Genomic DNA, 72,089 nt, shown 5'->3' on the forward strand with positions numbered 1-72,089 from the left:
TCAATATGATTAAGTTTATTTACAAATTTGATTTAAGAAAGAGTTTGAAAATTCATTGGCATAAGGCCAAAGTTTCTAATCATTAAAGTAAAGTGTAAGTTTAAAGTCACAAGCAGAGAAGTTTTTGAAAAGGGGAAGAGATTTTGAAATTTAAGAAGTGGGAAGAGATGAAGAGGTTATCCTAAGCACAAATTTAAAAGTTAAGAGTTGAAAAGATCTGGCCAATGGGATGCAATCCAACAGACAAAAATGTCATATAGAAACCCATTTTCCCTTGGACTTTAATCAAGCAATGAACAATATCCAGACATCATGAAGATCAAGGCATCAAATAAAGATGGTCATATCCAAATAAGCATTCCAATAGCTAGCAATCTTTATTGTCTTCCAATGTACCAGATGAAATATTCCTTTATCAACTTAGAACAAAACATCAAACACAAGATCAAAATAACAATTAAGCACAAAGACAGAGTAACATATGAATCCAAGAAATTCTCAAGTCTTGCATCAGATGAAGGCACAGTTCAAAGATAGCTTAGTCTCAGATGTTGTCATTGGTCAAGTCCTTTTTGCACAGGGAATGTTGCCTAATCCTAAGTCCAAAAGTTCAGATCAAGTTCAACAGTCCACCAAACATTTTTTTAGGGTTTTTGTTATTATTAGGTATTTTAAGGTCCGAAGACCACAAACAAAACCAAAACACACAAACAATATACACAGTCACAAGATATGGCTCAAATGAGCAAAGTAAAAATGACCTAAACATAAACAAGTTATATGAAATGTAAATGGCAATGAATGATAAATTACGTGAAATGTAAATGGTGATTTTTAAATGATTAAGTCATTCTATGGAGAACACTCAACCATTCATTCACAAGTATGAATCCTTAAACCAAGACATCTTCCATGAGAAGGGCTCCAACTTGGATAATTCAACAAGTATGCCACTAGCTCTCATGAAAGGAAAAAATATCAAGTCTTCATACAATGCCATGAAGAATGGGAGACTTACAATCTCACTTACTAGAATTATATGCCTTGAAGGTCAAATTTAGCTCTATGTTAAGCAATCGTAATTGGACTTATATAGAAGTCACAACTATCTGAGGTCGGGCAATAAAAATTGAGGTGTTAATGCATGTTAGAGATTTGGTATGAAGAACCAAACTCCTAAAACATACCACATACTAAAAGAAAAGATCAAGAGGGAGGGACCTATCTCAGTCATACTTGTATTGATTCATCTGACACAATGTCATTGATGAATCAATTAGCCTTTAGACATTAGAGATTTCATTGGTCAAAGGAAGGAAGTAGGAAGAATAATGATGAAGATAAAGAGGGAGGGGAAGATAGAAACACAAATTGGTCATGAGAGGAATTTCATCAAATCAAAACCATCCACTCATTTTGGGAGATGAAATGTACATTTCATCAATCCCCTAAATCTAATGGTTTTGATCCAACAAAAGTCAAATCAACCTTGACCAAGGCCCAAACAGAAAGTCAAACATCACAAGACCATAAAAATGGCTCAACAAGTTTTTAAAACATTTAATCAATTAAAAATCAATTTAAAATGAGTTAAAATACATTTTAATTTGGTCAAAATCTAAAACCCCTTCAAAATACCAAATAAATGGCCAATGGATTTATCCTAGGTCAAACAAGGTCAACGAACCTTGTTTCATGATTTTTAAAAAGTCAGAAGTATTTTTAAATAATTAAAAATATGCACAAAAACATCTAATTCATGAAAAATATCAAAATTAATCCAAGAAATAATTTTAATTCAAAATATGGAAGAGAAAAATATTTAAAGATTTTTGGTGAAAGTCCCATATTTTTTGGAAAAAAATGAAATTTCTATTAATTAAATAAAATAAATGGATTAAATGAAAATCAGAAATAAAAAAGAAAATAGAAAAACACAAGGGCCGTCAAATCTCCCTCATTAATTGAGGTGGCAGATCTGATGGCCAAGCGCGCGCATTCCATAAATACCTCAGTGAACTGCGCCACACACTTGGTAATAAAAAGGAAAGGCTAAGATTAAACCACAAGATGATGATCAAATGGTTCTGGACACGCCAACACACCATCAGAGCTAGGGCTTCGGTCATCTTCTCCAGTGGACCTCACCGGACTGGTCCACCTTTAACTTAATGAAAAATGAAAAACAAGGACATTATTTCAAAGAGAAAATGCCCAGGAGCTCGAATCTAGCCTCAAGTTTCTCCAATTCCAAGTATATTAAAAGATACAGGGATTTGAATTTTGAGGATCATGAATTGAGTTGCTTCGACTTGACCTCAAAGCAACCCAATCTTGTTGCCTACATTGGTAGGACTTCAGCCAACCAAAAATCAAAGAGAATGATCAAGAATTGAGAGAGAATCAAAGAGAGAAAGTTTCTGAAAAATCACCTTCGAGGAGATTGAATCTTGCTTGATCTTGCTTCCAATTGGCCTTGGCTTGACTTCAGAAGCTTGCAGGAAGTGAATTGGATCAAAGAATTACTTGGATTATTGGAGTTTCAACTTCAAAACAAAAGTGAAATTGAAACTCGATTTTCAATTGAAAACCTTCAAGTTTATCCTCTAATGGTGAAGGGTAGGGTTGCAGGATCAAAGCTTTGGCAAGGTGTCCATAATTCTGAGCATGAGGCAATGTATTTATAGGCTAGGCAATTGATTTCCACACACTTCCATCAAAATGCCAAAAATAACAATTCTCCCTTGCATGGATGCATGGGCGTGTGATAGGCCCATGAAGTGATGTCAAAAGGTCTAAAATTGATCATGAGCAATGCTGAAAGTGTGTCATGAAGTTATGCAATTGGAATTGGGAAATGGTAATGAGATTCATCCAAATGGAACCTTGAAGAAAAGCCATGCGCAAGTCATTTGATCTTTGGCTAAATGAAGTGATTTTGGACTTTTTGGAAAGGTGAGATTAAGGGGAATAATTTTTATGTTGAAAAGTTTTCCATTTAAAGCTTGGATCATGATGAATTTTGAGATGTAAGTTTGTAAAAACAAACATATTTGAAATTTTTCTAAATACCAAGTCAAATGTTCACTTCTTCCACCTTGAATAACTTTTGCTATGGGCTTCAAATGGAATGAGTTCCTTCATCAAAGTTGTATCTATTTCAAACATCTTAAATTTGGTCACAAATTTGACCTAATTTGGATTTGGAATGAAGTAATTATGCCTTTTAGAACTTGAGGAAAATTGTTTGTTCAATGGTAATGGCCCAAAATGACCTATAATGTTGCATCTTGGCACATGCCCTTACAAGTAGAATTTGAAGTTTCTCAAAGAAACAAAGTTAGAGAATACATATTTAATTTTATCATGAAACTTGGATGGACTTCATATCATAAAAATTGAGCAAGTTATGGTCCTTGGAAGTTGACCTCCTAACTAGGGTTCAAACAAAATGACCTATAATCTTTCACCATAAAAAATTACTTTCCAAGAAAAACTAGCTCTTGACCTCAACATGAAAGTTGTTTGGAATGTAATAAGGAGGAACATTTATCTTGGAATAATTTTCATATGACAAAATATGTAAGAGATAGGGTCTAGGGAACCCCGATTTTGACCAGTTGACTTTCTCTAGTCAACCATCATGAACCAACTTGCAAACTTGAAGTTCTCTTGATCTCTTGGACTCATGGAGGATCATATATGTATAAGATGATGTATAAATAAGTATACCTTGAAATATTTGATCAAATGTTGAGGAAAATTACTAAGGAAGTCACACAAGATACCTAGATGAATTAGGGCTTCCAAGGCAAACAAGTTTCAAATTCTTGATGAAGTCTTGATCAAAATGATAAGTGAAGAATACGGGGTCCCATATATGATGTATAGAATAAATGTGAACCATATCTTTATTGATATCCTTGCATTGAGGGTATCAAACCCTGGATATGATCCTGATGAGGCATTGGTGGATGGACACACTACCTACAAAAGAAACAAAACTATACATAGACATATTTTGGTATTTTGGTTAGTAAACAAAGAAAAACAAAGTATGATACAATCAAATGTGTTTGGTGATCTATCCCAATGCAAACATAATGAATGAGGGGTGAGGAGGATTCCAAGGTGTGATCCTTAAAGCTAATGCATATGATGAGATAACATGAGGGATCTGAGGGTCAAAATTGGGGTCTTACAGCTCTTTCTTAGCCTCTAACTGTATAACCAAAGAAATCTCCATGGTTAATTGGATGGTATGCAAATTAAAAAAAAAAGTAAAAGAGCTTCATTTAAATAAATAAATGATTATAGAGAGATGTTTATAACATTAATCCTAATCAACCATAGATTTCCAAGCATGGAAAAAGTTTCCCCAATCTAAATCCAATTCTTCTTCTTCATCTGAATCGAAATGAATCATTTCTTTTAATCTTGTTCTTCTCTTGGACTTCTTATTATTCTTCTTACTAAAGTTCTTATGTAGCTTCAGTGCCTAAGGAAGAGAGGTTGGAGGAATTTCTTTAAAGGGTCTGACTTCTGATCAAAAGTTGCCTCAAAGACTATAGGAGCCTCTGAAACAATGGGAGTAGTAGATTGTTCAGAAGTAGTATTCATGTTGAACCAGATGTATGTTGAGTGAATGTGGATTTGTCATCTGGCTTGAATAAATTGTGTGCTTTTATAAGATCAAATACCTTGCATGTTTCAGTTTTTTATCTTTGAAATTCTCAAAGTCAATCACTAATTAAGCAAGCCATGCTGAATCATAATTACTTCTTGGAAACTGAAACAGTGGTGATTCATCATAAGAAGTAAAGAATTTCTTTCAGATTCTTGAAAAAGCTTTAAATTGTCTTTTTCTTTAGAAAAATGTTTTTAATCCTTTAAATTTTTTCAAATATTTCAGTGTTTTAAACTCTTTCAAAATTCTATCCATTTAAACTGTTTTAAATTTCTTTTTATTTTTCTCAGTTTTATTATTTTTCTCTTTCTTTTAAAATCTATTTGATAATAACAAGGGGGGGAAATGCATGGAGTATTTAAGAAGAGATTGAAGCATAAGAACTTAAACAAAATAGTTTTTGCCAAAACAACTTATGAGTTATAAACTTTAAGTTATTTATATTTTTGAATAAGCTTTAAGTTATTTATACTTTTGAGTAATTTATTTTACTGGGCTTAAATGAATAATTTAATTAACAAAGACAAAACTTAAGGAAAGCTTACAAACCTTACTTTAATGAACTATTAGACTAAAGGAAGAGCTTACAAACCTCAACCTAAGGCCTGTCAAGCTCAGTGATAGCTTACAAACCTCAGACTCTAATGTTAGAATTTGTTGATTATAATTACAAGATTAAATTAAAATAAATAAGGAGTTAAAAAAAGCTCACATGCCTCGTCTTAATGAACTATCAGACTTATGGGGAGCTTACAAGCCTCACCTTAATGGACTGTCTAACTTAGGGGGAGCTTACAAACCTCAAACTCTGATGTTAGATTTGTTGAATTGTAATTCCTTATGTGGAACCACCTAGTGTGTTGAGTTGTGTTAGTGTGTCGAAGTGTCGAAGCATGTTGCTTCACACAGAATTTCGACTTAGGCCTATTTTAGTAGTGTTAGCTATTTTGGGCTTTTATAGTTTTGGACTTTGACTTGAGGTCCAAGTTAAACTAAATCTATAAATAGAGGGAGTAACCCTTATTTTTATAATGAAGTGAATAGAATATTCATAATATTGTATTCACAATATTTTGCAGCTGCAAAGTGAATAAGAAGTTTTTCACAGTTTGTGGGCAGAGAGAAACTCTGCAGAATTTTAATTCTTCTTCTCCTTCATCATTCTTTACACTCTTTCTTTCTCCATTGTTATTCTCTTTTCATTGCTATTGCATGGGTAATAACAATATTGTTCATCAAGATTGATTGAAATTCTCCATAGATTGAGGTGGATTTCCAACATTTGGTATCAAGAGCTCAGGTTTAAGCGATTCGTGGGAAGAAAATCACCATGGCAATGAATCATCCAAACAGGCATTTTCCAGCAAATCTTCCGATTCTCAAGAACAACAGTTATGAGAATTGGTGCAAGCAAATAAAGGTTGTGTTCTGTTATCAAGATCTTTGGGATCATGTGAAGGAAGGAGTAACAATGCTTGCAGAAAACGCCACAGATCAAGAAAAGGCTGCACATAAAGAATTGAAGAAGAAAGATTATAAAGCTCTCTTTATAATCCATCAATGTGTTAATACAAATAACTTTGAAAAGGTTAGTGATGCATAGTCAGCGAAAGAAGCATGGGAAATTATGGAGAAATCGTTTGGAGGCACGAAGAAGGTGAAAGAGGTGAAGTTACAAACTCACAAAAGAACGTATGAATTACTTTAGATGGAAGACAATGAAAGTATAACTGATTTCTTCACCAAGGTTACGAAACTGGTGAATCAAATCAAGGTATGTGGAGAAGTGTTGACATCAAGATCTGTTGTTAGAAAGATCTTGAGGTCGTTGGCTCCAAAGTTCGACCACGTGGCAGTGGCCATAGAAGAGTCAAAAGATTTGTCAAAACTGACAAAGGAAGAGCTTTAAGGGACGCTTGGATCTCATGAACAAAGAATGACTGAAAGAGCTGCAGGAAAGTCGAAGAGTGACATGGCTTTGCAGGCTCAATCAACAAAAGAAAGAAAAGGCAACGAAAGTTGGAATGGCAACAAAGGCAGAGGAGGTTACAATAATTCGACTGGTCGAAATCAGCAAGAAGGAAATTGGCCGAATCAGAGAAAACCCCGGAACCAAGGCAACCAAAGAGGTGGTGTTGCAGGTAGAGGAAGAGATAGTGGTCAAAATCTAGACAAGAGTCACATTTAGTGTTACAATTTTCAAAGGTATGGTTATTATTCTAGTGATTGTCTAGAAAAGCAGAAGAATTAAGAAACTTATGCAAAGCTGGCGAAACATGAAGAAGCTGATGGTTACAACAAAAGATGAAGAGAGATTCAAGGACCAATGGTACTTGGACTCAGGATGCTCATCACACATGTCTGGAAGGAAAGATTGGTTTATCAACATAAAGCCCTCAATGAAGAACATGGTGAAATTTGCAAATGACAACACTCTAGCAGCTGAAGGTGTTGGTGATGTTCTAATCATGAGGAAAGATGGCAAGAGGTCGGTAATTTCAAATGTGTTGTACATACTAGGCATGAAGAGCAATTTGCTCATCATAAGGCAGTTAGTCGAAAAGAACTATAAGGTATCGATCGAAGACAAGATGATGAGAGTTCTCGACTCAAATGGAAGATTGATCTTGAAGGCTCCAATGGCTAAGAATAGAACCTTCAAGCTTGAACTAAATGTGATGGAGCATAAGTGCCTTGTAACAACAACTAGCAGAGATGAATGGATATGACATTATAGACTTGGCCATCTCAATTTCAAAGACATCAGAGATTTGAAGAGCAAAAAAATATGGTTTTAGGATTACAAGAAATTGACATTCGAAACGAAGTGTGTGAAGAATGCGTGCAGGCGAAGCAGCATAAGAACAACTTCAGTGAGGATGCAAGAAGCAGATCGAAGGCAATTCTTGAAGTCATATACTCTGATGTATGTGGCCATCTCCAAGTGGATTCTATTGGAGGTAACAAATACTTTGTTACATTCATAGATGATTTTAGTCGAAAACCGTGGTCTTACCTGATCAAGAAGAAAAGTGAAGTGATCGAGGTATTTGCCAAGTTTAAATCTATGGTCGAAAGGCAAAACGGTCGAAAGATCAAGATTTTGAGGACTGATGGTGGTGGAGAATATGTGTCAAAATATTTCGATGCATTATGTGTGAAAGAAGGAATTATGCATAAGGTGGTGTCACTCTACACTCCATAGCAGAAAGGAGTCACAGAAAGGACGAATATAACCATTATGAATATGGTTAGAAGTATGTCAAAAGACAAGCATCTACCCGAATAATTATGGGGAAAAGCTATGTCGACTACGACATATATCCTGAACAGATGTCCAAAGAAGAAGATAGAAGGAATCACGCCAGAAGAATGTTGATCTGGTGTCAAGCCTAGCTTGAGATCATTTGAGGGTGTTTGGATCTATAACACATAGACATATGCCAGATCAGTTGAGAATAAAACTTTATGACAAGTCGAGTCAGATGATCCTGATAGGATATCATTCGACTGGAGGATACAAGTTGTTCGACCCAGTGAATAAGCAAGTGGTGATCAGCAGGGACACGATCATAGATGAGCTTAAGGGGTGGGATTATACTGAAATGTAAAGAAAGATTCAATGATACTCTTTTGTGATGAACTAGCTAGTGAAGTCGAAAGAGAAGTTCGACAGGAAGAAGTTAGAGGTGAATCAGGCCCAAGTAGACCTCAAAGAACAAGACACATGCCTGCAAGGTTGCAAGAATGTGTGATTACATCATATGATGCGGTCAATGAAGAAGGTGAGATAATACATTATGCTTTCTACACAGATGTCAAACCTATTAATGCAACTGAGGCATTGAAAGATTCGAAGTGGATGAAAGCAATGAACGAAGAGCTGAAGCCAGTCGAAGTCAACAACACTTGGTCACTTGTCGAATTACCCAAAAACAAGAAGGCAATCAATGTGAAGTGGGTATACAATGTGAATTTGAATCCAAAAGGAGAAGTGACTCGACACAAGGAGAGACTTGTGGGGAAAGGATTTCTTCAGAAAGAATGAATCGACTTCGATGAAGTTTTTACACCTGTTGCTAGGATCGAAACAATCAAGTTGTTTATTGGTATAGAAAACATGAGCAACTGACAGATGCGTCAGATGGATGTGAAATGTGCATTCTTTTATGGCCCCTTAGAAGAAGTTTATGTTGCACAACCAACTGAATTTGTGAAACATGGCGAAGAAAGAAAGGCGTACAGGCTGCATAAAGCCCTGTACGGACTTAAACAAGCTCCAAGAGCTTGGAACAAGAAGATAGATGTCTTTCAAGGGAGAAGGAATTTGTGAAGTGCACAAGTGAACATGGAGTATATGTAAGAAGTCTTTTATTTGAGGGTTTGAGCAAAATTCTATTTATAGTTTGGTTGAGCAAATTGTAATTTGATTGATTATAATGAAATCTTTTATGTTGCAAGGGGACTAAACTACTCTCAGTTTGAGATGAGCCAAGATATATTGTGTGTCGCTTTATTTACATCTGCATTTATATTCCACCGTGCAACAAAACTCTGAAGTTAGACTCTGATCTGATTCAAACTCTTACTTGGATCAGAATCTGAACTTGACATCTCAAGTTCTGAACAGATTGAAAAAAAAGAAATAAATTTTCTCATACACAATTCAACTACTCTCCTTATGTATATTTTTCTCACCTTCATACATGACTTTAGTCCTTCACTACTGCTTCATCCTTACTCCCTTCCTCGTCAAGATACATAAATTTCTCTAAACACTAAGTAATTTCTTATTTTTTTTCTTGCACACATTGTTTACACTGTCAGCCAATCACCACCATATATTCTGCCAAGTCACCCTGATATTTGTAAGTTAGTTATATGATATGACCGATTGATAAATTCTCATTGGATGACAGTGTAAAACTATTTTACACTGTCAGTGCACTACCTTTAACCTCTTATACTATATACTAGAACATAAATATCTTTATACTAGAACATAAATATATTTTTTTACGAAAATAACCCTATTTTTCAAGAAAATTCCCAAAATAACCCTGGTTTAAAAAAAATCCTAAAGTACCCCACTTTTAGAAGGAGGCGCCAATCCAATTGGCTAATCCTCCTAAAAATTGAACGGAGGCGCCAATTGGATTGGCTAGGGACATGGTGCAGCCAATCCAATTGGCGCCCATGTGTAACACTTGAGAGGAGGCGCCAATTGGATTGACACCTTAGTGTAAAATGCAATTTTTTTTGTTAAATGGTCTACATGATACATAATTTTGAAATAGGACCAATTGATATTAATAAAATTTTCTGTTTACACAAAAAAGCCTAATGGTGATGACCAAGATCACCTAACCGACCTCCGGTACCACATCCCATAGCTACCCTAACCCGTTGCCCTAACCCATGTTGATGATTCACCACTCGTGTTTGAGCATTTGAGGGGCCAGGAGCGTCACTACCAAGTACTGAAGATGGCTTGTTGAGATAGTCAGACAAATCGACATAGTCTTCAGTATGCATCGAGGGTGTACCGCCGTAGCTGAGTTCATGACCCATGCCAGAGTAGTTAGGTTGTGTTTGACTCATTGGTGGGCGACCGGGACGGTTGAAGGGAGACATGAGTGTGAATGATGCGTCGAGGAAAGGTTGGAATGATTGTTAGGGTGTTTGGTAGAGATTGGGTTGTTGGAGGTTTTGGTTTTGTGAGGTTTGGGCTTCTTGGCTATGGTAGGAGGAGGGGCGGTTGGTGTTGAATGATTGTTGGGTGTTTTGGATAAGGCGGCTTTGGGAGGGTGATATGTTGGGTGAGAAGCGATGTTGGGTCTCAAGTTGATGATCAATTTGTTGGTGGTGGTATAGGGTAAGCTCTTGGTATTGGGGTTGGGTGTATGACATGTTTTGGTTGTATGTTTGTGTGCTGGTGGAACGGAAAGTTTGACGGACAGGGGGTTGTGTGTATCCGGTCTGACAATGTTGTTGGGGGTTAGATGTTGAGGTGTCTGGTGTGTAAGTTTGTTGGCTTGGATCGTACAGGTACATATCCTCGGTGATGAAATGAAAACCAACCGATATGTACCAAGCCATATAAGTACGACTTGGTTTTTCTTCATTTGGCATGATTGTGTCAGTTAAGACATGGTTATGGCGGTGCTTCCATTTGTGACACTCCGATCTTGCAAAGCTTTGCCATGGATTGAAGTTCCATTGGTCGTTAACTTTGCGCATATGCCATTCTCCTAGGCTTGCTGGGGGATCTGGGATGTTTTGGGGCATACCGAACTGCAACTTCACGCGATCACTATTGTGCATCTCCACCATTGTGAATCGTATTATCGGTGTGCATGTCGTCCATACGGCCGCGTCTTCAACGTTGACCTCATGGTCATGATCCAAATTTAGGTATGGACGCCAAATGAACTGAAATGTGAAAGTAACTTGAATTATAATCTTGGTAGAAGAAGTTAACAAATTATAACGAAATAATGAGGTTATTATCCTTACGTCTGTCGGTCGAAGGTGATCCAACAGATTGTGATACTGAGTAATACATTGTCTAGGACATCTGTTATAACTTATACCACGTGCACACCATCTGCACCAAAAATGTAAAAATATTAGTTAGAGATAATAATCTTTAAAGAAGTAAGTAAATATATAACAATTTAAACAACTTACTTTTGTGCATACGGGAATGTGAAAGGGTTGTTGTTGATGGGTGCTAGGGACGATAGTCTTGACCAACCCCATGCTTGGAGCAAAACAACACATCCAGAAAAGGTAGATATGTCTTTGTGTGAGTTTTTACATAAAGAGCTATAGAGATAGGCCAGACAAGCAAATCCCAACTGTAACTTCTTATTCTATCTACATGTCTAAGTAAAGGTAAATACATAATATGCATACTAGAACCACTACCTTCGGGAAATAAAAAAGAACCAGTTAAAAGCATAATGTAACACCTAATTTTTATTATTCGAGCATCTTCGATATAATGCTCATCTAAGTATAAATTGTTATAGTATGACTTAAGGCGTGAAAGGAGTATAACTTGACCTCTTGAGTTATCATCTAACAAATCAGTCTCCAAGAGGTCCATGCAAATTGAATTTGCATAGTTGGTTTTACCATTTACATCCTTACCTTCAATGAGCAGTGCCAAAAGCATGTAGATGTCTTCTAACGTCACGGTACATTCACCGGTTGGGAACCAAAATGTCTGTGTCTCGGGACGCCATCTTTCGCATAAAGCAAGAATGAATTTGTTATCTACCGACCAAGACAAAATTTTGCTTATATGTCCAAAATCGGCGAGTTCAAAATAAGGTTGAATCATCGGGTCCATGTGGACATATTCGTGGACCCGAGTCCGGAACCTTGAAACATCCTATAAAAGAAAGAACAAAAAACTTTACTAAGTTGATATGTTATTAAAATGGGCTCTATTAAAACAAATAACAAAATAATAAAACGCTTACATAAGTTGCTATGTTTGCAACCATTCCTCTGTGCGATTCACCCATTGTGAGGATATACATTTTGTCAGGATGAAAGCGGTTGGTGCAGATGAAACTACAAGAAGTTGCTGCAGATGAAATTGTAGAAAAAGTAGTGAGTGATGGTGTGGAAGACGTGATGATGATGTGGATGAATTTATAGGCAAATGAATTGGAGCATGGAAAATTGTGTTTGCATGTGGTAGCCAAATGAATTGGCGCCCATGTGCATTTTGTACATGGTGTCGCCATTCAAATTGACGCCTCCATAGGGACATGCATGACACACCTAGGTCTGATTGCTTGGTTTCGAAGTCTGCATCCATGCAAGACAAGGTGTCGCCAAATGGATTGGTGCCCATGTGCAAGGAATGTAAGAAGGCGCCAATTCATTTGGAGTGTGTGTTTGCATGTGTGACACGTGGTTGTCCTATCTCTTGCATGCTAGACATGTCTGAAGGACAATTGGCAATCCAAAACGCAGCGGAAATTAAAATTTTCTCCTTTAGTGATCCTTACGAATGGGCATGATCAGTGATAGAATATTTACCTCTTGTGACAATTGAAACCTTTGATGCAGATCTACGGAGCGATCACGAACGTTGAACGACGACAACGCCTCTACTCAGTCCACACGAACGGATTCCTTCAATCTCAGTGCTAGCTGCTATGAATGAAGGCTTTGAGTGAGAGAGAGAGAGAGAGAGAGAGAGAGAAAGAGAAAAACGAAAATGCAACCGCTAAAAATGCTTTTGCACAAGGGTTCTATTTATAGAACCACTTGTGTGGGCTTCAAGCTAAAAATCCCACTTAAGTGTATGTGGCCCATATCTTATAATATGCCCAAAATCACTTAAGCGCATGGTACCTTACCATATTTCGTATTCTACTTAAGTACATTGTACCTTACGATGTTCTACAATTCACTTAAGTGCACCGTACCTTACGGTGTTCCTTAGTTACTCTATCTCTCATCAATCCGTCCTTTGTGTGTGACCCTGTAGGTTTTCGCGACATTGACAATTATATTAAATCACACATTTAACATAATAAACAGTGAGCGGTATCTAGCAACACATCACTGCTATCCAAGACACGAAAATGTCATGTGATATGACAAATCCTTCTGTGATAATACTTATGTGTATAATTACTCTTTTGCCCTTATGTCTATATTGAACACAAGGCATAGACCGTGTCATCCTTGTCCAATTCAATATTGGGCACATAGACATTTATCCTGTTGTGCAGGATGGGCAAATTCCATCTAGGTCACTCATGTCCCTTAGCATGCTTCGTGGAGTACCCATCAACTGTCTTTATGGTTATCCAGTTACGGACAACGTTTGATCAGCAATAAAACACTTGACTCTACATCTAGGGTCCATAGTGGTTTTAGGTCGAAGGGTGGTATACATCATTATCACCATGAGAATAACTTATGACACTTTGCATAACTTTCTATATAGTATTCTCATAGCGGGTCAATCCAGTATAAATATTACTCTTAGTATTCATACCTATGTTTAAGACTTGATAACTCCTTATCCATGATCCATGAGATGCGATCATCAATCTATATACATAATAGTCTTTATGCTTTAATGTTATCCCACTTCACAATAAAGCTCGACTACAGATACTTTAAGAATAATGTCCTTATGTTTAATGTGATCTCATGATCAAGTCACACTTGATACATTAAACGGACTAGCTATTCTAGGGACTTTATTAAACAAACATAATAAAGAAAAAACCTTTTTTATTATTAATAAATAATTCGATACAAGTACCAAAAGTATTGGCCTCTAGGGCTTACACCAACAATGTCACTCCTGAGTAGTTTGCATGGTTGACACATCATTTCGAACTAGCTTGCATGTGCGACACATCACTTCGAACTAGCTTGCATGTGAGACAAATCACTCACCTATTTAAGTGTCTTACTATCAACATCCAAGACTCAACCCATATTCATCTGCATCAAGAAAATAGTTTTCATCTGCACAATATCATCTTCACTAAAATATAGTGTCAACGTTCACTACAATGATGAAACATACGAATCTGAGTTATACAATTTTTGTTTCCGAAACACCGATACCATTCGACTTACGATCAAGAGAAATGCAACCTTCTTGCATTTGAAAAAAGAATACAATCCTGTATAGGTCGGGTATTGTGTCAAAGATCACATATCAAAATCCAATATTTTTTTTAGAACAGTCAATGCATGTTTTTTCCGCTTAAGGTACAGGATAATGAAGATGTTGAATACATGTTTGTTAGTCATGAACATTTCAAGCTGCAATTGTGTTGAGTTGTATATTACTCTTCAACCATGTATACCATCTCAACAGTCTCAAATAACCAGTCAGGATGAATCTGGTGAATTTGATCCACAATGGTCAGATGACGTCAACCCAGAAGCAGAAGCAGAAGTGAACGTCGTTGATGAAGAAGAAGAGGAGACTGAGATATAGGTTGATCACATGCTAAATAACGACATTGAAGATAATGATCAACCACCGCCAATACCTCATAGTCATATCTACAATCCGCCTCAACATATGACAAACATGGATCTGCATGACTATGAAACATCCAACAGTGTTTACTATAACACATACCTACGATCAGAAGGCGAATTAAAGGTGGGAGACATGTTTCGTACCAAAGAAGAATGTGTGCGAGCTATCAAAAAATTCCACATGAACAACTCTACTGATTTTATAGTGAAACGCACTGATTCGAGAAGGTATGTCGTCGAATGTCGTAACATCCTTTATAAATTTCGGTTTGCTGCGTCTTACAAAAAGAAAAACGACTCTTGGGAGATAACTTCAATAGACCCACCTCACAGTTGCATTGCAACTAACGTTGAACAAGATCACCGTAAATTAAACGCTGCATTGATATGTTAGGATATTCTGCCGTTGGTTAATAAAGACCCATCCGTGAAGGTGGGTATAATTATATCCCATATCATAACAACATATAATTATACTCCATCTTACAAGAAAGCCTGGATTGCAAGGACAAAGGCTGTTGAACAGGTATTCGGCAATTGGGAGGATTCATACAAAGAATTGCCATGATTTTTATAGGCACTAAAAACATATGTCCCAGGAACTGTGACAATTATGGAGACATTGACAGCAATGATGCCAGACGGAACCTGTGTTACAGGTAATAAAATCTTTCACCGTCTCTTTTAGGCGTTTGACCCATGCATCAAAGGTTTCGCATTCTGCAAACCTATTATTCAAATTGATGGCACTTGGTTATACGGCAAATACAAGGGTACTTTGCTTATGACGGTTGCACAAGACGGCAACAATAATGTATTTCCCATTGCTTTTGCTCTGGTTGAAGGTGAAATGGCTGGTGGATGGGATTTCTTTCTTCGATATCTCAGAACGCATGTGGCTCCACAAGTCAATCTCTGTTTGATTTCTAATAGACATGCTGCCATTGAGAGTTCCTACAACAACCATGACAACGGATGACATGATCCTCCTTCTACCCATGTCTATTGCATTAGACATATTGCATAAAATTTCATGCGTGTAATAAAAGATAAGAATCTTCGCAAGAAGGTGGTGAATGCTGGGTATGCTCTAACTCAGCCGTCATTTCAATATTATCGTGATGAAATTAGACTGTCTAATGAAGACGCAGGAAGATGGCTGAATAACATACCAATAGAGCAGTGGACAAGGGCATTTGATGGAGGTTGTCGATGGGGCCACATGACAACAAACCTTGTGGAATGCATGAACAGGCTATTCAAAGGAATTAGAAATCTGTCAATAACCGCCTTGGTAAGATTGACCTATTATAGGTTAACTTCTATGTTCGCAACCAGAGGTGAAAGATGGAGTGCGGTGTTAATGTCTGGGCAAGTATTTAGTGAGTGTTGCATGAAAGTCATGAAAGAGGAGAGCATCAAATCTAGCACACACGTCGTAACAATCTTTGACCTTCATAGGCAAAATTTCAGCGTCCAGGAAACAATGGACCACAACGAGGGGAAACCAAATTTAGCCTATACTGTTAGACTAAACAGAAGTTGGTGCGACTGTGAAAAATTCCAGGTCTTCCGCATTCCTTGCTCCCATGTCATTGCAGCATGCGCATATACTCGTCAAGACGCTTACAACCATTTATCTGATGTGTACAAGGCCGTCACCGTCATGAATGTATATAATAAAAGCTTCTCGGTACTACCAATGGAGGAATACTGGCCTCCATAAGAAGGTGATATGGTTTGGTACAACGATGAGATGCGTAGAAAGAAAAAAAGGAAGGCCAAACGACATACGTATCAGGACAGAAATGGATTTGACAGATAAAATGATAAGATTATGTAGTATTTATCGTCAACCAGGACACAACAAGAACAACTGTTCCAATCGAGGAGCATCATCTGGGTCATAAGCTTTTTGTAACATTGTATTTATGTAACCTTTAATCATTATATATCATAAAGTTTTTGTTACAACAAGGTTCACAACAAACATTAGTACAAAATAAACTAATTGAAAACATAAATATTTCTAACTGATTACAACAATCAAATTGATGTCATCTCGACCGAACATCATTTCCCTAACATCCTTATCAGTTTTCATTCGCACCCAACCAAAGATACTGTCGAGTCTCTCAATACTTCTAATTTTTTTCCCTTATGGTATTTTCCCATCTAACCAACGAACCAACTCCCTCTTCAGTTGATCGAACGTAGCGATGTTCCAGAATAGCATCAACATCTGAGGTTTGTCTCTCGCATAAATCACCTTTCCGTATCGGCGACGAACACCAAACATGATTGGCAAATGATGAAACGAGATGTGGAACAATGATTCACACAACACATCTATTTATAACAAAAAAAAATACATTTTACACTGAGGTGTCAATCCAATTGGCACCTCCTTTGTAAAAATACACATGGGCGCCACCATGTATCCTAACCAATCCAATCGGCGTCTCCATTCAATTTTTAAGAGGAGTCGCCAATTGAATTGACGCCTCCTCCTAAAAATTGGTTACTTTGAGAATTTTTTTGAAAGCAGAGTTATTTTAAAAAAATTCTTAAAAAATTGGATAAACATAGTTCATTTTTTAGATATTTAATATATAGAAAGACAATTACTGAAAACTTATGCATAGATAAACATCTCTATCATTGAATTTTTTTCCCACTTGTTTTACTTCGAGCATAATCGTTTATATAGTAATCATTTGTTAAAAGATTGTAAATTGCAAACTTGTTACCGGCTAATTTTATCACTAAATAGTTTTCATCCGTGACACATCAACACTCACAAATTTCTATGCATTTGTGGTATAAATATTTAATTAACACCTACGCTGTTCGATTAATCCAACGGCTAGAATGATACATCTGAGAAAGCCTTAGATATGGAGGATCCAAATCCCACGGTGACGAAGTTGTAGCAGCACCACCTTCCACCATCACAAGACCACCGCCACAATTCCGATCAGAGACTTCCTCGGCGCAGACACACACGACAACTCCGACCACCACGCAACATCTGCACAACAAACCGCCGCTCCTTAGGCGAGTGAGTTCTCTTTCAATAAACCCTAAAACTGAAATGTGAAAACTGCAGTTCCCAGTTTCTCATGGCAGTAGCGCGAGAATTTTCCGCAGCGTTGTTCTCTTGCTCAAAGCCTCACGCTTCTCTTTTTCAACGTCTCTTCATTCGTAAAAAGACTTCCAAGATTTTTGTTAAAGGTACAGCTTTTTTTTTCTTTCAGCTGTTTCATGTTCTTCTTTGATTTTGATCTCTGATTAAGCTTTTTTTTTTTATAAATACTAGTTATTCAAGTTTGATTTTTTATTGTCTTCAAATTTAAGTTACCCTTCAATTGCTTCAATTATGAATAGTATAAACTAGATTAGATATTTTTAGCCCCTAGATTGATATTATTGTGTTGCTATTATTTTTAGCAGGTGTAAAAATGAGTATGTGGTTTAATTGAACCTTTAGTTGGCAAAATCTCTAGTATTATATACCTATGACTCTATGAGCAGTGTTTTAACACCTATAGTCTATGTAGCACGGCCATCTCTGAACGGCATGTCCGTGCCATTGTCGGGGTCGGACATCTGCGTGTCAAGGTTATGTTTAATTAATTTGTTTTTTAAATTATTATCGGTGTCGCCGTGTCATTGTCGGGATCGTGTTTGGGGTGTCCGTGCTTCATAGCCTATAGTAGTAGCAAGAGACGAGGATGTTATGTTAGATGTGTGGAAAGACTAAACAAGATAAGATTATGAATGACAATATTAGAGAGTGTCGGGTAGCATATATAGTAGAAAAGATGGTGGAAAATAGATTTAGGTGATTTTGACGTATAGAGAGAAGACCTGTAGGTTTTTTGGTAAGGAGATCAGATCAAATGGACAGAAGTCAAATAGTTAGAGGTAGAGGAAGACCTAAAAAAATTATAAGAAAAGTTAGATCTTGAGATTAACTATTTAAATAGAAGTATGGCTCTAGATAGAACATTATGGCGAAAGTTGATCCACGTTGCCGACTCCACTTAATGGGATAATGATTGGTTCTTATTGTTGTCGAGCAGAGTTTTAATAGAAACATCCCCTCCTATTTGGTTGGGGTCTGACACTAAGGCTTTTGAAATCTCCATGCAGTTGAGCTGCATCAGTTACAAACTTTGCAATTGACTGTGATTCTTGCTAATGTCTAGGATCCTGGTCTAGAATCCTGGTGTGATTGCAATTGTGATTACGGTTGCAATTTAAGACCTTACTTGTCGGTAAACAAACCATATTTGAGCCATAAGAAAACTGTATCCCACAAAGATGAAAGATAATTTTGATTTTGAAAAAGAAAATATGGTATTGTATTGCACTCCATTCATGAACACAACAGTTGAAGAATTTAACTTCCCTCCTTGTTTATCAAATGAAATCCAACACTCTAAAATGATTATTGTGAAGGAAATTACACACAACTGCCTATATAAGACAATGGTTATGATTCTGCGTTAGCTGGTTGATCCTTGTGCTATCATTTACTGTTTTTTATGATGGAGTTTTAGTTTGTAGAATACATTTGAAAATGTACTCAGTGAAACCTTTAGCATGATGTAAGAACAACTAAATCATGCTCACTTTATCTACGCACCATAGAATGCATCAGGCGTTACTTGTGGCCTTGATTCACAAAGCCGCCTAAGTCCTAGTCCTAGATTACTTGAAATTGTGGAAGGGTTAATTTTTAATCATTTTGACTATTTCATTTAAGTAACTTTCTATTCTTGCTCTAAAGGTTTTTTTAATGGGATTCTTGTAATACGATATCATCAATCATTGCCTTTTGATTAGTTGAATATATCAAAATGTTAGTTCAGTTGTATTGTTGTTTTCTTGTAAAAAATGTCCCAAGTTAACACATGTGGGTATCATGACCTATAAATCTTGTTGCAGGTTTAGCATTTTCTACTACAGAAGAGAAATTAGCTGAAGCTTTTTCTCAATACGGAAATGTTCTCAAAGGTATGTGTCTGTGTTGTCGTCACAAACTCCAAACCTCTCAGATTGAAATTCTAATGCATGCTTCATTTCATTTCTTTTCCAGCTGATATAGTGTTGAATAAAGCCAAGAATAGATCCAAAGGTTTTGGATATGTGACTTTTTCAGAGGAGGAAGAAGCCCGCAAAGCACAGATCGACATGAATGGAAAGGTTAGAATCTACTACCTAATATTCTTTTACCTCTGTTAATTATTTAAACATAGCCTCAACGAAAAACAAATTCAGAAAATGACTCAACGCCTTCTGCAGATATTACACGGACGTGTCTTATACGTAGACATGGATCCACCTGACGAGCAAAAGAAAACTTACAAGCACGCAATTAAAAATACACATGCTGATAATGATGATGTGCATATGGATTGAAGTAAACAAACAGACTTGTAAGGTGAGACAGTACCTAACCCAAGGAGAGAAGGAGCCACATCTCTTCCGAGCGCTTTTGGTTGATAATGTTATTGTAAAAGTTACATATTTTGATCCACCAATTATTATATCAACTATACATGATTGGCGAATCAATAACAAATACTTTTGCTCAAAGCCAAGTTATTATCTATGTATCTCATTTATATCTCATTCAAAATTGATTTTAGCTAAGAGGAGTTCTAGTTTCTGCTTGATCTGTTGGATTTCTCTGTTATGCTTAAGTGAGAAACCAGACCTTATAATTCAAGGAAAGATAGCATATCAGTAGTAGGGGTGTTAAGTCTACAGCTATTTATTTTTTTGTTTTTAGGTCTGTAGACGAAGTCGTAATAACCACTACAAACTCACACACAATCGTAAATACCAGGGTTGAACTTTGGTGATGACGTCTAGCCCAACCCCCCTACTCAAAAACTAATGCAATCAATAGACTGAAGTTATTAGATAAAGATCAAACAACTCATATTTTGCCTCTACAAATTAAATTTTGCCTCTACAAATTAAATTTTGCCAAACACGCACTCAAATTGAAATATGAGTTGTTCGATTTCTTATCTGACAATTTTGACTTACTGCCTACTAAATTTTTTTATTCTGACAAATATGGAACATTTCCCCAGCAAGTGGAGTAGTTATGCCACTTTAGATTGGGATAGCAATGTGAAAGTGCTTTAATGATTGATATGATAAGAAAAAGATTAGGAGCTTGTTTGTCTTTTCCTTAAAAGCCTATACTGCCAACCTAGATTGGAGCCAGCCAAGCCTTACACAACAATGAAACACTCACAAACACATTTTTATGGCTGTTTGGATGGAAAATGTCCTATTGGAAGAGGCAAGACTTATTTCAATGATGCCTGAGAATTAGCATTTGTTGGGATTTTCTTTCGGTGAAGCTACAATATGGTTTGATTTATTATTAGAATAGATTGGTTATTTAATAAATCTAAAAAGTAAACTTTCTTTCATAAATAAGACCATAGATAGTAATTTGTTGTGCTCGGCCGCAGGTTACAAGCAATCTGACCGTCATTCCAAACATGCATTTAATGATAAGGCGTTCTTTGATCTTCCTCAACAATGACCAATATCATGGTGAGATCCTATATTTGTTCTTTTACCCTACCTCAAAAACTTTTTGAGGGACGCAATTAACTATAATTTAGTTGAGGAAGTAAGATCTAGGTTTGCTCCATTTTAACTTGATTGTTTGTACCACCAATATTTAACTGTATTTTCCAATCATAGGAGTAAGAATGCAATTTCTTTTCCTATCCTCAAAGTCACGTGATTTCAATCAATAAATTATTACTAAGATAAAAAACACGCTCTGCAAACGTTTGAAAAATGAATATTGCACATGCAACAATAGGTTACCCCAAAATTCTGACTTTGGATTTGCTCAAAACAAAATCCTGAAACCTGATGGTCCAAACTTTCCATAGCCTCTCTGCATCATCCTCAGAAGTTAATCAATTGACAGTACACTGCTTTAAATTCTCATAAATTTACCTGAACAAAAAATAAAGCCAAATCTGATATTTTTTGGATCTGAAAATTATACATCTATAAAATAAAATGATTTTAAAATATCTCATTTATCTTTACTATAAAACTGAATATATTAATTATTTAATAAATTTTAAAAAATTAATAATAAGTTTTTTAAAAAAATAAACAAATGAAATGTGGTAAGTTCAAATTTACACTCTTATATCAATTAATCTGAATGGGACCACAACTACAAATGGTAAATTTTACACACTATCCTGATACATAAAACAAGTCACATCAAAATCTGTAATGACATTCATGAACATAACACTTGTGTTGTGTGTCTTTAAAACAAGGTTTGGTCCCATATACGTTAACACAACATTTAATGCAATCCTTACTTCCTAACAAGTAACGGTCACATACATATTCTGGAAATCTAGCCACATGTCCCACACTTGTAACCAAATCTAAAACCAGAAAAACCCAACCATTCCTCTAGTTTTGGCCCAACCTCTTTATTGCCCCATAGTCGACATCATTAAGATTTATGACAATTAAATCTCCATTTTAAATAAATAAATAAAGAACAACTATTTTAGTCATGTTAAACTGATTTTAAATCTCATCACCAAATTTGATACTCTTAATTAATCATATTATTAGTTCATGACAAAATTTCAAGGACTAGTTGACAAAATTTAACTAAATGACAGCTACTACTATTAAACTATAGTTTAGTTATTTTAATTATATTTATTAGCCTTAGTTTTTCCTAATTAATTCTCTTAGGGGTTGGTTGAAAGTTTGGAGGGGAGGAGAATGAAGGGTTTCCATAAATAATGATGCAACGCTCCAGACTGTTTTTAGGATTATAGACTGGTCCCACAAACCAACACGGATCTTTTCAACATGTTTTGTCCTCACCCACACGTTTTTTGGAAAACTTCCTATAAGGTCATCCATCCAAATACTACCCCTAGTCAAACACACTTAACTATAGAGTTCTTATTTGTTAGGTTATTAGAAAGAAGATGCATCTTGTTGGTATAAATAGTATCAATCAATCCTTATAAGCATTCCTTCTGTGAGTGCACTATCCTCTTAGAAATATTTTGAATGATGTCAAAACTAGGAAACTTAGTATTTGTGTACCTTGGATTTTATTCTCTATGTATAGACGTGCATTTTCATCTTAGGACACTTAAAATCAGGTTAAAAACATTTTTACAAGTCAAAATTATGGTTTTATATGAAAAACAAGGTTATAGGTCGACACATCCATGTTATGGGTCGATACATACTGAAGGCCTTTTAAAATCAAAGTTTCTTCCTTCTATGTTTCGACACATAAGTCCATTAGGTCGACGCATAAGTTGAGGTCGACTCCTGCACTCTTGAGGTCGAAACATACTGAAGGTTTTTTAAATCAAAGTTGTTGCCTTTTATGCGTCGATACACAAGGCTCTTAGGTCGACACATAACATTTGTAGGTAGTCAATGATCTCGTGGGGTCAACACATACTAGTTTAATTTTTAAATTTGTAATTTTGCTAAAAATCTATTTTTTCTGTTATTTCTTTCTTTATTTCACACACACACGCACAACCCACACACGCATGAACACACATACACAAAATCAAGATGATAGTGAAACTAGTGATGATGAGTGTTTTGATGATGAATAAATGAGGTTGTTTATTAAAAGGTACCATAACTACATTAAGAGAAATGAAGTGAAACATTCCGAAAAGAATCTCATCAACTATAGAAGACATTCAAATACCTCAAGGGAAGGTGAGAATAAGAAAGAAAAATCTAAAGATTCATACTATAATTGTGGAAGAGTTGGTCATTACAAGCCGAATTGCCAATTGCTTAGGAAGGATAAAAGAAAGGGTTAACAAAAGAAATCTAACAAGTCTAGAAGAGCATACGTCGCATGGGATAGTGATAGTGAAACTTCCAAGGCGGGTAGCTCAAGTGAAAGTGATGAAATGACAAATATTTGCTTCATGACCAAGCACGAGAAGAAGAATGTAAGTCATTCCAAATCTGAACCTATTGATAAAATATTTTATTCTGATTTACATATTGTTTTTGAAAATCTACATGTTTTAGTTGTAGAAGCTTTTAAAAGGTTGACTTCAAATAAAAAAATATTTTCATACTTAGAAACCAAAGTTTTAAAAACTGAAAATCATGTTGAGGATGAGAAGTCTTTTTGGTTTGGTTGTGAAACTTGTCACATTTGGCAAAAAGAGGTTATTACTCTGAAATTCAAATTGAACAAGGCTTTGGAATCAAAAGTTATCTTCGCTATTGACTCAACAAAATTTAAAAGATCTTTGAACATACCATATAAAAAGTACAAATTTGTTTAAAGGGAATCAAATAGCGAAAGTCACTCTCATCATCACTTGACTTGTCATTGTTGTTGCAAGAAAGGTAATAGCATTTCCAAATGCAAATTTAGGAGATATTTAGTTCCTAAAGATGTATTTCAATGGTTGCCTAAATGCAACAATATTTCCACTCACTCTCAAAAACCCAATGAAAATTGGATACCTAGCACTCTTATTTGATTTTGTAGGTTAAATGTCTTGGCACCATGGAAAGAATATGGTTTCTCAATGGTGGATGCTCAAGGCATATGACGGGTGAAATTTTCCTACTCATTGACATCACACCAAAGATGAAGGGTTATGTGACCTACAAAGACAATAACAAGGGTGTTATACTTGGTAAAGACGGTGTAGAAATTACTTAATGTTGAAGAATTCACGCATGTCACTTTTGATGAATATTATCCGAGAAATATAGGGAAAAATGTTTCTTTTCATGATGTAGGTGTATCTTCAGAAGACATACTCAAAGACACTGATGAAGGAATTGATCATTCAGAGGCGGTGAAACCTGAGGAGGAGGAAGATGACAAACTTGTAAAAGAGAAGGAAGAGAGTCCAAATGAAGTGGATAACCTTCCTTTGCTTGGAAGATTATTAAAGACCATTCATTCAACAACATTCTTTGAGACATCACCAAAGGCGTAAATACACGCTCTAAGGTCAAGCAACTCAAAGAAGGGACGTTTGTGTGTTAATCAAAATACTGCATTCATAGACGTTTGGAATGGCAACTACAACCAAGAATATATGCATTCATAGGAGTTACAAAGATAAATATATATAATATTTATGCATGCACATACACACACATACACGTGCCCACACATGCATACACACACACACACATACATACACACACACACGCACACATACACACACACATACACACACACGCACACACATACACACACACATACACACACACACGCATTGAAACAAAGAATATACAAAGAATTTTCTCATCATCTTCAACCTTTGTCTATGCATACACACAATAATTACACATAATCATTTTTGTTAGGTTCATCTAGAAATAAGATTGATAAGGTCAAATTTAGGATTGGTGTAATCAAATTGGGTTGAGTATTATTTGGGGGTTTCATTAATAAAATCAGTTAGGGTTTTCCCTCAAAGTTTAAGGGTAATTTGTTTTTTTTTTGCACAAGTCTTTACAATTTGGGTTCAGCCGAGTGAAAGCTTTGAAGAATGGAGTTTCTGTCAAAGAAGTAGCGGTAATCGGAGGATCAATTGAAAGGCTTAAACAAGATTTTGCAATTTGAATTCAGCCGAGTGAAAGCTTTGAAGAAAGGAGTTCTTGTCAAAGGAGTAGCGATAACCGGAGGATCAATTGGAAATTTTGGGTCACTTGATCTTGCTTAAGATCAAGGGAAGAGAAGAAGATAAAATCAACATCAAACTTAGGGTTTGAGGATTTAGATTTCTATTTCTCTCTTGTATACAACTTTTCCAAAGGTTAATTCAATATCTCAATTTTATTTGGAATTGGGGGCAGATGTACCCATAGTGAGGATAATTGAGGAACTGCCTAAACAAATCCTTGTGTTCTCTCTCTCTCTCTCTCTCTCTCTCTCTCTCTCTCTCTCACACACACACACACACACACACACACACACACACATACTCTTTACATTTTATGGATTTATTTAGTTGTCAATTTCATATACTGATAATTCTGGTTGTGTTGAAGTATTTCAAACTATTTTATAAGATAATTGCAATCTAAACAATTGCAATTGGTATTTCATATTATCAAAATAAAGGAAAATCAGCTTGGTGTTTATTGCACATCAAGTGTTTGATAAATTGTCTTAGTTAATTTTTTATTTCCTTTTTTATTGGAAATTGATTACAAAGTGTAACATTGTTCAAACATTATTTTGGAAAACATATTGATTTGTTTTCTAATCATTGTTATACATTTTGTTACAGTTTATATGCATATCTGATTTTTTCAATAACAGTTCGAAATATACAAGTGTCGATCTGGAATTGCTTCATCTAGCCATAGTAAATAATTTTTAAAACCGATATTTATATCAAAGAAAATTTATTTGCGATCTATTCACCCCCTTCCCCTCTAGATCGTTGCCATCGTCTAACACCTTCAACCATGCAGACCCATGCTTGCGCGGCCTCAGGATCCCTCTCATTCCAATGTGAATTTGGTTTTGCTTAGAAGTTGCCATAAGTCGCTCATTGTCATTCTTTTTGCACCGGAGACCACTCTTCGCCCTCGTCGTTCTCGGATGTTACATGCTTACCAGTTTCTGCTTAGTTTGTCCACGAACCACGTCGTACTGGTAGAGGTCTGCTCTGATACCATTTGTAATGCCCCATATTGCTTTCAAGATTATCGACTGACCCCACAAACCAACACAAGTTTTTCCAACATGCTTGGTCCTCACTCATATGCTTTTCGAGAAACTTCATAAAAGATCATCCATCGAAATACTACTTCAAGTCAAGCACGCTTAATTATGAATTTCTTATTTATTAGGCTACCGAAAATAAGATGCATCTTATTGGTATATGTAATACCAATCAATCCTTATAAGTCTTCCTTCAACTATGCAGTCACATATATGCACAACTTCAGGATCTCTCTCATTTCGATGTGAATTTGATTTTTCCTAGAAGCTTCTAGAAGTTGTTCATTGTCATGTCTTGTGTACTAGCGACCACTCCCCGTCATAGTCAGCCTCGGGTATTACAAATGACATATTCACTGACTACATAGGAGACCAAAAAATTTCTTCCCCTAACATAAATCTACCCACAACAATTCAAGTCTCAATTGTCTCTTCTCACTCTACACCAACTCGTCTTTCACCCTCACTCATTAACGCATATCCCCACAGCCTCTAATTTCAATAATATACCCTTTTCCCACTACCAGATCAAAGGTACACTCCCTCAGTCATTCTCTACAACAGTAGGTAATACCACTTACCCTATTTCCGACTTTATTTCTTATTCTAATTTGTCTAATAATCGTAGAACCTTTAACCTTAAGTTATCTTCAACAATTAAACCCACTTTACACACCTCTGCCATCCTTGACCCTAATTGCCAGTGAGGTTCAACCCCTAACCACAAACAAAAATCGGGATTTAACTCCCCTCCCTAACAAAAGAGCCATAAGTTGTAAATGGATCTTCTAATTGAAGTTCCTAGCTAATAGCTCCATTAAGATATACAAGGCACACCTTATTGCTAAAGGGTTCGACCAAACTGAAGGTCTTCATTACCATGATACTTTTAGCCATGTTATTAAAATAACTAACATACGAAATTCTTCTCTTTATAACATCTTGTCAAAATTGATTTTTTACAATAACTTTAACACTGCTTTTTTACACGGTGACCTAGAAGACGAAGCTTATATGAAAACCCACTGGACTAAAAATCTCTAACAAAAATATTATTTGCAAGTTAAATAGATTAATGTCTGGTCTCAAGCGAGCTAGTAGACAATGGAATCATAATTTAACTCAGATTCTTATTGAATTAGGCTTTACTCAAATCCAAATCAGATTAATCCTTATTCACTAAGAAAACTGACTTTATATTTACTATAATTTTGCTATATTTTGATGAATTAGTTCTTGCAAGAAATAATCTACCTGAAATCAATCACATAAAGATTATTTTGGATATTGTGTTCAGCATTAAAGATCTAAGTAGTCTTAAATATTTTTTAGGTTTTGAAGTTGCAAGATCAACCCATGGGATTTCACTTTGCCAACGCAAGTATATTATAGACCTTTTATAGGACATAAGACTACTTGCAGCCAAACCTACCTCTGCATCCATGGATCCTATTCACAAGTGACACTGTTATTCCTATCATTAATCCACTTCAATTCAGAATTTTGATTGGTAAGTTCATTTATTTTACGCATTCCCACCAAGATATTAGATTTTCAGTTTGTAGACTCATGCAACATCTTGCCAAGTTACCTTGAGAATCTTAGGCTACATCACAAATGTATCGACTCTTGGATTATACTTCAAGAACAAGATGACCGGGGAGCTTGTCCCATAACCAGGCGTTCAACCATGAGGTTCCGCTTCTTTCTAGGTTCTCACTCATATCCTAGAAAGGAAAGAAACAACACATTGTCTCTCGTTCCTCCTCTAAAAATGGAATATAGAGCATTGACCAACATCACTTATGAGGCACAATGATTGCGATACCTCCTCCAAGATTTTCATATCGGGCTTCAAAAACTAGTTACCATATACTATGATAACATAAGTGCAATACAAATAACCACCAACTACGACTTCCATGAGCACACAAAGCACATTGAAATGAATTGTGGCGAGGTTTGTGATAGGACAACTCATTTGATGTCAAACGACTCTTCCAACTAAGTAGTAGACATATTCATTAAAGCATTAAATCTAGAACCATTAAAGCATTAAATTTAGAACCCTAAGCATTGATTCTGGAACCCTCCTACAATCCAGTCAAAAAATTAGGGTTGATAAATATTAATTCTAATTTGATGGAGGGTATTAAAGTATAAGTTTTATAGTTGTTAATCAATTTCTGTTTATTAGCCTTAGTTTTACTAACTAATTAATCACATAAATAAGTGGAAGTTGTTAAGAGATTTTCTCTCCCCTTGTTAGATGTCATTCAAGATCATGCAGGCTATTATATTAGTTCAGCAATCAGTGATTTATGTTTCAATGTATCAACATTTTAGCTCCCTTTTATTTTTCTTATCCGGTAAAAGTGCCATGTGTTAATAATTACAGTATCAATTCTAAAGGAATCCGATTATAAGGATCCACAAGTTTATAACAAAAATAAACACCAATGTTATTTGAACATCAAATTTATGTTTGCAATAAATATTCAATAGTAACTCATAACACCTCCAATTCCTCCAATAAGAAACTCAGTTCTCAACTTCCTACATATGCAACATAAATTTACTGACAGAATCTTAAACACTGCAGGAAAAGTAACTTATAAACAAATGAAGCTATTGGTTCTGTTCTGTTGCTTAATAAAAACCATTCAGCTTTCTTTGAAAGAGGGTTGAGTAGTAGTAAAATGAGAAAAAAGAATCCTGTTTTGGAAGAATACCTAAACCTCTGCAGGAGTTTCTTTTCTTTTCTACTGGATAATAATAACATTAACAGCCCAGAGAGAAAGAGTTCTTTATCATACTCTCTTAAGCTTTGAGGGAAAATATAAAATAATGAATGACAAAAATTAAAAGGAATAAAAAATACGAATATCCTCCGGGAACTTCACAGCCGCCACCTTTCGATGCTTCAGGGGCTCAAATTCACCAAAAGAATGTGTACCTGAAGAAATTAAATTAAATATCTATCACAGCAAAGATGTAGCAAAAGGGTCAATATGACTAGACTACAAGCTGATCCAGCTGCATTTGCTCGAGCCAAGCTCCTAAAACCGAATGGTCGATGGACTCTACTTGAGGATTGGAATTCAGTTCAGCTGATGGAATAGGGCCAGAAACTGCATGCTTTTCTTTTATCTCGGGTGGAGATTCCTTGACGAGGGATTGGACCCAAGATAGATCAGGCTCTTCTCCATTGTTTCCATGCTCGAAAGGTGTGGATCTTTGAGATCGACCAAAGTCATTTCCATTTACCGACCAATCTGCTTTTCCGGTAGGGGATCCCCACTTAGACCAGGAGTTGACAGGAGACCCAACAGCCGATATGGGATTGTTAGAACCAAGTTCTCTTGAACTGAGGCTCCGCATCTGTTGCTGCTGTTTCTCACGCTGAGCAAATGCTGACAATCGAGAATTCATTGGAGAGAGGGGTTCCATGCTTCTTGGTGACATCCTTCCAGGAGAAGAGACACCATATGAAGCCTGGTGGAATAGAGGATGCTCAACATTCTTGGGTGACATGACATTTGTATTGATGGGTGATAGTGAACTTTGAAGCTGTTGAAACTGGTTGAAGACAGCTGATTTGTGTGTTGGGGAAAATACAGAAGCTGCTGCTGGGTCGGAATACCGAGGAGATGAAGAAACTTCAGCAGAGAATAGATCCTCAAGATTTGATGGAGTTAGTGTTTTGGACCGACCGGATCGACTCACTGATATAGCACCAGGACGGGGCTGTGAGAAACAGCTCATGTCATTTAGTATGTGCTGCTGACCGTCGAAGTCTTGCATCATATTGTTGAAGTCTTCAAGTGGCATATCTCGGGCACAAAGAGAAGATCTCAAACGACTAGTTTGAATATTGCTTCCAGGTAAGTGAAGTGCTGGCACATTTGGCTGTGGCCAAGGATTATTTGAGTGAGAGATGCCATTTGCAGATGGAGATATTGGCTGTGCAAAGGGAGAAGGAGACATAGGAGACATTGATGATGGTGAACCAGGAAAAAGGCTCATAGCAGCAGCCATGTCCATGACATTAGGAGCAGATGCAGCTGACCGGGGTGAAGGAACAGCAGATCCAGTGGACACGTACAATGGACGCAGCTCTTCAGGTAAGTGAGCAAAAAAGCACACCCTTCGGTTACAACTAGTACCATCTTTGCAGAGTCTTGTCCGATACTGAGCTGGGTGTAGCCAGCACTCAAATACTCCGTGGGCATATTCACACATATCACCACGTCTGCAAGCCCCTTTTCTAAAATCAGGGCATGGCACACAGCTGTAATGAAACTTTCTGGGGTCTCTCCTTCTAGCATTCTCTCCAGGATGAACAAAAGGACACTCAGTCCAATCATGAGAGTATGCACGAGAACAAGGGCGAACCTTGAATGAAAACATGCGAAATTCATCTGTGGCATATATGCTGTTTTTTATATCAGGAAGTGACGGATCAATTGGGTATTCTTTCTTTTCAGAGGCTGAGTTAACAGCTGCGTCAGTAAACTTAGGAGCCACAGGAGAGGATGGAGACCCATTTTCAGTTGATGATAAAGGGGCAGCTGAACGAGGACTTGATGAATTAACAGATAGTGGAAGAGAACAATCATCAACAGAGCCATCAGAATCACTATCGGTGAGAAGTTCTTCAAGAATTACTTTCACACCTCCAGGCTTAGGTGGAACAACAATAACATCAACTGGACGGTTCCCATTAGCATCCACACAGTTGATATTCGCACCAGCGGATAAAAGCAGTTTAACAGCATCAACTGCATTAACCGAACCACCTGAAGCAGCACAGTGAAGAGCAGTGCTTTTATCATTACCACAAGAGAAATTTACATCAGCCTCTGGACATGAGAGTACAAGCTTAAGAACATCAACACTTCCATAGGACGCAGCCACCATTAAAGGGGTTCTGTGCTCAAGAACAATTTGTTTAGATCCCTTTTGGCGGACATACCAGAAGCCAACTTCATTTATTAAGGAGACATTGCTAGCTATAGCTACCTTAAATTCTTCAAAATCATTGTTAGAAGCAAGTTCAAGCAAGCTGGAAAAAGAATCATCGGTATGAACTGTTAGGTTTTTCATGTCTTTGATGTTATTTGAACCTTCTTCCGCAGATGAAGATGAACAAGTTGAACGAGATTTTGATTTGTCAGGACCACTGCACATCCTTCAATTAGCTGAACAAAAATGACCATCAAATTAAGTGACCAGAGAAATAAAATTGACAAGCAAAAAGCTAGTTTAATCCGCCAAATTAACAGATATATACTACATGACAAATTTCAAAAAGATTTCTAGAATTTAGAAATTAAAATTAGATCCTTCTAGCTTAAATAAATTAATGGGGTTGCTGAAAATTAAATTAGGGGTCTAAATACAAATTTCAAATACTACAAGTTCCAAAAACAAACCTAACATATAAAACAATTTAACATTCAACAAAATAATAGGGCCAAACAAAATATAAACCAAATACCAATGTCATTGGTCATAAAATCAAAAAGAGAATAATCCATAATAATTGAACAACTTCACACATCAATAACACAATAACAAATTGCATTTGGACCTACAATTAACAACTATGGTAATTATAAAAGGGAAATTATCATATAAAGTCTCACATTTGCACCTTTACATATAAGGTAACATAACAAGACAAGCATATCCTTTAATAGATGAGATGAAAACTTAATAAGAACATTGGAAGATCAAATAACAATATGACACTGAAACAAACTAACTAAATTAAAACAAAAACAATACAAAGACAAACAAACCCACAAGTTAATACACATGTTTTTCAAGTCAAAATAACAATTAACAATATTACTCATACCTCAAGAATATGTAAACTTAACCATCATTTCCCAAACAAAATTTAAAACACAAAAGTAGAACACAGTAACACACAAGTCACAACCAATAGCGTAAATAGAACTTCATTCTTGCATAAAATAGCGTAAATAGAAAAAAGTATAAAGAGTTGGGGGCTAATATTCCAACAAAATCGCATAGACATACAAGACACATGATTCTTTACGCAAGGATATAGATCTGAATAAAATCCGGAATCATATAAAAAAAGAATAATTAAAGGTAAAACATCGTCAACAAAAATATTTAAAAAATTAAAGAAAAAGAAAACAGATATGCATGATTCTTATTCCCATTTTAACCAAGTAAATATCGCATCTCTTATAACATCACGAATCTACAGCATCAGAAAAATCAGTAAATCAAATAAAAAACATTAAAAAACATTATTTAATTAAATAATTAAAAAATAAAACATAATCACAAACTCACTACAAAATCTCCCAAAAAAAAACAATGATCAGTTTTTCAGACATAAAATAGTATCATTTAAAAATAAAATAAAAAGTCCTTCTTTTCTATACCTATCTATTACTATTATTATTACTAAGGTTATTTTTATTATATTACTATTATATTATTATAATTATCATTGAGATGCAAAATAATTTTTTCAACAAATTTCTTTGGAGAAGCCTAAATTTGTATAGAAAAATAATAAACAAGATAAACTAACATTAGAAAATAAAAAATAAAAACCTAAAATTAATAAAATGAACATACATACATATATATATATATATATATATATATATATATATATATATATATATATCGGTGGAAATTTTTTGTAGTAAAAATTTTCAGATCGAGTAAAAGGATCGATCGATTGAATTGCAGAGTGAAGACTTACCGATTAGGAGTGGTTGTGATGAGATCGGCTTCAAAATCCAAATGAAGTTGAACGATGATAAAGATGATCGGAAAAGGAAAAGCTAATCGGAAATCTGATCGGAAAATGGAGAATGCGGAAGAGTGAATCGGAAGATGGAAACTAGATCTGGTAGAGAGAGAATCAGAGGTTTTGCATCTCCATTGATAGAAACGAGAGAGAGAGAGGGAGAGAGGAGTGAAGGAGAGAGAGAAGTAACGTTTTTGAAATTGAAATGAAATTGAAATGAAATGAAGGAGAATTTAGGGTGAATTTAAAAAAGTTTTGGAGGAGAGTGAAATGAGAGTGAAATGATGCTGAAATGCACGCCAAATGAAGTCCAAATGAAGTCGGGGAGTGGGTCGACGGGGAACCGGGAGAGCAGGTGAGAGAGAGAAGTGGGGGTGGATAGCGTTGGAAGAAAGGGAGGGTGGGTTCAACCGGTTGACCGTGGAGGATTTTGTTGAGATGATTAAGTGGAATGAAATGTGGGATTTGGAATCCGCCAATTAGAAAAGAGCATTTGTAAGAAGTATAGGAGGTTTGGGTTAAAAGACAGTGGTCACTTGTGTAGTCAAATCGAGTGTAGGAAAAAAGGAGATGTATCACACCAAAAAAAGCTATTTTTCTCTTTATGACCTTTTTTTTTATATTATTTCTTTTATTATTTAAAATTTTCATGAATTTCATTATTTTATATGATTCGTTTGAATTTTTTTTAGAATTGAAAGGGCTATGGTAAAAAAAATGACAGCAATATTAAATGAAAAAATAAAATATAAAAACTTTAATGTATGTGTACTAGAAACTACTATAAAATGTTGATTTTAAATTTCCATTATATCCAAATTCTCAAAAAAAGTGTTTATGGATACGAGTTTATCCATAAATCCGCGGATTCAAATCTAATTGATTCATAAATTATTCATATTTATTTATTTACGGATATGTTCAACTCAACTCATAATAATTTATATTTTATATGTTCAACTCAACTCATAATAATTTATATTCCAATATAAAAATTACTCCTTATGACATTACAAATAACTTTCATGTTGAGGTCAAGAGCTAGTTTTTCTTGGAAAGTCATTTTTTATGGTGAAAGATTATAGGTCATTTTGTTCGTGCCCTAGTTAGAAGGTCAACTTCCAAGGACCATAACTTGCTAAGTTTTTATGAGATGAAGGTCATCCAAGTTTCATGATCAATTTCAATATGTACTTTCCAACTTTGATTCTTTTAGAAACTTCAAATTCAACCTGCAAGGGCATGTGCCAAGAGGAAAGATTATAGGTCATTTTGGGTCATTACCATTGAACAAACAATTTTCCTCAACTTCTAAAATGCATAACTCCTTCATGCCAAACACAAATAAGGTCAAATTTGTGACCAAATTTAAGAGGATTGAAAGGGATACAACTTTGATGAAGTAACTTTTTTCCATTTGAAACTCATAGCAAACGTTATTCAAGGTGGAAGAAGTGAACATTTAACTTGGTACATAGAAAATTTTCAATTATGTTTGATTTTCCAAAATTCCACCTCAAAATTCATCATGATCCAAGCTTCAAATTTAAAAGTTTTCAACGTGAAAGTTATTCCCCTTGATCCCACCTTTCCAGAAAGACAAAAATCACTTCATTTGGCCAAGGTTTGAATGACTTGCGCATGGTTACTCTTCATGGTTCCATTTGGATGAATCTCATTACCACTTTTCAATTTTAAATGCATGGCTTCATGTTACACTTTTAGCATTGCTCATGATCACTTTTGGACTGAATTACATCATCTCGTGGGCCTATCACATGCCCATGGAAGCATGCATCTCACCTTTCCAATTTTGGCCAATTTTTGAAGTGTGCAAAAAATAATGAGTAAGTCTATAAATTCAAGTGCTTTGAGCTCAGAAATGGACCCCTCTGGCCTAAGCTTTGTTCCCATTCTCTCCCAAACCCCATTGAAAGGATAATCTTGAAGATTTCTTGAGAAATCGAGTTTTAATTCTCATTCTGGTTTTGAATTGAAACTCCAAGAGTCCAAGCTTTTTAACCATCCAAATCATCTTCTACAAGCTTCTAGAGTAAAGCCAAGCCAAATTGGAAGCAAAATCAACCCAATTTGAAGCTCTTCAAAGGTGAAATTTCAGAAACTTTTATTCTTTGATTCTCTCTTATTTCTCATCCATTTTGATTGATGTTGGTTTGCTGAAGTCCTACCAATGTATGCAACAAGATTGAGTTGCTTTGAGGTCAAATCGAAGCAACTCAGATCATGATCCTCAAAATTCAAATCCCTGTATTTTTCAATATACTTGGAATTGAAAAGAATTGAGGCCATATTCGAGTTCCTGAGCATTTTTCCTTCAAAATCATGTCCTTGTTTTTCATTATGGTGATCATTGTTTGTCATCCAGTCCAGTGAGGCTCACCGGAGAAGATGGTCGGAGCCCTAGCTCCAGTGGTGTGGTGGTGTATTCTCAATCATTTAATCCATCCAAAATGTTTTAATCCTGGCTTTTCCTTTTAATTACCAAGCTTGTAGTGCATTGACTAAGGCATATGGTGGAATACGCGCGTGTGGCCATCAGATCTGCCACCTCAATTAATGAGGGAGATCTGGTGGCCCTTGTTTTTTTGAATTTCTTTTTATTTTCTGATTTTTCATTTAATCTCTTTATTTTGTTTAATTCATATTAATTTCATTTTTAACCCAAAAAAATATGATACTTTCACCAAAAGTCTTTAAATATTTTTCTCTTCCATATTCGGAATTAAAATTATTTTTTGGATGAATTTTGATATTTTTCATGAATTAAATGTTTTTGTGCATATTTTTAATTGTTTAAAAATACTTCTGACTTTTCAAAAAAAGTGAAAATTTTTGTCGAAGGTCCTTTGACCTTGTTTGACCCATGATAAATCCCTTGGCCATTTATTTGGTGTTTTGAAGGGATTTTAGGTTTTGACCAAATTAAAATGTATTTTAATTCATTTTTAATGTGATTTTTAATTGATTAAATGCTTGAAAATATTGTTGAGCCATTTCTATGGTCTTGTGATGTCAAAACCATTAGATTAAATGCTTGACTTATGTTGGATCAAAACCATTGGATTTAGGGGATTGATGAAATGTACATTTCATCTCCCAAAAGGAATGGATGGTTTTGATTTGATGAAAGTCCTCCCATGATCAATTTGTGTTTCTATCTCCCCCTCCCTCTTCATCTTCATCTCTATTCTTTCCCATTCCATCATTTAACCAATGAAATCTCTAATGTCTAAAGGCTAATTGATTCATCAATGACCTTGTGTCAGATGAATCAATACAAGTATGACTAAGATATGTCCCTCCCTTTTGACTTTTCTTTTAGTGTGTGGTATGTCCTAAGAGTTTGGTATTCATACCAAATCTCTAACATGCATTAACACCTAGATTTTTTTGCCTGGCCTCAGATAGTTGTGACTTCTACATAAGTTCAATTACGATTGCTAACATTGAGCTAAATTTGACCCTCGAGGCATAACATTCTAGTAAGTGAGATTCTAAGTTTCCCATTCTTCATGGCATTGTGTGGAGACTTGACTTTTTTTCCTTTCATGGGAGCTAGTGGCATACTTGTTGAGTTATCCAAGTTGGAGCCCTTCTCATGGAAGATATCTTGGTTTAAGGATTCATACTTGTGAATGAATGGTTGAGTGTTCTCAAAAGAATGACTTAATCAATTAAATCACCATTAACACTTGACTAACTTTTGACTAACATTTGACTAATTCTTGTTAATATTGCTTCAATTTCAAATCATTTACTATTATGTAATTTAAATTTCAGTCATTTATCATTCATTGCCATTTACATTTCATATAACTTGTTTATGATCATGTCATTTTCACTTTGATCATTTAAGTCATATCTTGTGATTGTGTATATATTGTTTGTGTGTTTTGTTTTTGTTTGTGGTCTTAGGACCTTAAAATACCTAATAACAAGAAAAACCCTAAAAAACATATGGTGGACTGTTGAACTTGATATGAACTTTTGGACTTAGGATTAAGCAACATTCCCTATGCTAAAAGGTGTCAATGCCAACATTTTAAGACTAAGCTATTTTGAACTGTGCATTCATCTGATACAAGCCTTGGGAATTTCTTGGGTTCATTTTCTACTTTGTCTTTGTGCTTAATTGTTATTTTGATCTTGTATCTGATGCTTTATTATAAGTTGATCACGGAATATTTCATCTGATACATTGAAAAACAATGAAGATTGCTAGCTATTGAAGTTGCTTGCTTGGATGTGCCTATCTTTATTTGATGCCTTGATCTTCATGATTTTTGGATATTGCTCATTGCTTGATTAAAGTCCAAAGGAAAATGGATTTCTATATGACATTCTTGTCTGTTGGATTGCATCCCATTGGTCAGATCTTTTCAACTCTTAACTTTTAATTTTGTGCTTAGGATAACCTCTTCATCTCCTTCCATTTCTTAAATTTCAAAATCTCTCCATCTTTTCAAAAACTTTCTTTGCTTGTAATTTCAAATTTAGACATGTTTTAATGATAAGAAACTTTGGATTTATGTCATTGAATTTTTTCAAACTTTTTCTTAAATCAATATTGTAAATAAACTTAACTATATTAACTTAAATTTCAAAAAAGACAAAAAAGAATTAACAACCCTATTCAAATTTTTGGTCTTTTAAGCCTTTTCATCTAAACTTTTGTTAAAATCAATGCACCAACTCATTTGAAATTTTTACCACGAACTATGAGGTTTTGATCCCTCATTTTTATGTTAGTACGTAGGCACAAGTCTGAAGGTCTTGTCAAACACAAAAATATAATCAATGAATTCTTTTCTCACCCCCACACTCTATTTTTCTCAAACATCTTTTATACCAAACACATATGCACGCATAAAAAAGGCTCCCTAAGAGTACCTAGGACACTTTGGGTGCTAACACCTTCTCTCTGTGTAACCAATCCCCTTACCTGTAATCTCTGGCATTTTATTAGTTTTGATTTGAAAACTTCTTATCTTTGGTTTTTGTTTGTACCTTTCCCTTTTCCCTTGGAAACAATAAAAGTGCGGTGGCGACTCTGGTTTTATTTACTTTAAGCTTATCCATAGCTTGATGGTCATGAATTTACCGCTACAAAAATTAAGTGGCGACTCTGTTGGGGAGTAGTCCCCAATGGGTTTAGCCTGCCTTTTTATGTGTATATATATGTATATTTGATGTTTGTACATTTTCTGTGTGATATAATCTGTCTGTTATGCTTGGTGATCTTTGTGTGGTGAGATAAGTTCTAACCCAAACTTGAGTGCAATTAAGATAGGAGGATGGTATAGTCATGTTCAACTTGTGTGGAGTAGTCCTTAACAAGTTGGCTTGAGACCCGTCTACTTAGTGGATACCTCTTTGGAGTTACTGATGTCACACAAGTTATTTGTGGATATGCATTACTTTATCTGATTTAGGGTCCGAGAAGCTGAAGACCGTATAACATTTAACCCAACTTGGCCTATTTAGGAGGTAGTGCAAAGACTGTTCAGGTGTAGACTTGATCACAGTTGTTACGCGATACTACACTCAGACGAGTTTCTCTTGAGAATATTATGGGTTGATGAGTCAGTCATCCTAACATATAATATCCTATAGATAGGATTAAGACTCTAGGAACTTTTTAGAACGTGATTTATAGGTTTTTGTCCTTAGCACACTCCTTTGAGATGGTTCTTAACCTGACTCAATACTCGTGACTCACAACAAACCCTTTGATTCTCGCTTGATCCAATAAAGTCTCATCAATAACAGTGGAGCTTGAGTGTTGATAAGGTGAAAACCATAATCCACCAAAATGTATGATTGATCTTGATGATGACTTGATCCATCCCTTGACCTTTGTTTGTGTTTGCCTTGTGTGTAATTTTTGCATTCATGCATACATGCGCATCATGACATTTATCACAGAAAAATAAATTTCAAGGAACTAAGGTCCTGTTTGCAAATATTTTCAGACCATGGATTATGGATGAAGGAACACTAAGAAGTACAATTTCAGATGTCCTGATTTGAAAGAGCTAAGGAAGTTGTCATCCTTTGTATTAGATTCCTTGGACTTCAAGCAACATCATGGGAAGCTTTTGTCTATATTATCTGCTGATGTGGTTAAAGGACTTCTGAGTGTTTTGGTTCAGTTCTACGATCCTCTCTATCGGTGCTTCACTTTTCTCGATTATCAGCTTGTACGTACATTAGAGGAGTATGTCCATCTCTTGGGAATACCTGTATCTGACAAAGTACCTTTTAATGGATTGAAGGAGATTCCCAAATCTCATGTTATAGATGAAGCTCTTCATCTAAAGAAATATGAAGTTAATGCTCATTTGGTGAAGAAATGAGGTATTCTTGGGTTGACTTATGGGTTCCTCATTGGTAAAGCTATTGTATTTGCTCAAGCCGGTAGTATAAATGTTTTTGAAGCCATCTTTGTATTGCTCATCTATGGTCTAGCTTTGTTCCCTAACATTGATGATTTTGTTGATGTTAACTCTATTAGAATCTTCTTGATTGGGAATCATGTTCCGACTCTGTTGGGTGACATGTATTTCTTTTTCATTTGGGGAATTCTAAAGGTGGTGGGACAATTGTGTGTTGTGTTCCTCTTTTGTACAAGTGGTTTATTTCGCAATTACCTTAGATGCCTGCTTTTTTGGAGAACAAGCAATGTCTACGGTGGTCTCAGAGACTTATGTCTCTCACTAATGATGATATTGTTTGGTATGATTCTGCACTTAGTAGTATGGACATTATTGATAATTGTGGTGAATTCTCTAATGTGTCTCTCATTGGTACACAAGGAGGAATCAACTACAACCCTGCTTTGGCTCGTCGTCAACTTGGGTTCCCCTTGAGAGATAAACCTAATAACACTCAGTTGGAAGGCCTATTTTATTAAGAGGGTAAAGATCTCCAACATTTGAAGCAGAGGATGATACATACTTGACATAATGTGCATAAGAAAGGAAGATCCGAGCTTGGTCCACGTAACTGTGTGGCTTTGAAAGCTTACAATATTTGGGTGAAGAAGAGAGCTCTAGATCTGAAGATGTTGTACGCTTGTGAAAGACCTATGTCTTTGGTTATGGCTGAGCCATCAACTCTCTCTAACCAAGATATAGAGGAGTTGGAAGACACACTCACCAAGATGAAGCAAGATAAAGATATGTGGGAAGAACGGTTCCATGCTTTGAGCCGAAAGCATGACGAGTTGCAGCTTGAGTCGAAAGATAAAGACGTACTTATTGAGATTCTTGAAGATCGTGCAATGAAGAGACAGAGAGAACCAGAGGGTCTATCTTCCTCTAGTATGCCTCAGCCTTCCGGTGCTTGAAAGAAGATTGTTGATCAGCTAGTTCTTGAGAAGGCTCAGATAAAGACATCCTTTGTGTCCGAGATTCAACGCATCCGAAGGAAGTATGCACCCATAGCCAAGTCATCTGACGCAGTTGCTAAGGATCCTTAGGATGATAGTTTCCTTTTCTCTTGTATTTGTATTTTGGTTTCTGAAATTGTACTAAGTGTAATCCTTCCAATTTTTATGAATAAAAAGAGATTTGTTGGTCAATCAAAATGTTATTATTGTTATTATTTGAATATATATTTGAAAATGAGACTTCATATATTCCTTGAAATTAAAAAAAAACAATAAAAAACATTGCATTTCATGCATCATTTGCATAACAAGTTTTTGTCGCCAAATGTCTTATTTGTTCTTCTTCTGTGCATCAACCAAGCTGACTCACCGCTATAATACTCGCGCTAATCAACCGAAGAGAATGGATCATCTAGAGCAAAAGAACCGATATCTAAAGGATGAGATTGTCAGGCTTACAAGGCTGATGGAATCTGTGATTGCTGCCCAGAATCAGTCATCACCAACTTCTGCAACTCCTCCTCCTCCTCAGAGGACTGTCATTTTTGAGGTTGATACCTCAACTGTTCCTATTGTTGCTGCCAGTCAATCTATTCCTTCAATGCCTTCTGGATTTCCTTGGGGAATGCCGTCAAATTTTATGCCAGAAGGGTATGCACCCACCTTTGTTTCTCTGCCAGCATCTAGCCCAATCATGTTAGTGCCACCTCTGGTTGTTCACACTCTTCCTCGTGTTGAGGAAACTATCAACCACTCTAAGTCGTCTGAGGGTCCAGATATATATGAGAAGATGGATAAGATGAAAGATCAATTCCTCGAGTTGCGCAAAAAGTTGAAGACTCTAAGAGGGAAAGACTTGTTTGGGAAGAGTGTTGTTGAACTCTGCTTGGTCCCCAATGTTAAGATCCCAGTGAAATTCAAGGTCCTAGACTTTGAAAAATATAAAGGGAATACTTTACCGCTAAGCCATCTTGTGTTGTATGCCAAGAAAATGTTTATTCAGACTGATAATGATTAGTTGTTGATTCACTATTTCCAAGATAATTTAACTAGAGTTGTCTTGAGGTGTACATGGGTCTGAACAGTGCAAGCATTCATACTTTCAATGACTTAGGCGAGGCCTTTGTCGAGCAGTATAAGTAAAATATGGATATGGTGCATGATAGAGACTAGTTGAGGTCTATGTCTCAGAAGAATAAAGAGACATTCAAAGAATATGCCCAGAGATGGAGAGAATTGGTTGCTCATATAAGTCCACCTCTTGAAGAGAAGGAAATGAGAAAAATCTTCTTGAAGACGCTGAGTTCATTTTATTACTAACGTATGATTGCGAGTGCCCCTAATGACTTTTCCGAAATGGTAAACATGTGGATGAGGCTAGAAGAAGGAGTCCATGAAGGACGCTTGTCTAAGGAAGAAGCACCAGCCAGCAAGAAGTATGGTGGGAGTTTCTCCAAGAGGAAGGAAGGAGAAAATAATTCAGTATCAATGGGGAGGCAGAGGAGGCCTCATGTCAGAAAGAGTTCTCAACCCCATCAACATCAGCACCAAGTCTCTTTAGTAATTCCAGTTTTTTCCAACAACTCTAATCAATCAATTCCAATTCAGCAACAACAACATCAGCAACAACCGCAACAAAGAACCAACTCACTACGCCAAAATAAGGGAAAAGAGGGCGCTTATTTTGGCCTATAACAACGCTTTTAAGCGCCCTCTAAAGTGGCGCTGGCATAGGTAAAGACAGCGCTTTGTGTTTCCTGGAGAAAGCGCTCTCTAAAGTGGCCCTTTAAGGGCCATATTATAGTGCGCTTTCAGAAAAAAGCGCCCTCTGGAGTGGTCCATAAAGGGCCACCTTAGAGGGCGTTTTCTGGAAAAAGCGCCCTCTAAAGTTGTCAATGTAAAGTGTTTAGAGGGCGCTTCCTACAGAAAGCGCCCTCTAAAGTGTTAGTTATTTTAAAAAAAAATTGTTTGAAAAACAGTGGGTATTTAATTGGGAACCTGTGCATGCTGCAAAAGTGTAAAATTCATATTGATTTCATCCTTTAATCCAATGTTATACACCATTAATCCATTGATATATACAACATGAATCCATTTATATACAACATTTATCCTCCATATATACAACATTAATATATTGATATTCATGCATGTACAACAACATTCCATACATATATGTACAACAACTACAACCTATATGATTCTTTGATCAATAATGAATTGACACAATTCATCCTTCATTTCATCCAAATGAGCTCTTGAGTAAGATTTGTATTCGTCAAAGTACTACAATTAAGAGAATAAAACATATTCATGATTTAGTAACAAATTAGATGAAATATCCGATAATATTAAAATAAACCCTAATTAAGTTATTATTCCATACCATTTTTGGGATGTCTATACGATTCAACGCAATGATATCTCTCATAAATCTCAATACAAAAAATCCGCAATCGACCGAATTGTTTTGCTGAGGACACTACACAGAAAAACAAACAATATATATATATATATATATATATATATATATATATATATATATATATATATATATATATATATTTAATTTCTTACAAACACTATTATAAGCAAAAAAACAAACACTATTATAAGCAAAAATAAGAAACTTAATATATACCTGAACTCTGACCCAGGTAATGTCCTTCCTATTACGATAATTCTTTTTCGATCTAAATTTTAATATTGCCCTAACAAAATAAAAACGTATATTGAGATCAATCTGACAAACATAATTAAATATACAAATACACACGAATATTTAGGGGAATTTCACTTACGCGTCAACCGTCTTCTTCATACTCGGATATTTACTCCAATCACCCGATAACGAATCGAGATAATACACCATTAGTCTCGAAAGATCGATAGCAACCAACATCCAGTGACCACTGTAAAATAAAACAAAAATTTAGATGCATGAAAATTTTCTACGTAAAAGATATACATAGATTAGAATGAAATTATTAGAAAGAAAATCTAACCCGTTGCCAGAATTAAACGGTAAAAAATACAAACTGGGTGTAGTATTATCGCCGGCTGCCATGAATCTATCGACTAGTTCATTCTTTACGGATGTTGGATTTTTCGTTATTAACGTTGTGTTGATACGGGAAGCAGCAATAAAATTGAATCGGTTACACAATTCAGTTCCCCGCATCAATGTGTCATACATATACCTTAAATAGAAACATAATAAACATTAGACTACTCATTGAAATGTGTAAATAAATTGTTCAACTAAGTAAATAATAGATTGATCGGAGTACCATATGTATGTATGAATGACAGCGATGCCCAATTCTTCGTGTTCAAAAAGTTGTTGCATGTCCTCCTTTACAATTATTTCGGAATGAGCAATTCCGAAAACACCTTCATCAATATCTACACTACGGATGGCGCCGTGCATAATATCTGACTCTTCCACCATTTTCTCAAGACGCATCATAATTTGAGATTTTGTCCCGGACGTCGTTGGAATATCCTTACCAGCTTTTTTCAACTTTCGACCGGGAACCTAAAAATTCATATAAATTAAATCATGACTTTTTGTGATGCAACAGAATCGTTGCGTATATAATTCAATGGGTATATATATTTGTACCTCTTTTTGAGATGCAACCGACTCGATGCGTCTTGAAATCCCTTTACCAGCTTTATGTGTGGGTCTTGTAGGAGTCTAACATTACCATGTAATAAGGATTGATTAAATATCATAATTGTAGCTGAATTGAAATGTGAATACTAAATATTCATAATCATTTAGAACATATATACCTCGGCATCTGGGAAAATTAGATCTGACGGCCATCCAACAAAGGATCCGACTGCATCTCGCATCAACGTTGTCTCTGAAACAACGTCAGGTAATGGTAGAAGCGCGTCCGTATCTAATACAAGGTCAACCGAAACTTTCATATATCCCACCGGGAGGGGATTATGGTGAAGTAATTCACCCGAAGTGTTGTGCACTTTTCCCTTTCCAACCATGCGATAAGTTGGTGACGATAGATACAGCTGACAAGGTGTAATGCCCTAAACCAATAATAAATATTATTGTTAACGTGTATATGTGTCAAGTAAAAAAGTGCTATTTTAATTTCATAATAACATATATAATTACCTCAGGAAATTTCGGTTGACAATTGATACTAGCTCGGTCACTAGTATCTTTTGCCTCGGAACCGCACCTTTCCTCTCTATACCTTGCATTCTCCTTTTGCAGTTCGAGTACTTGTGCCCTTAACTCCGCCAAGGTCTCCATCACCTCTTTGTTGGTAGGATTTTTTGTTTTTGGTTTTTTATAAAATGACGATGGAGTCACACCAAAACCCTTACCCCTCACACGACCGGAATACTCAGGAACATTTAGTACTCGACTAAGTACGCTCCTGCAATCCTGGACCTCGGTTGAAGGTAAGGTTTGGGATAAAGTCTCCTGAAATATTATTAGAGGAGATTAAAAATGAATTATATGTCTAACAAAATTTTCTATATAATTAAAGAAATAATGTTACATATACTTACACATTCGTCATAAACATTTTGAACCGCTTCAACGACAGCCCCATCCTTCCCAACCCGAGCAGCCTTTCACAATACGTGCTCCGGAAGAGATGTTGCGTCACTTTTCTCCTCGGCTAGCTACACATTGAATCAGATTATAAGATCATCAATTATAACATATTGTGACAATGTATAAGCTCATAGCATTTGAATATACTCACAATTTTTTGTTGTAACCGTGCATATCCCGTACGCCCTTTTTTGTACGGATATACGGGTTTTGATGCCCTTTTCCGATTTTTGTCGCTTACTTCCTGGATAAAAAAGTTTAAGGCATATCAGAACCAAGTAACTTAACAATTGTATAATACCATAATTAATAGACATTACATGGAATTTTTCGTTTCTTCGTTTGGCGACAAAGTTATCCCATTCTTCGGCTGAAATAATCTCCGCATACTTCATTGGCCGTTCTGCTTCAACAAATTTTCCTTCCTCATCCTTGAGAAATTTGTTGGACAAAAAGGATCGAAATCCTCGGAGTCTTTTTCCGGCCAATTGAATACAATATTTTTGCCGGCTTTCATCGATGTGAAAGGATCTCTAAAAAACATACACATGGAGTGTGTTATCATAAGTAATATTATAACAATATATGGTCAACAAATAGCCAACAAAAAAAACATATAACAATATATGGTAAGTACCTGTATCTCGGACCATATTTTTTCTTTGCCAACCTTCAATTCCGGACTTCTCCAATTATCACATGTAATCGGAATATGTTGTCGAACAAGGAAACCAATGTAACTTGCCAACATTGAACCGTTAGGCTCAATTAGTTGGTCTTCAGCACTCCAATGTACTTCGAATTTTTCACCCTTGTCTCTTGCACGAATGATTGACTTCATAACAGTCAATCCTCGTTTGATTTCTTTTTTAACATTGTTACGTGATCCACTCACGTCATGGGTATCGTCTTGGTTACTAGCCATTTTATCTGTAATATAGAAATGATTCAATAAGACCCAAGTAAGACAATGACCATATTCGTGAAGCTACACAAAAAACACATTCATATACCTTCCATTTCTCTCATGTTACAACAATCTAAACTCTCTCTTTTTTTCATCATTATTGAATACAAACTCACACACACCTACTGCATACAAAAGACCAATGCAAACTTATGGTGTTTGGAACATGAACAAACTTGCATCCATAATCATCAAACTTCCAAGCACAAGCTCAAACACACTCCAAATGACATCAGTTTTCAATCAGAAATAAAAAACCTTACAACAAGGTGCTCATGAACACCATATAATGCTCGTTTGCCCTAAACAACATTAATCAACATAATGCACAAAATGTAAAACTCAGTTTAGAAAATGCCCTAATCAAACACCTGAAAATACAAACTATTGAGAGAAATACCTTCAAGGTGACGGTAACGATGGAGAAGAAAGTGAACAGCGACGGTGGACGCAGATAACTCAGTGAACGTGAACGCAGCAGCAGAAAAAGGTGACGGCAACGACGACGGTGAGGGAGGGAGAACGAACGGAGGACGAGAGTAATCGCAGTAGAGAGTAATCGCAGTAGAGAGAAAACCCAGTTACGTAAACGAAATAGCATATAAAGAGGGAAAATAAAGAGACATGCAATATATGTTATAATTTTAATGTTTACTAAAGGGGACCTTAGAGGGCGCTTGTGTAAAAAAAGCGCCCTCTAAAGGGGGCCTAAGAGGGCGCTTCTAAAAGCGCTCTCTAAGGCTTTCCAAAAGCGCCTTATAAACTGGAAATGTACATGGACTTAGAGAGCGCTTTTTTAAAAGCGCCCTCTAAGGGTACCCTTAGAGGGCGCTTTCATAAACGCGCCCTCTATTTGTGTCCCTCCATTTCCTCATTATTTTTTCGCTTCACTTTAGAGGGCACTTTGTTACAAAAGCGCCCTCTAAAGTGCGCTGTCTATTCCAGTTGTTCGCTCCTTATTTTTCTCTTCACTTTAGAGTGCACTTTTTTAAGAAAGCGCCCTCTAAGGTGCGCTGTCTATTCTAGTTTTTGGCGTAGTGACTACAACAACAACAATAATCACCAATACAATTTTGAGAGGAAGAAGGTCTCCTTTGACCCTATTCCTATGACTTATGCAGAGTTATACCCATCATTGGTTCTCATTCAACCAAGAAATCCTCCGCAAATTCCTGAGCCACTACCATGGTGGTTCAAGCCTGATCTTCATTATGCTTTTCACCAGGGAGCCATTGGCCATGATATAGAGAATTGTTATCCTCTAAAATATGAAGTTCAGAAGCCGGTAAAGAGTGGTATGATGTCCTTTGAGGACAGAGCACCGAACGTAAAAGCAAATATGTTGCCTCTTCATGGTAACGCTTCTATCAACATGGTGGACAACTGTCTAGGGAATTTCCGAGTTTTTGACGTGAGACGTATCCGAATATCTCTGGTGGAGATGCATAAGACTTTGTGTTTAATCAATGACTGTGAACATGACCATGATGGTTGTGTAATTTGTAATGTGAACCCCCGATGGTGTATGGTTGTCAAGAGAGATATCCAGAAGTTGATGGATGAGAATGTAATCCAGATTCAACAGTCGAGGAATATGGGAGATGATGTGAATGTCATTAGTCCAGTGTTCAAGACCCCTGAGTGGGTAGTCATTCAGTTTGATAGCAACAACAATAATAATGTCAATAGATCGGTACCGCCGTTGGTCATACAGTTAGCGGGCCCTGTCCCTTACTCATCCGATAAAGTTGTGCCATATCAGTATAATGCCACTATGATTGAAAATGGTAAAGAGGTTCCTCTGCCAGTTGTAGATTAAGTGGTAAACATTGCAGATATTATGAAGGTGACCCGTAGCGGTCGTGTGTTCAGTCTAGTATTTTTGAACATAGTAGAAGATGTTTCAGTAAGAAAGAAGGCAAATATTCTAGTAGTGAATCCGGTTAGTGCTCCAATGTGTCAGTATGGTGAATCCCGCAAATTGAAGACTAACGATGATGATGAGGTGTTAAAGTTGATTAAGAGAAGTGAATTCAATATTGTAAAGCAGCTACTCCAGACTCTGTCAAAGATCTTCGTGTTGTCATTGTTGATGAATTCTGAAGCGCACAAAGAAGCATTGCAGAAAGTGTTAGAACAGGCTTATGTTGAGCATGATGTTACCGTGGATCAGTTTGACCACATAGTTGCCAACATTACTTCTTGTAATTACTTGAGTTTTTGTGATGAAGAGCTTCCTGAGGAAGGCGGAAATCATAATTTGGCATTACATATTTCCATGAATTGCAAGGAGGACGATTTGTCCAATGTGTTGGTTAATACTGGTCTGTTATTAAATGTGTTACCAAAATCAACTTTGTCAAGACTCTCTTATCAAGGCGCCCTAACAAGGTATAATGGCGTAGTTGTCAAAGCGTTTGACGGTTCTAGTAAAACTGTCATTGGAGAAGTGAAGATAGGTCCGAGTGATTTCCAAGTTACTTTCCAAGTAATGGATATCCACCCGGCCTATAGTTGCTTGTTAGGAAGACCATGAATTCATGAAGTTGGAGCAGTGACATCTACTCTTCACCAAAAGCTGAAATTTGTGAAGAACGGTAAGCTTGTCGTTGTTGGTGGAGAGAAGGCATTGTTAGTAAGCCATTTATCATCTTTCACATATGTTGATGCTGAGAAGGAGGTTGGAACGTCGTTCCAAGCCTTATCTATTGCTCATGAGTTAAAGAAAACTGGGACACCCATGTCTTCTTTAAAAGATGCACATGAGGCTATTCAAGCTGGCAGCATTGACAAATGGGGTCGTGTTGTAGAGGTCGCCGAGAACAAGAACAGAGTCAAACTAGGATTTCAACCTGGGTCGTTCAAAGCGAAAGTCAAAGTTATGCTACCAGTATTCTACAGTGGAGGGTTCATTCATGAGAATGATCAACGCTCAACTGCTGTTATTGAAGACATTAGTGGTGAAGATGAAGCTTGTGTCAACTTTGTGACGCACAACCAGACTTGCAACAATTGGGTTGCTGTTGATGTTCCCGTTTTCATTCACCATTCTAAGTAATTTTTTTAATTATTTTGAGAAAAATCTGTCTCCTATGCCTAAGGGAGGAGTGAACTTTGTTGGGCATTTTTATTATTATCATCAATAAAATACAATTTTATTCATCCACATCTATGATGTTTTATTTTTGCTTTTTGCTTTTTTTTAAATGGTAATCACAAAAAACATAAATAAATAATAATCTTCCATCTGCATAATATTTGTTTGCACCCCACTTCTTTAAAATCAAAATATCAAATAATTATACAGGTTGGTTCTCAAACCCATTGAATACAATGATCATACTCATTCTTCAAGCTTTGATTTCCCTGTGTTTGAAGCTGGGGAAAAGATTGATGATGAAGAAGTATATGATGAATTATCTCATTTGCTTGAGCATGAGCAAAAAGCCATTCAGCCGTTTAAAGAGCATATTGAATTGGTCAACTTGGGTTCGAGGATAATGTGAAGGAAGTCAAGATTGGGTCTCAACTGTGTCCAGAAGCTAAGAAGGGGTTGATTGATCTTCTTCGAGATTATTTAGATGTGTTTGCTAGGTCCTATCAAGACATGCATGGGTTGGATTATGAGATTGTGGAGCATAGATTGTCGTTGAAGCCAGAATACCCATCGGTCAAGTAGAAGTTGAGAAGAACTCACCTTGATATGGAAGTAAAGATCAAAGGGGAAGTAAAAAAGCAAATTGATGATGATTTTCTTGTAACCTCCGAGTATCCGCAGTGGGTAGCCAATATTATGCATGTTCCTAAGAAGGATGGAAAAGTCCTCATGTGTGTTGATTATAGAGATTTGAACAAAGCTAGTCTGAAAGATGATTTTCCTCTACCGCACATTGATATGTTGGTAGACAATACGGCTAAATTCAAAATCTTTTCGTTTATGGACGGATTTTCCGGTTATAATCAAATCAAAATGGCACCTGAGGATATGAAGAAAACCATATTCATTACACCCTCAGGAACATTCTACTATAGAGTGATCCTGCCAAGGTCAAAGCAATTCAAGAAATGCTTGCGCCCAAAATTGAGAAGCAAGTCAGAGCTTTTCTTGGTTGTTTGAACTATATCTCAAGATTTATATCACATATGACTGTCACATGTGCACCTATTTTCAAGCTTCTTCGGAAAGATCAGTCTTGTGATTGGAATGAAGATTTCCAGAAAGCTTTTGATAGTATCAAAGAGTATCTACTTGAGCCTCTGATTTTGTCTCCGCCTGTTGAAGGAAGACCATTGATCATGTATCTGACTGTGATAGATGAGAGTATGGGTTGTGTTCTGGATCAACAAGATGAATCTGGAAAGAAAGAATATGCAATTTACTACCTTAGTAAGAAGTTCACCGATTGTGAGACTCGGTATTCTATGCTTGAAAAGACGTGTTGCGCATTGGCTTAGGCTGCTAAGCGTATGCGCCAGTATATGTTGAATCATACTACTTGGTTGATATCCAAAATTGATCCAATCAAGTACATTTTTTAGAAGCCTGCTTTAATTGGGAGAATTTCCTGTTGGCAAATGTTATTATCTGAGTATGATATTGAATATCGATCTCAGAAAGCAATTAAAGGTAGTGTCTTGGCTGACCATTTGGCTCACCAGCCGATTGGAGATTACCAGTCAATGCAGTATGATTTTCCTGATGAAGATATTTTGTACTTGAAGATGAAAGATTGTGATGAACCATTGCTTGAAGAAGGGCCAGAGCCTGGTTTCCGTTGGGGCATGGTATTTGATGAAGCTGTTAATTCGTATGGTAATGGCATTGGGGCAATGATTATTACTCCTCATGACACTCATTTTCCGTTTACAACTAGATTGACCTTCAAGTGTACAAACAATACGAATGAGTATGAAGCTTGCATTATTGGGGCTTGAAGAGGACATTGATCTCAGAATCAAGTATCTTGACATCTATGGAGATTCAACTTTGGTTGTGAAACAGATCAAAGGTGAATGAGAGACGAATCAACCCAGTTTGATACCATATAGAGACTATGCGAGAAATATATCAACTTTATTTACAAAAGTTGAGTTTCATCATATCCCTCGAGATGAAAACCGGATGACAGATGCTCTTGCAACGTTGGCTTCAATGATTGTGGTGAAATTCTAGAATGAAGTTCCCAATTTGACTGTGATGCATCTTGATAGGCCAACTCATGTGTTTGTTGTCGAAGAAGTCAAAGATGAAAAGCCTTGGTATTTTGATATCAAATGTTTCCTCCAAAGTCAGATCTACCCATCTGGGGCATCTTTGAAAGATAATAAGACTTTGAGAAGATTAACCGACAATTTCTACCTGAATGGTGATGTTCTTTATAAGAGAAACTTCGATATGGTTTTGCTTAGATGTGTGGATAGATACGAAGCAGACCTGTTGATGACTGAAGTCCATGAAGGTTCCTTTGGTACCCATTCCAATGGACATGTTATGGTAAAGAAGATGTTGAGAGCAAGTCAGTATTGACTGACAATGGAATCTGATTGTTGCAAGTTTGTGAAGAAATGCCACAAGTGTCAAATTTATACAGATAAGATTCATGTTCCTCCGACACTGTTAAATATCATTTACTCTCCATGGCCCTTCTCCATGTGGGGAATTGATATGATTGGTATGATTGAGCCTAAAGCTTCAAATGGACATCATTTCATTCTTATTGCTATTGATTACTTCACAAAGTGGGTTGAAGCGGCATCGTATGCAAATGTGACCAAGCAAGTTGTTGTAAGGTTTATCAAGAATCAAATTATATATCGTTATGGTGTGCCAAGCAAGATCATTACTGATAATGGATCGAACTTGAGCAATACTATGGTGGAAGCTCTTTGCAAAGACTTCAAGATTACACATCATAATTCTTCTCCCTACAGACCCAAAATGGATGTGGTTGTTGAAGCTGCAAATAAGAGCATTAAGAAGATCATCCAGAAGATGGGTGTGAGATATAAGGATTGGTATGAGATGCTACCATTTGCTTTATATGGGTACCATACATCCATATGCACTTCAACAGGGGCAACCCCTTTCTCTCTTGTTTATAGTATGGAATTTGTGCTCCCCGTGGAGGTTGAGATCCCATCATTGTGTGTTTTGATGGAAGCTAAGTTGACAAAAGCTGAATGGTGCCAGAACAAATATGATTAATTGAATTTGATTGAAGAGAAGAGATTGACTGCCATGTGTCATGGTCAGTTATATCAGCAAAGAATGAAGAAAGCTTTTTATAAGAAGGTCAGGCCTCGTGTGTTTAGAGAAGGTGACCTTGTGCTCAAGAAGATTTTATCTTTCAAACCCAATGTTAAGGGCAAATGGACTCCTAATTATGAAGGGCCATATGTTGTGAAGGGAGCCGTTTTAGGCGGTGCTTTGATTCTTACAACTATGGATGATGAAGAGTTCACCCGTCCTATGAATACCGATGCAGTCAAGAAATACTTCGCCTAAAAAGAAAATAATTGCTCGCTAAGTTGGAAACCCGAAAGGGCGGCTTAGGCAAAAAAGAGCATCTCGGTGGATTAAAAACCCGAAAGGACGATCCAGGCAAAAATTAGAGACATAAAATAGAAAATTTATCCCGGTAGATTGAGTACCCCGCCTTGGGGCAATCTAGGCAAAAATTGGGGATTATGGCAAGTAACTGCATTCGGTTGGTCCTAACCATGGAAGCAGTTTTGAGCAAGTCATTTGGTTCTGATTCATCATTCCCAACCGAAGACAAGCATAATGGATGGTGAAGTTGGTAGGGAAAGTAGTGATCATTGTATTCAATGTAGCAATTTTCCATGTAAGTTACCATTTTCAAACTTTGTAAAGATCTATGGAGTCTCGTCATTTACGGACTACCATTCTATTAAATAAAGTTGAGTTTTTATCCAATTATTTCTATTCTTACTTACTTCTACTAAATAAAATTGAATTTTTATGATAATAATTTTAAAATAAATTAATGAATAATAATTATGTTTCTTAAAATAATAAAAATAATCACTTTAAGAATAATCGATTTCAGTAAGGAATATCAACAACAATCTGAGAATAGGTAAGTCTTGAAGTGTGAACTATTGTTGGTCTTCCTTAAGCAGTTGGTTTGGTAATTACTTTCCTTCCAACAATTCATCATTTATCCCTAACTTGGTTGATGAGTTTCTCCCTGAGTAATTTATCATCCCCAGTAGAATTAAGTTGATGATTGGTCCCCTTTGCAAACTCATATTCCCCAGCTGAGGTGCTCATGTTCTGTATCCCCCAATATGGTTTCCATTTTTGCATTTTATTATGTTGCATAACTTCGGTAGTTCCTCCTTTGTGTGAATCAGATCCGGTTATCTTTGCCTTGGAATTGGTTTATTTCGCAATTTCCAAGAAGAATTCAATGAGTATTGAGGAATGTGATGGTCTCGGTCATATCATCACCAAGAATTTACTTAAATCCTCATGCAAAGTTTTACCTCTTGTATTCCCCGACGGAGTTCATCTTTTGATATGAAGATCCCTCATTCCCTGCAGTATTGGATTCTGAGCAGTGTTTGATTTTTGTCCCCTACAAGGTTGTCTCCCGTTCTGATATGGTGTTGACTTAAAATTCCCTACAGTGTTGACAATTTGGATCCTCAGCAGATCCTTTTTCTATCCTCGACATGTTTGGTTGATCATCCTTGAGTCGTACTCTCCCCATAGAGTTTACCATGATTGATTGGAAGCATGTTCTTCATGAATCTCCCAGCCATGACTGATTTATTCAGAGCTAGATGATTTATTTTCATCCCTAGCATTTTCTCCAGTTGGTGTTTCCATCTTGTTGAGATTAGTCGAGTGTTGCAGTAGTGATTCAAATCTTTGTTATTTGTATCATTTGTGTTGTTTTGTTAGCATAGTCATGATCATATACATGCATGTTCATGCATAAAATACATCATCAGATATTTCATTATGCATTTCATAGCATTTGATTTTTTCTTCTGATCCCTTGCTTCGGTAATATTATTTACCCTGGCATATTTGGTGTGTTTGTCCTCCTTCAATTGTAGAGTGTCACCCCCTTAAGCAGAAAGAGTTTAACCTTTCTCATTCCTCATTGAGTTATTTCCTCGTGGATGGTTATTATTTCAGTTTCCTCTCAAGTTAATTATCTGGATGGAATCACTCCCCTTGAGTTAGATCCTTTTTGGGTCGAGTCTTTGTTTGATCGTTTCTTTCTAGTTACTACCTAGATAGATATTTTGGTCCCCTGAGAGTTTATTACCCAGTAACTGGTAATATCCTTCTCGATTTTTGAGTACATTACTTTTGCCTAATACCCGATAAAATTTGATCTACTTCCTTTGTTTTCCCCAGCGGATTCGTTTTCACGTTTCCTCAGGTAGTCTATCCTTGATATGTTCATCCTAACCGGTGACAGATATTCTTCCTTTTTTAGTTTTCTATCCAGTAAAAAGGTAGTTATAATTCCTATTTTATTCCCCAGGGAGTCTATCATTGATATGTTCACTTTAACCGGTGACAATTTTCCTCCCCCTTTTTAGTATTCTACCTAGTAACCAGTAGTTGTAATTCCTACTTCCCCTTGCTGAGTTTATCCTTGATATGTTCATCCTAACCGGTGATGGATATTCTCTCTTTGGTATTCTATCCAGTAACTGATAGATATAATTCCCATTTCTCCCTGACAGTTTATCCTTGACATGTTCATCATAACTGATGACGAATATTCTTCCTTTGAGTTTATCCTTGATATGTTCACTTTAACCAGTGACATATACCCTCTCTTTGGTCTTCTGTCTAGTAACCGGTAGTTGTAAATCCTATTTGAGTTCTCTCCCCAACAGGTTATTCTTACCCAGTAACAGGTAACAAATACACCTCTTTCTCCTCAGCGAGTCATCCTTGATATGTTTACTCTAACCAGTAACGAATGTCCCTTTGCCAGAGTACATTATCTTTCTACCCAGTAACCGGTAATAGATAATATATCTCTAGTACTCCTATGTTGAAGTTCATTCTTCCCTAGTTGAGTTTTAATGTGTATTTCCCTAGTGAAATCGTCAGTTCTTTGTTTGGTTTTAGTATTTCAGTTTTGTTCTGATCTATTCTTATCCCTTACAAATTTCCCTTATCCCCAAACCGAGTCCTTCCATTGATTTATTTTCATGGAAATTCCCCTCGTGTCTCCAGTAGTTTTAAGTCACAGCCTGGCATATGCATAACTTTTTATCCCCCTAGAGTCTCTGTCTCCTCAATGATTCTTCCTTACGGAATGCATGGTGCTCATGTGGACCTTCAGTCTCTTCCGAACTCTTTTCCTTTATGCCAATATATTCCCCATAAATATTATTTTAACATTCACATCATATGCATCGCGAGGTCTCTTAGGGACCAAAATTTGTTTCTATATGTTGTTATTTAAGTCCCTTATACTGAGTTGATATGAAGATTTTAACCTTCACATCCTCAATTAGAATGTCCTTAAATAGAGGCAGCTGTAAGACCCCAAATTTGACCCTAAGATCCCTCATGATATCTCATCATTTGCATTGGCTTTGGGATCACACCTTGGCATCCTCCTTACCCCCCATTCATTAGTTTTGCATTGGGAGAGATCACCAAGCATATTTGATTGTGTCATACTTTGTTTTTTATTATTTACTAACCAAAATACCAAAAATATGTCTACGTATAGCTTTGTTTCTTTTGTAGGTAGTGTGTGCATCCACCAATGCCTCATCAAACTCATAACTAGGGTTTGAGACCCTCAATGCAAGGAGATCAATCAATATATGGTTAAAATTGGTCTAGACATCATATATGGGTCCCCATGATCTTCATTTATCATTTTGATAAAGAATTCATCAAGAGTTCGAAGCTTGTTTGCCTTGGAAGCCCTGATTCATTTGGGTATCTTGTGTGACTTCCTCAGTAAGTTTCTTCAACATTTGATCAAATATATCAAGGTATAATTTATTATACATCATCTTATGAATATATGATTCTCCATGAGTCCAAAAATGGGCTTCACTAGACCCTATCCCCTACAATGTTTGTAGGGGATATGTTTGTCATAAGAAAAGTTATTCAAGGTGGAAGAAGTGAACATTTAACTTGGTACATAGAAAATTTTCAATTATGTTTGATTTTCCAAAATTCCACCTCAAAATTCATCATGATCTAAGCTTCAAATGTAAAAGTTTCCAAGATGAAACTTGTTCCCCTTGATCCCACCTTTCCAAAAAGACAAAAATCACTTCATTTGGCCAAGGTTTGAATGACTTGCGCATGGTTACTCTTCATGGTTCCATTTGGATGAATCTCATTACCACTTTTCAATTTCAAATGCATGGCTTCATGTTACACTTTCAGCATTACTTATGATCACTTTTGGACTGAATTACATCATCTCATTGGCCTATCACACGCCCATGCAAGCATGCATCTCACCTTTCCAATTTTGGCCATTTTTTGAAGTGTGCAAAAAACAATGAGTAAGTCTATAAATACAAGTGCTTTGAGCTCAAAAATGGATCCCTCTGCCCCAAACTTCATTCCCATTCTCTCCCAAACCCCATTGTAAGGATAATTTTGAAGATTTCTTGAGAAATAAAATTTTAATTCTCATTATGGTTTTGAATTGAAACTCCAAGAGTCCAAGCTTTTTAACCATCCAAATCATCTTCTGCAAGCTTCTAGAGTCAAGCCAAGCCAAATTGGAAGCAAGATCAAGCCAATTTGAAGCTCCTCAAAGGTGAAATTTTGGAAACTTTTATTCTTTGACTCTCTCTTATTTCTCATCCATTTTGATTTGTTGCTGGTTTGCTGAAGTCCTACCAATATAGACAACAAGATTGAGTTGCTTTGAGGTTAAATCGAAGCAACTCAGATCATGATCCTCAAAATTCAAATCTTTGTATCTTTCAATATACTTGGAATTGGAGAGAATTTAGGATAGATTCGAGCTCTTGAGCATTTTTCCTTCAAAATCATGTCCCTGTTTTTATTTTGATGATGGTTGTTGGTCATCCAATCCGGTGAGGTTCATTGGAGAAGATGATCGGAGCCCTAGCACCGATGGTGTGGTGGCGTATTCTCAACCATTTGATCCATCCAAAATGTTTTAATCCTGACCTTTCCTTTTAATTACCAAGCATGCAACGTATTGACTAAGGCATATGGTGGAATGCGCGCATGTGGCCATCAGATCTGCCACCTCAATTAATGAGGGAGATCTGATGACCCTTGTTTTTTTGAATTTCTTTTTATTTTTTGATTTTCATTTAATCCTTTTATTTTGTTTAATTCATATTAATTTCATTTTTAATCCAAAAAATATGGGACTTTCACCAAAAATCTTTAAATATTTTTCTCTTCCATATTCTGAATTTAAAATTATTTTTGGATTAATTTCAATATTTTTCATGAATTAAATATTTTTATGCATATTTTTAATTGTTTAAAAATACTTATGACTTTTCAAAAATAGTGAAATTTTTTGTCTAAGGTCCTTTGACCTTGTTTGACCTAGGATAAATCCTTTGGCCATTTATTTGGTGTTTTGAAGGGATTTTATGTTTTAACCAAATCAAAATGTAATTTAATTTATTTTTAATGTGATTTTTAATTGATTAAATGCTTGAAAATATTATTGAGCCATTTATATGGTCTTGTGATATTTGAATTTCTAATTGGGGCTTGGTCAAGGTTGATTTGACTTTTATTGGATCAAAACCATTGGACTTAGGGGATTGATGAAATGTACATTTCATCTCCCAAAATGAATGAATGGTTTTGATTTGATGAAAGTCATCCCATGATCAATTTGTGTTTCTATCTCCCCCCCTCTTCATATTCATCTCTATTCTTTCCTATTCCATCATTTGACCAATGAAATCTCTAATATCTAAAGGCTAATTGATTCATCAATGACCTTGTGTCAGATAATTCAATACAAGTATGACTGAGATAGGTCAATCCCTTTTGACTTTTCTTTTAGTATGTGGTATGTTTTAAGCGTTTGGTTCTTCATACCAAATCACTAACATGCATTAACACCTAAATTTTTATTCTCGACCTCAAATAGTTGTGACTTCTACATAAGTCCAATTACGGTTGCTTAACATATAGCTAAATTTGACCCTCGAGGCATAATATTATAGTAAGTGAGATTGCAAGTCTCCCATTCTTCATGGTATTGTATGGAGACTTGAACTTTTTTCCTTTAATGGGGGATAGTGGCATACTTGTTGAATTATCCAAGTTGGGTCCCTTCATGGAAGATGTATTGGTTTAAGGATTCATACTTGTGAATGAATGGTTGAGTGTTCTCCAAAGAATGACTTAATCAATTAAATTACCATTAAAATTTGACTAACTCTTGTTAATATTGCTTTATTTTCAAATCATTTACTATTATACAATTTAAATTTCAGTCATTTATCATTCATTTCCATTTACATTTCATATAACTTGTTTATGACTATGTCATTTTCACTTTGCTCATTTGAGCTATATCTTGTGATTGTATATATATTATTTGTGTGTTTGTTTTTGTTTGTGGTCTTAGGACCTTAAAATACCTAATAACAATAAACACCCTAAAAAACATCTGGTGGACTATTGAACTTGATTTGAACTTTTGGACTTAGGATTAGGCAACATTCCCTGTGCTAAAAGGACTTGGCCAATGCCAACATTTTAAGACTGAGCTATTTTGAACCGTGCCTTCATCTGATACAAGCCTTAGGAATTTCTTGGGTTCATCTGATACTCTGTCTTTGTGCTTAATTATTATTTTGATCTTATGCCTGATGCTTTGTTCTGATTTGATCAAGGAATATTTCATTTGATACATTAAAAGACAATGAAGATTGCTAGCTATTGAAGTTGCTTGCTTGGATGTGGCTATCTTTATTTGATGCCTTGATCTTCATGATGTCTGGATATTGGTAATTGCTTATTGGTCATTGCTTGATTAAAGTCCAAAGGAAAATGGGTTTCTATATGACATTCTTGTCTGTTGGATTGCATCTCATTGGTTAGATCTTTTCAACTCTTGACTTTTAATTTTGTGCTTAGGATAACCTCTTCATCTCCTCCCACTTCTTAAATTTCAAAATCTCTCCCTCTTTTCAAAAGCTTTATTTGCTTGTAATTTCAAATTTAGACATGTTTTAATGATTAGAAACTTTGGCCTTATGCCATTGAATTTTTTCACACTTTTTCTTAAATCAATCTTGTAAATAAACTTAACTATATTAACTTAAATTAAAAAAACACAAAAAAGAATTAACAACCCCATTTAAATTTTTGGCCTTTTGTGACTTTTCATCTAAAATTTTGTTTAAATCAATTCACCAACTCATTTGAAATTTTTACCACGAACTACGAGGTTTTGATCCTTCATTTTTATGTTGGTACGTAGGCACAAGTCCGAAGGTATTGTCAAACACAAAAATATAATAAATGAATTCTTTTCTCACCCCCACACTCTATTTTTCTCAAACATCTTTTATACCAAACACATATGCACACATGAAAAAAGGCTCCCTAGGAGTACCTAGGATACTTTGTGTGCTAACACATTCCCTCTGTGTAACTGTAGCGGGGTATTCGTTACCTTTAGATTTATTGACTAAATCAAAAGTAAGCATACAGTTACACAGAGGGAATGTGTTAGCACTATGATAACTCACAAATTATCCCTAAAATAAGTATGGAAGACTTATAGTCCAATCACTAAGGATAAGGTGAGGTTGACATCAACCACTATGATAACTCACACCTATGACTAATGTTTATGAAAAAAGGTTTTAACAAAGGTGGCCATTGGAACCACAAAAACAACTTGAAGTGAGTTGTATTTACAAGTTAAAAGTATTTACAAAATGAAGTCAAAGTTGAATTAAGGTTTATTCACAATGAGTATTAATGAAAAGATTTTGAAAAATCAAAGGCATATGGCCTAGGTTTCTAATTTGAAACAAAGTTAAAGTTTGCATATAAACGAGTTTGGATTGGGTTAGAGTGAAGAGAAGAAGAGAAAGGCTAGTCTTAAACATGCAAAGATAAGATAAGAGATAAAACCCTTGGAGTTCCTTTTCTTGAGATCATAAAGATGATTCAAGAGGCTCATTTCCTTTGGACTTAGCAAGCAACGAGCAATCAAAACAAATTATAATCAAGCTCCTAGGATCTCCATTTGGCTTGTCTCTCTTAGCTTGGCTACTCATGACAATGGTCCTTCTTACAATCTAAAGATGGAATCCCTATCACACAAGAGGAAACATCAAAAATTTCACAACTTAATAAGAGGAATGGACAAAGAATGAGTTTAGATTATGGGTCCTTTGAAGTCAACTTTAAGATTTAGCAGTCTAAAGACATGAGGCTTAGTTTCTCTTCAACAAATTTAGCATTCTAAAGGCATGAGGCCTAGTTGCTCTTGAACTCCTTTAAGCATAGGTAAGGTCCTAATTCTAAGCCCTTTCTCCTTTTTGCATTGGGTTCACACAAACAAAAACAAAACAAACACAAAGCAACAATATATTTATATACAATAATGAGCTCAAATGAGCAAAAGGAAAATGACATAAACATAAAATATGAGCTCAAGTGAGCAAAGGGAAAAACAATATGAATAAATGAGCAAGAAAATAAATTGCATTAAAGTAAATTGCAAGAAATTAAATGCTTGATGTAAGACCCCAATTTTGTCCCTAAGATTCCTCATGGCATCATATCATATCATTGCATTGCCTCAAGGATCATTGTGCACCTTGCTTCCTTCCATGTGGGTAGTTCATCTTTTTGAGAGTGGTTCTTGATCACCAAGCATGTTTGTATTTGTATATCATTGTTTTTCTTTTTATCACTAACCAAAAAGTACAAAAATATGTCATCTAACCTTTGTCTTGCAGATGAAGCATTAACAGGTCAAGGCAATCAAAGACATTCATTGAGCAATAGATGGTGGTCATTCTTGAGATTTGGACCCCACAATCATTCACAAGAGTTCATATGAGTTATGATGTCATTTTGAAGCAAAATCCCAAGTGGTAGAGGCTTGAATCTCATCAGAACATTTTCAAGACATCTGAAGACCTAGAAAGTCAACTATGGATTTGGAGGTGGGAAGTGATTAGAAATACTTCATTCATGTTCAAACAAGTCTCATTTGACATTTCAAACACTCACATTGAAGAATTTGAAGTCAGGTCAAGAATTTCCAAAAATAGCAAGTGACCTATAATTTGAACTTTCCAAAAATGGAAAGATTTTGGACCAACTTCAACTCAATATTACATCATCAAGAAAGCTTCAAATGAAATTTTGTTGAACATGAAAGTTGTAGATCTTTCTCTTCCATTTCCAAAATGTCCAAGATCATGAATTTCTAATGTGTGGTTGAGGAGATATGATCCAATCATGACAAAGTGTGTTCAAAAATTCAAATGGGCATAACTTTTGAACCAAAGCTCCAAAATGAGTGGTTCTTTTTGCATTTTGTTCATCATGACTTGTAGTTTCCAAACATCTCATTACATGGCTTGAAATCCCCTTGCATGATCATGTGCTCGCTCATGAAGTTTTGTGAAGGAAAATTTCTAAAATCATTTTGGTTGATCATGAGCATAAAATACCAATTCAAAAGCTTGCATGGGCTTGTTTTAAGTGATTTTGGATCAGAATTGTACACTGTTCACGCATGCATGAAGTGAATGAGGTGAAAATACCATTTTGCACATACACCTCATAAGTTGCTAATCTTAATTGCATTTGGCTTAAACAGGTTTTCAACATGATTAACATGGCATATATAAGGTTAAACATAACTGCTTTCATCATTAACAATCATTTTCAGATCTAGATTCAAAAATCATCCAAATTTTTCTCTCAAAAATATTTTACAATTCTTCACACAAGATCCATTTCTACTGATTGATTCATGATCATAAAGCATTGTTGAGCAAGATTGGACGTGAATTCGAAGCAAAACGTGTCAGTTTGGACAATACTCAAAGCTTGAAGCATCCATGTGTAACACCTCAAAATTTGCCCTCCTCTCTTGGGACTAGCATAACATATTGCATATCATTTTTAGGTCATTAGGCATTGCATATTTCATATCATGTGGCTACATTGAGCAAGTCATCCTCCTAAGTCTTGGTCAGAAGATGGAGAGGTCATGGTGCAAGCTAGGGTTTCATTGGACTGGTCATTAATCATCTGAGGATGTGGAGGTCCAAATTAGGGTTTTGTGGTTCTCAAGGAGATTGGTCTTCATCTTGGTTGAAATGATACATCATCATCATCATGGTTCTGATATCAGCCAAGAGGTTCAAGTGATTGATCATACACCTTGAGATTAGGGTTTTGACCACTGGTCAACCCTAATCAGTTGCATTGGGCCAATCAGGGCATGGCAAGGAGATGGGGTCTACAATGGATATGAGGATCATTTCATGATTGTATTGAGCTTATGGAGGCTAGGGTTTCATCCTTGAGCCATTTCATCAGAGGATTGGGGCTCAGTTTGATCAGTGCATTGCCAATTTCATCTATCAATTGAAAAAGTCAACTGTGGTCAACTGTGCTTGATTTTATGGATTTGGAGGTGGGAGAGAGTTGGATACACTTCATTCATGTTGAAACAAGTTTTATTTGACGTGTCAAAGCTCAAGAATGAAGAAAATAAAGTCAGACAAAAAATTGCCAAAAATAGAAAGTGACTTGTAATGGAAGTTTCCAAAAATGGAAAGTTTTTCACCACAAAATTACATGTCCAAAAAAGCTTCAAATGAAAATTTGTCCAACATGAAAGTTGTAGATCTTGCTCTCACCTTTCCAAAAAGTCCAAGAACTTGAAATTCTCATGTATGGTTGACAAGTTATGGTCCATTCATTTTCCAAAAATGTCTATAATCAAAGTGGCATAACTTTCACATGGAATGTCCAAAATGGATGATCTTTTTATGAGCAAACTCCATTTCACATGTACTTTCATGGTGCATAATCAAAATTCATCAAAAATGGTCAATGCAAAAGGTCAATTTTCAAGTGCAACAATTAAAATCCAAGGGCAAAATGGTCCAATTTAAGAAATACATGGAATTTTGAGATGAGGATTTTTGCAACACTCTCCAAATGCAAATTGAAACTTGCTTGAGCTGTCATGAGCTGTCACATGGCAATATTTGGCAAGGCCATTTTGGAACTTTCACATTAAACCACATTATGCTAATTTCATTTCATTTTGCTAATTGAGATTAGTAGATTGGATTAGCATTGGTATAAATGATTAATTGTAACAGAATTGTTAATGATAATCACAATTCTCAAGAGCTGTAACTAACTTTCCCTCCAAATCCACAAAAACTCTTCAATCTTCATCAAACTTTTTGGATCCAATCTTCATCAAATCTCAACCAAATTGCAAAATTCTTTTTGATTCGTGCTCTATGAACCTTCATCTCCATCTGTTTTGAGGAATTGTGGTCAAAAGATTGAAGAATCGCAACTGTTCATCATGAGCTCAACAATGGAGTTTTGAGATTTCCTCCACTTGAAGCGACCTCGAGCCAAGGATCTTGCTCCATTCACCTTCCTATACCTTGATGTACATCTGTTTTTGGTTTTGGCTTGAAGAAACATCCAAATTCATCACTACTCCATCATAAGGTGCAAAATTCGAAACTCACTATTGTGTAAATTATGATATGCGTTTAAAAGGTCTTTGAATGTAGAACATCATGATGTGTTTAGTTTGTGAATTGATTGAGTGAGGTGAGAGAAATCTGGATTTGAAACTTTGACGAGCAAACTTATTTCGTTCGATTCTTGCTGTACATGAACTTCTGGATGATTTCATAGTGATATTCATGTTGTACGTACTTAGACCTTTCCATCCATATATCGTTTGTGAATTTTGGTTGAGATTTGAGCATAACCGAGTTTTGGAATGATGAACACATGAACACGAATTTTCTGGAAATAATATGCTGTTCGATCCATATTTGTTTGCCTTGCCATTTGAATCTTGTTTACCGCCAAAGCTTAGCCAATAGAAATGCGCCATTGCCACTAATCAAAACTACGTCGTTTAGCTCAATGTGTTAAGTATTACGCTTTTGCCATTGCAGTATTTAATTATATATTATTGCATTGTCTTTTTTCATTTGTTTTTCTATTTTGTTACATGAACTTCAAAAATTCCTAGAGACTTCATTTTTCATCCAAATTGAGTGAGACTTTTTGCATTATTTTCATGATGATGTGTAGAATTTAATGGTTATTTTTTTGGATTTTTTGCATGTGTAGAAAAATAATTGGCCTAGGGATTGATTGTATATGCTCATTTTGTACATGTCTTACCAAATCCTTCATGAAATAGTGATGCTTGCAAAGAAATGGATGAAAAATTTTGTGTTTGTTTTGGACATGTTGATGGTGATTTTCATGTAGAGTTTTTGATTTTTGGATACTTGGTTGATTAGATATGATTTTTTGAATAGAGGTGTGACAATTTGTGTCACACCAAGCTAGGTCAACTTCATGATTTTATTTAAAATGCTTAGGGATGTTGATTTGAGCTGAAATTTCGTGTGAATGAACATTGATATGTCAAGATTACATATGATTTTTTCTGGAATTTGTGATGGAGTTTTCTAATTGATTGATAATTTTCTTCTCTGTTGGCTCATTTTGTGAATTTGTGTGACGCATGTTGGCATTTTGTTTGTGAAATTCTCATAGTGTATTGGATGAAGATGAAATTTGATATGAGCATTGTAGACACATTATAGGACATTGTGGTTTTGATCCCATTCATTTATTGATTGTTGTCACGGTTTTATGATTTATGGAATTGGATGCTTGTTTGGTTGCCTTGTTTTGGCTTGTATAAATGTGTCTGGACTTCTTGATTTTCATTAACCTACTTTCTTTTGTCCAATTGAGCTGAAAATTGACATGCTATACATTGAATGGGTCCTGTTTAGGTGTGAATTTTTGTGGAATTAATTGAATTGTTTTGGTATGATTTTGAGTGAGATAGTTCTGTTTGGTCTTTTGATGTTGCTAATTGCATGATTGATGTTAAATTGTGCATGAAATGATAATGGTGATTGATATGAGCATGGGACCAATTGCATTTGCTTTTAATTTGTTTGAATGTGATTTTGGTTGACTTGCACTTGCTGTTTAGAATTTTTTATCTCCTTTGGACCCTAGGCTTGGCCTAGTGGTCTAGTTTCTCACATTTGGTTTGGATTTTCAGGTTGAAATGCAAAAGGCTTAAGGGAAAGAGTGCAAGTTGATTAAATTGAGTTTTGTTTGATGTTGTGAACTAACATTGGTTTTGTGTTGTAGGGATTGATGCTTGAGCTTGAGCTCATGGCTTGCACTTATGTGCATTAACTTGTGTTGTCTGTATAGATTAACCATTTGCTGTTTACTGTTGGTTTATCTGAGTACTGATGATACTTGATTGATTTCAGGTACATTTAGTCGCTTACAGTTCTTTAAGAACTTGCTTGCTGCTGCTTGGTTTTTAAACCAGTTGAGGTAGAATCTCTATACTTCATGTAGTCTGGAAGACCTGGCCTGTTACTTGGCCAGGCAACTGTCTGAAGTTCTCCTTAAGAGGCGATGTTTGTGATTGTTTACTTTTGTGCCAAGCAGGTAAAGACCTCTATGAGGCAATTGGCGGAACCCAAGGGATATGCAATCTATCCCCCGCTATTCTGTTGAGTCGTCCCTCTGCTCACACCACTGTGTTGATCCATTGGGACACAAACCCAAGATCTTGTACTTTGTACATTTGTGTCAGAGTCTTGAGCGTAGAAGGGTCCCTCCATTCTGGACCCACGCTCCTTTGTCTGAAGCTCTCCCTGGTCAGGGATAAGAGCTGTGAAGTCTAATCTTCACTCACCTCTCATCAGCTTCACCTTAGCCTCTCAATGGCAAGGTTAAGAGCTAACTCTACCTTGTACAGATGACTTGCTTCGGCAGTCGAACCCTTTGTTTGAGCCTCACTTGACTGGTTATAGTGTGTGCTATGTGAAATACTTGCTTTGTTTTGTTTATGATTGCATGCTTGTTTTTCCTGGTTAGGATTAGCTTGCTTATGCAAGTCAGGATAGAAACCTTAACATAGGGCAATGATGCATGATAACACTAGGCTCGAGTCCAGCTCCCTGGTAGTGTGTCTTCCCTTTGTATCTGGTTGGAATTTCTTTCCCTTTCGGGGGAACTACATCGCCCTGATCCTCGTATCAGACGAGGTATGTAGGCAGGAGACCGTGCGAGGTCTCTCCGGGCACTTTTTTTTTTCTTTTTGTGTGTGTTTGCTTATTATCTTCTTGTGTGTCAGGATATTGATGTAAGCCCAGCAATTGGCTGTCCGTATCCTGATTGTGTGTTTGGTTCGGATGCCGATGTAAGTCCAATGATTGGCGTTCGGGCTCCACGTTTGCCTTTCTGTGTGTGTTTTGGTTCGGATGCTGATGTAAGTCCAGTAGTTGGCATTCAGGCTCCATGTTTGCCTGTGTTTGTGTGTGTCTTGTTTGGCGTGCGTGAGCCGAACTACGGCAGCTCTTATTCTCGTTCCAGACGAGATACGTAGGCATAGGATGCGATGTCCTATCGAGATCTCTTCCTCTTAACCCCACCTGTGTTGTCTTCGGTGTGTGTGTGTGTGATGTTTTAGCAACCTTTTCTTTTCTTAGAGCGTGGATCCCGTCGAGTACGACGGACGTGAGGGGTGCTAATACCTTCCCCTTGCGTAACCGACTCCCTTACCCTTTCTCTTTGGTCGCGAGACCATGCTTTTTCCAGGTTTCTCTGAGCGTTTCCTTTCCCTACCTTGGGATAAATAACGCGCAGTGGCGACTCTGTGTTGTTTTTTGTTTCAGCTCGCCGGTTGTTTTTCGCGGATGCGACACCATGGAGTTTGGAAATTGAGCTGGATTCGTGCATGCTGGAGCATTCAATTCATCATCAATCACTTCAATAAGCATTGTAGAAGAGATTTGAGGCTTGGCTGAGCTTGTAGCGTGTAACACCCCGATAAAATATGATAATTATTTAATTTAAGTTAATAGTATATTTATTAATTTAATTAAATAATTGGAATATTATTGGATTATTATTATTGGAATAATAAAGTTGGAATATATATAAAGAGTTCCTTTTTGGTAAAAAGGGTTTTTTCACGTGAAAACCAGAGAAGCGACAGAAAGTGAGAAAAGGGCAAAGAGGAAGAGCAAGAGAACAAGGGTTGAAGAAGGGAAAAGCTTGAAGCTAAACGATTTGCCGGATTAACTCAGGTAAGGGGAGTTTATAGTCGTTTAATGGGTATTATGGGTTAACATGTAATGGGTAGTAATAAGCCATTGATTTGACCCTAATTGGGATGTCGAATGCTGAAAAATTGTGTTGGATAAGTTGTGTTAAAGCTGTAATTGAATCTGTATTTATGTGAGTCGTGATTTTCCGAACGTATAGCTTTTTACGGAATTGGAATCGGAGGTCCGGAAGTCCTCCAACGGCGGAAAATGCGGAGAATTCTGCATTCTGCTTCGTGTTAGCGCAGGAGCAGCTTTCTGTCTTGCGTTAACCGGTTAACCCAGGGTGTTAACCGGTTAACACTGTCATGAATTGTGAAAATATTGCTGTCTGTCTTGCGTTAACCGGTTAACCCAGGGTGTTAACCGGTTAACACTGTTGTGATTTATGAAAATTTGCTGTTCTGTTTGCGTTAACCGGTTAACCCAGGGTGATAACCGGTTAACACTGTTGTGAATTTCCAGGAAGCGTGTTCTGTGTTGCGTTAACCGGTTAACCCAGGTGTAATACCCCAAAATTTACCCTTCATTTTTCCTGGAAAAAAAAAACGAAAAAAAAGAAAAAACGAAAAAAAAAAAATTTAATTAATTAATTAATTAATTAATTAAATAAATAAATAAAATATAACAAATTATTTTGGACTTGGGTCTCCCTCATTTGAGCCCATTACCCACGAAAATCAGTCTATAAATACTGAAGTTTCAGTAGAGGAAAACACACTTGGAGTTACACTGGGAGATTCACTAGAGAAAGAAGACAGAACAAAGGGGGATTTTGAGGAGAAACAAAACACTCTGAGGTTTCCTTGGAACAAAACCCTGAGGAAAAAGATAGTGAGAGAAGACCTGACAGAGAACTCAGAGCAGCCTCCAAACCCTGAAAGGAACTCAACTTGTAAACCTCACGGGCGCAACTCAATCAAGCTCTCCAATCAGGTTTGCCCTATATCCATCATCTTTATGCCTTTTATTTGAATGCTCTAAATGTATGAGGTATTATGGGTGAATTTGATACCTTTTTGTGAGCCTTTTGTGAATTTTGATGGAATTATTCATGTGGTTACATTTTGATTTAGGGGCAACTCTGGGTTACCCTATTTTGTTTATTCTAACCTGTCTTGTGTTTCCATGGCATTGTTTTCTCTTGATTTCATCCTACTACTCTAACCCTTTGTCGAGTTTTGTGAGGGCTCACATGGCTTTCGCAGAGACACTCGCGTGGTTTCCCACTTTATTTGTGGGATACCCCCTGGAGTTTTATTCTGATTATTCGTGTTGACTGATTTCCTTTGACGGTCCAGCTGGAGACATTTCAGGGTTTCTTGCCCCTTTAACTGCTATAGCTTCGGATCTTTATCCGTGTGGTAATTTTTTCCCTTTCTCATACTTTATCGCTTTCTTAGCTGGAAGACCTCGATAGGAGGCAATGTTTGAGCCCCTTGGTGGCATTTTACTTTGAGATACATGTTTTGTGTTTTGTATTCATATCCCTGCAGGTAGCGCGGTTCCTTCGTCAAGGACTGCCTTTTTGCCCTCGAGCATCCCAAACCCTAAAACCCATAACACACGTTTACTCCTTCTACTACAGGCGAGTAAGTCTCCAAAGGTCGAGCATCCGGTAGATTGCGTAGTGACGTCGTTCATCCAAAACCCAATCCATAACCTCGTAGTTAGCCGAACTACGGCTTGCTCTGATTCTCATTCCAGATGAGATACGTAGGCATAAGACGCGATGTCTTAGCGAGCACACATCCCCCCAACTCATAGGTCAGCCGAGCTACGAAGACTCTGATTCTCATATTCAGATGAGATACATATGCAGTGGATGCGACATCCGCGCGAGTCATTTCTCTTAACCTTTTTAGTAAATAAACACGTTAGGTAAACCCACACCCTTTAGACAAAAACTACAAAAGTGGATCCCGTAGAGTACTATGGATGCGTAGGGGTGCTAATACCTTCCCTTCGCATAACCGACTCCCGAACCCAAGATTTGGGTGCGAGACCCCGTCTTGTCCTTTCCTTTTTTCAAGTTTGCTTCGAGCGTTTCCTTTCCCTCCTTTGGGATGAATAACGCACGGTGGCGACTCTTCTGTCTTTTTCTTTCGCCGGTTGTTTTTTTCGCGCACTGTATTTTTCAGGTTGCGACAGCTGGCGACTCTGCTGGGGAATTTTAAGAAGTTGACCTCTTGCTGGTCCATCTTCCCTAAGCGAGTCCCTCCTAGCTTTTGTAGTTTGTTTGTTTATTGGGTGTTCATGCTTTTGTACAGTTATTTATTTACCTGCTTTACCTTATTACATTGTGTACATATCATTGTTGTATCTGTTTCTGTTGGCTGGCTGCTTGGTGATCTTTGTGAGATGAGTTCTATACCCGAACTCGAGTGCACTTAAGATAGGAGAATGGCATAGTCCTGTCAACTTGTGTGGAGTATTCCTTAGCGAGTTGACTTGCAAGCCCATTCACTTGGTGGAGGTCATGTTGAGATCAATAATGTCACATAAGTAAGTTGTGGTTAGACATTACTTGTTCCAATATAGACCTAAGAAGCCAAGGACCTTAGTTTACCTAACCCATCTTGGCCTATTCGTAGGACGTAGTGCGAAAGTCGTTCAAATGTAAGATTTGATACGATTGTTACGCGATACTACACTCATAAGAGTCTCTCTTGAGAATATTGTTGGAATACGAGTAGTCGTTCCTCTAATAATATCCGAAAGATGGGATTATGACTATGGGAACCTTTTTGTAGAACATGTTTGGCAGGTTTAAACCTTAGTACACTCCTTTTGGGTGGTTCTTAACCTAAACTCCATGCTCGTGACTTGCGACAAACCCTTGATTCATGGTTGATCCGATCAGGTATCCTTAATATCAATGAAACTCGGGTGTTGATAAGGTGTAAACCATAATCCGCCAAAATGGGTGGTTGATATTAAGGATAACATGATCCATCCCATGACCTTTGTTTGGTGTACTCTTAATTTCTCTCCAGACAGTGCAACCTGACAGATGTTCAAGCAGATACAGCAATCCTGATTCCCATGCCACTGCACTGCATTCACATCATTTTGCATCACATCATTTTGCATTCATAATCATTCACACATGTTTATCCATTTCTGTGGGGTTTATATCTTCCACTTGATTCTAGTTGGAATTTTCTTGGTTCTCATCAACGGCTTAGTCTTTTCTTACACTGTTTATCAAATGTGAGACTGGAATCAAGGGGGTAGAATACCTTTGGAATTGATAAACATGTCATTTCATTTGCATATTCATTAGCATGTCTTGCATAACAGGTACTGCCGCATGGGTGACCATTCCAGCTACAGCACCACTACAACAACAACAATCACAACGTCAACCAGCTCAGTATCAACAGCAGCAACAACCGGGTAACAGACCCGCTTATCAACAGAGGCAAAGGATGATGGACCGGCGTTTCGACACCCTTCCAATGTCGTACGCTCAGTTGCTTTCTAGTCTTCAACAACTACAACTTGTGCAATTGCGCACTCTGGCTCCTCCTGTTGGTAGACTTCCGGTGGGTTACGACGCCAACGCTAGGTGTAGCTTCCACTCTGGGGCACCTGGCCATGACATTGAGAACTGCAAAGCTTTTAAGCACGTAGTTCAGGACCTCATAGATTCAAAGGCCATCGACCTTGCACCAGCTCCGAATGTCGTCAACAATCCCATGCCCCAGCATGGTGGTGCGAACGTTAATTTGGTAGAGGGAAAAGCCAAGCCCATTAAGGATGTGTTGAAGTTGAAGACTCCATTGTTGGATATCAAAGGATGCTTGCTGAAGGCCGATGTCTTCCCCGGTTGTGGGAGGGGTTGTTTGGATTGTGCTACTCAGGGCGGAGGTTGTTTGAAGCTACAGCAGGGTATCCAGGCCTTGCTCGACAAAGGTATCCTCCAGGTTGAAGATTTGTCTGTCCAAGAGTCTGTGGAAGAGGTTAAAGCGGGTGCCTCTATCTCATCCTTTAAGCAGGCACGGGCCGTGGTGGATTCAGGTGTTGCTCCCGGTTGGGGGCGTCTGTTGGAATTACCAGTGAAAGAAGATAAGTTCGGGATTGGGTATCAGCCAGCTCTAACTTCTACAACTTCAACACTTCAGACTCATCAGGGGCCAATCACTTTCTCCAGTGCTGGCATCATTCAGTATGGTCAAGTCTCTGCGGTCAACAATGAAGATGGGGATAGTGATTGCGACATTGACAACTGGGTGCGTCCGAGGATCCCGGGTGAAGTCATCAACAATTGGTCTTCTGAAGAGATTATCCAAGTCACTCTTCTTGAAGAGTAATTTTCTTTGTTTATTCATGCATATCCAAGTCTTACGTTCCGCCCAGGGCGTAATGACTCATTGTAGGGCCCATCTATGTGACAATTGCATTTTTATCAT

At 36.5% G+C, this 72,089-nt stretch overlaps 2 protein-coding genes across 2 annotated transcripts; one reads left to right on the forward strand and one right to left on the reverse strand.

The window, feature by feature from the left end:
- Positions 1 to 17,459: 17,459 nt before the first annotated feature.
- On the forward strand, positions 17,460 to 20,329 carry LOC127085583 (small RNA-binding protein 11, chloroplastic). Its single transcript, XM_051026093.1, has 4 exons — positions 17,460 to 17,959; positions 19,679 to 19,747; positions 19,830 to 19,936; positions 20,036 to 20,329. The coding sequence occupies exons 1-4, from the start codon at positions 17,848 to 17,850 to the stop codon at positions 20,150 to 20,152; spliced, it is 405 nt and encodes a 134-aa protein (XP_050882050.1). The 5' UTR covers positions 17,460 to 17,847; the 3' UTR covers positions 20,153 to 20,329.
- Positions 20,330 to 29,004: 8,675 nt separating this feature from the next.
- On the reverse strand, positions 29,005 to 33,594 carry LOC127085584 (zinc finger CCCH domain-containing protein 30). The gene is made up of 2 exons (XM_051026094.1): positions 33,262 to 33,594; positions 29,005 to 31,708 (listed from the first exon to the last, which is right to left on the reverse strand). The coding sequence occupies exon 2, from the start codon at positions 31,695 to 31,697 to the stop codon at positions 29,523 to 29,525; it is 2,175 nt and encodes a 724-aa protein (XP_050882051.1). The 5' UTR covers positions 31,698 to 31,708; positions 33,262 to 33,594; the 3' UTR covers positions 29,005 to 29,522.
- Positions 33,595 to 72,089: the final 38,495 nt, after the last annotated feature.

Source organism: Lathyrus oleraceus, chromosome 5 (assembly GCF_024323335.1).
Source record: "Lathyrus oleraceus cultivar Zhongwan6 chromosome 5, CAAS_Psat_ZW6_1.0, whole genome shotgun sequence".
Lineage (NCBI taxonomy): Eukaryota > Viridiplantae > Streptophyta > Magnoliopsida > Fabales > Fabaceae > Lathyrus > Lathyrus oleraceus.

Coding starts and splice junctions, on each gene's coding strand:
- LOC127085584 (XM_051026094.1), bottom strand. CDS start 31,697: ATGTGCAGTGGTCCTGACAAATCAAAATCTCGTTCAACTTGTTCATCT.
- LOC127085583 (XM_051026093.1), top strand. CDS start 17,848: ATGGCAGTAGCGCGAGAATTTTCCGCAGCGTTGTTCTCTTGCTCAAAG. Junction 17,960..19,678: donor TTCCAAGATTTTTGTTAAAG/GTACAGCTTTTT, acceptor ATCTTGTTGCAG/GTTTAGCATTTTCTACTACA. Junction 19,937..20,035: donor AGATCGACATGAATGGAAAG/GTTAGAATCTAC, acceptor CGCCTTCTGCAG/ATATTACACGGACGTGTCTT.